Source organism: Asparagus officinalis, chromosome 8 (assembly GCF_001876935.1).
Source record: "Asparagus officinalis chromosome 8, Aspof.V1, whole genome shotgun sequence".
Classification (NCBI taxonomy): Eukaryota; Viridiplantae; Streptophyta; class Magnoliopsida; order Asparagales; family Asparagaceae; genus Asparagus; species Asparagus officinalis.
This window is the reverse complement of record NC_033801.1, coordinates 38,579,673-38,648,252: the sequence shown is the minus strand read 5'-3', so window position 1 is coordinate 38,648,252 and position 68,580 is coordinate 38,579,673. Positions and strand designations below refer to the sequence as shown.

At 41.5% G+C, this 68,580-nt stretch overlaps 2 protein-coding genes and 1 long non-coding RNA gene across 3 annotated transcripts; all 3 read right to left on the bottom strand.

Moving 5' to 3' along the window:
• On the bottom strand, positions 2,516 to 4,459 carry LOC109820605. Its single transcript, XR_002241906.1, has 3 exons — positions 4,416 to 4,459; positions 4,228 to 4,338; positions 2,516 to 2,714 (listed from the first exon to the last, which is right to left on the bottom strand). It is a non-coding gene; the product is annotated as an uncharacterized LOC109820605 (long non-coding RNA).
• Positions 8,803 to 29,713, bottom strand: LOC109821152 (two pore calcium channel protein 1-like). Its single transcript, XM_020387345.1, has 7 exons — positions 29,589 to 29,713; positions 19,087 to 19,192; positions 18,851 to 18,928; positions 17,899 to 17,960; positions 9,822 to 9,894; positions 9,383 to 9,457; positions 8,803 to 9,033 (listed from the first exon to the last, which is right to left on the bottom strand). Exons 1-7 carry the CDS (start codon positions 29,711 to 29,713, stop codon positions 8,974 to 8,976), a joined length of 579 nt encoding a protein of 192 aa, XP_020242934.1. The 3' UTR covers positions 8,803 to 8,973.
• Positions 29,713 to 39,777, bottom strand: LOC109821151 (two pore calcium channel protein 1-like; the record flags this gene model as incomplete). Its single annotated transcript, XM_020387344.1, has 4 exons — positions 39,676 to 39,777; positions 37,470 to 37,600; positions 30,173 to 30,233; positions 29,713 to 29,823 (listed from the first exon to the last, which is right to left on the bottom strand). Coding segments are annotated over exons 1-4 (405 nt in total), but the record flags the coding sequence as incomplete, so codon positions are not given.

Sequence of the window (68,580 nt, the reverse complement as noted above, 5' to 3'; positions counted from 1 at the left end):
GATTTGGTAAGATTTTGTAAGATGGAAGTTGTGTATGGATTAGATTTATATGAGATTTAACTTATAACCGAATTATGTAGTAATAATGGCTTGTCAAATAATTATGAAGTAATGGAATTAACATTAATGAAAAGATAGATGAGCATTTGTTTCGAGTCTATATTCAAATACTCACTATAAAAAAGTATATATCTGCATACAAACGTTTTGATTGTTAAATCAAGCTACATTCCAGCTAATAATGATGCCAACGTTTAAATTTTATTATTACTAAATTAATGTCGATAATAATTTATAAATGTTATTATCATAAACATTTTGATTGTTATTATCATGAAAACACGTCTATTCAAACACTCACTTATACCCTCCGAAGCATTTGTTTTTCTGTTGTCCATAAATGTTAGTGTGAGTTGTGATATGAAGTAACAGAATTAACATTAATGAAAGAGATTAATATGATGATAGGAGGTTACAAAAGTGTAAACAACATAGTCATGGTAAAATAAAATTATTTGATTCAACATAGTGATGGTAAAATAAAATTATTTGGGGGTTTAGAGTATGCATTTAGTTGGGTTTATAAATGTTTTTATTATAAACGTTTTGATTGCTATGATCATGAAAACACGTCTATTCAAATACTCACTTATACCCTCCGGAGCATTTATTTTTCTGTTGCCCATAAATGTCAGTGTGAGTTGTGATATGAGGTAAAGGAATTAACATTAATGAAGAGATTAATATGATGATGGGAACTTATAAAAGTGTAAACAACATAGTCATAATAAAATAAAATTACTTGATTCAACATAGTGATGATAAAATAAAATTATTTTGGGGTTATGAGTATGCATTTAAATGGGGGTTATGTATGTATGGCTATGGTTTATGTATGGATGCATGTATTTTATGTATGTATGTATATGTTTAAAAGGGTATTTTCGGAAGAAATGTTTTAACATACTAAGTCACTTTTATAATAGTATTAGATAAGATCCGTTCACGTAATTGTCTACTTAATAATTTATTATACCTGTTTTGGTAATTATTGATTTAGAAAGAAATGTTTTAACATATCAACATACTTTTATAATAGTATAGTATAGTATAGTATTATTATGTCTGGTTTCGAGGTTTGCAGAGCGTGAAACGTATATTATTATGTCGTGTTTATATCCCTTTTCAAGCTCCAATGCACCAGCGCACAGCAGTTCTTCAACTGTAGATAGGAACATTGTGTTGCTTCCTTCCACATTGGTTTTCCTCCCTCCTCCTCGTGTTATTTCTACATCCATTTACAGGAATGCACTCTGCTGCTGGAATTGTTGGGCGCAATTCTGCTTGGTTTTGCTCGTTCACGCGAATTGGATTTGTTAGATGCCTTTCTGCTTGGTTTAATCATTTACACCTGTTCTTTTTCACTATTTAAAAACTTTTAAATTTCTGGGTCTTGAGTGCCCCCATAGTTTTTACTCCTTTCGTGGATAATTGCTTGAGATTGTATTATACAACTTCATTTTCTATCGAATCCTTGTGTTGTTTTGAGAAATTATCATTCAGTTCTGCATGAAAGGTGGGTTTGAGATTTAAAACTGTTGTCTATCAGCACGGGTTTGATATTAGGTTAATGGTTTTTGTTGTTGATTTTGCAAGAGATATATAGAGAGCTAAAGAACCCGTGTAATTATGCCATCCCTCAAAGTTGCGACAGAACGAGATGCTCTGCTCTGTATCCACCTATATTTGAGATGGCCACTGAAGAAAACCGAAGGGAAGAAAAGCATCGGTAACAAGTCATAAAGTTGAATCAACAGTTGGCTTCTGCAGATGCGGATTTGGGGATGTCGAGACTCGTACAATTTTTAGAAGATAGGGCCTCGACGACGAGTACCAGGTAGCTCATGGCGCTAACCATCAGCATTCTGATGAACTCTTCTTCCTTCGTCAGTTCCCTTGGTTCACAACTTCTATAATTTTTAAGTGGAAACCTCTAATGAAGGATATAACAAATTTAGAGGTAGTAACTTAGAAGAAAGATCTTCCATCAGATATCAGGCGTTCACATTTAAAAAAAAAAAACTAAATGCATTATAATTGCGCCAGCTCTAATTCATTAGGCCCAGGTCCTACTATGTTTTTTCCACTGGTATGGTACCCGTTTGCTAGGATCTATTTTGCTCAAAAGCTTGCTGGTTCTGTACACTTTCACGCCCTCTCTTCGCTGGAATATCGAGCACAGCCTACCCTCTAGTGGTGTTCATCTTCTCCTACTTCGCTTCTGCTTCTTTATCTGGTCCTCATGGAGATGCGAGTTCCTTGAATAACTGGATCGCGGGACATGCAGCATACAGCAACAATACGAAAAAGTCCACTGCTGAAGTCTATCAATAGAAACAATTCATTTGACAAAATTCTCCCAAAGCAGAGGAGATTACAAAGTGATCCTTTCAATGAAAAAAAAAAGTCTAGGTACTCGCTTTGTCAAGATACTCAAGTGCAGCAGACGAGAATACGGCACAATAAAGCAAATATATCAGTGGGCTCACGACACATGGGGATAACTTCAGATATGCTCCTTGCAAATTTGGTGCATGAACTTTAGACTTGATGACCCACACACATTGATATAATAGATACTTGTATCTTGTTAAGTTGCAACCTTTCCACTTGATGATGGAAGGATCTCCCGTTCTTTGCTTTTTGTATGGTCCCTGTCCAACAGAAGAGTTCATCGTATGAAAGAGAAAAAGGACGCCTTACGGCATTGAAGAAAAAAGAATTTGCATGTCAGTCCACTTCCTATACAAGTTTCAAAAACTAAAGTATGGAAAGAAATTTTTTTTAATCCAACTAAAAGAGGCGGAAATATCTTACCAAACCAAAACTAGAATATCAAGATATACTGTTTTCTTGGCCTATTACAACCTAATGCTACGCTACCACCTCCTTTTAGTTTATTTCCGAATTACTAGATATTTATCTCAATTACTATCCAACCAAACCTAATCTTTCGAAACAACTACCATCTAGTATGCTTCTATTCGAATGAAAACCTATACTCTTTGGAGTGCAGTTCCGTTTGGCTCTAGTGCAACTCTTTATAGGCTTATAGCCAACCTTTTGGTCTGAGCTACTCTTCTAAATGGTCTTCCCAGTTTTGGAGAACTTGGAGGGTTACTTCTTCGCTGCATTATGATTCTGAATGAAAGATGAGAAACAAAAAGGTAGGAAAAGGCAAGTCTACCTCCCACAACTGACTCTTGAAAGCTTTATACTTAGGCCCCTCCACCGGTTCATAGTTGACTGTTGCCAAGAGCTGTGCACTAATTTGGAAGAAGCTGGCCGCGCTAGTTTAGTCAACTCCTTTATAGGGTTTTCTCGACTGAGGAGTGTTTCGAGGCTTAACCCATTTTCCCAAGAAAGGGCTAGGTGACAAATGTTGGTGGTGATGACCTATACTTTATTTGCAGATCAACCCAGATAAATGAACTTGATCTCCCATGGACGAGAAATGATAGACCGCAATGAAATAATCTGAAGTAGAGTCTTATACAGGAAAAGCTAATCACCTGAAAGGCTCGACTGTGCCCAACCCATGTCATCATAGGTCAATTTCTTTTTCTTTCTTTTTTCAACCTTTTTTTTCCTTTGAGGGAAGGTCAAGGCTAACAAATATTCTGGTTGGGGTTACGGTTCACAAAGGGAGTATATAAAAGATGCGAGGAGAAGAACCGGACACTTAACCAAAGAGGTCATACTTCCAGCATTTTCCTCAACACTGTGATGAACGCCCGTATTCGTTACATAGATGCTCCTCATTGTCAATTATCATCACCACATTTTCAGCGGACTGGGTGACACAAAGATTCCTGATTTTGTACTTAACTACTACATTGCCAAAGGCCATGACTACCGTGCACCATCACATGTGCATAAATGGAACTAAATAACTCTACCATTTTTCATCCTTCACTGTTTCCCTCACAAGAAAAGAACAATTTATCCTCAGTACAGCTATCAACCGGTGCAGTTCAACATGAAAAGAATAGACAATCATGCATGAATATGATTTCCAAAAACTTACAAGACAACAAAATAGATATGTCTAATTGAAAATTTTTTACAGGAGCAAATTTCAAGCTAACTACAATACCAGCAGAAAAAGAATTGTGGGAAATGAACTATGATATAAAATAGAAATATGGTAAAGAAGTTATTCATTACCAGCGTGGAAGGACCAAGATAAACTATTCTTTTGCAGGTTGGCTATCACTCAGTTCTGCACTTAGCATATGATGAAGAAGAATGTCAACTGTGCGGCTCCTTGTTTTTACACTGAATCAAGAACAAATGGAAGAGTCATGCCTTCTGAAGAAAAATCCTTAACTAACTTCCATGATGCTAAACATTACCCAACATGCCGGCGCCGGTCCTTCCTTCTAGATGAATCCTGGAGCAAGAAAGTATGATATCATAAATATTGTGCAGGCATAATGTTAAAGATGTAGTGGATCTGAAATCCCTTTATTGACGAGGTATGAGCAATAGCCAGCACGAACACCTCAGATGTATTTCCATTAAATGTGTCTTGCAAGTAAACATCTTATCATTGAATTCGTAAGTACCCAAATGTAGAAATGCAGGATCTTTGATTCAAAATTCCAAATATGAATATGAATCACTATCTACTTAGACATCATTTAGCACTCTGATCTGCAATTCACAGACTGCTCGAGAAATACTTGAGAGCTTGATTCAGGTACTCACACTGATACTGGTTACTTGATACGCTGCCCTAGACGACGCTGCCCTTGCTGAACTCTTGATGCCCTAGACGACGCTGCCCTTGCTGAACCCTCGCTGATGCTCGCTGTCAAGGGTGTCGTCGAGTCCTCTCCGAGACTTGCTGAACTCGATGGACGACGATTCCATTCCGACGAGTCCCCTGACCTAGGGTTCTGTAGCCCTCGGATTTGAAGGAGGACTGGTGATTGAGGGCTGGTGCGACCTTTTTTTGAAGGAGGTTTGAAGGAGGTACTGTTCTTTTGAAGGACTGGCCATCGATTTCTTTTTTGAAGGAGGCTTGAAGGAGGTGTTGTTCTTTTGAAGGGTTGGTGCGACATTTCTTTCTTTTGGCAGCGTCGATGGCAGTTGGGCTGGAGAGACTTAGCCAGAGAATCTTGAGGATTAATATTTCAGTAAGATTTTTTGGGGTGTGCACCTTCTTTTTAAATTACTTTCTTAGGTGTTGTTGCTGAAAGAGAGGGGAATCACTTGGGAAGAGAGGGGAATCAACTGTGAAGATGGGAACAAGAAACAAGTGTGAAGATGGGAACACCTGTGACTAGTCAGGAATTGAAGGAGATTCTGGAGGGGGTGGCCAGAGTATTTCAGACCAAACTAGAGGAGAATTCTAGTAGGTCGGTTGTGACCACATCGGAGTCGACGCAGGTAATGGAGAGGGTAAAGTTGCTGCCGAATGACATCAAGCTTGAGGGGACAAGAAACTATCTGAGTTGGTCTCGGAGGGCATTGCTGAACCTTCGAATCAAAGGATTTGAAAAGTATGTGAAGGGGGAATGCATTGAGCCGGAGAATAAGACGAGTGCTGAGTGGAACATATGGAGTAATACTAATTCTCTGGTGGTTTCTTGGTTGTTGACTTCTGTGTCTCCAACCATAGCTGGGATGGTGGAGTCTATCTCAAGTGCAGCTGATGTTTGGAGGACATTGGAGGGGATGTACTCTGGAGCTGGGAGTGTGATGATGATGATGGAAGTGGAGGAGAAGATTGATGCTACCACACAAGGGGAGAAGACAGTCCACCAGTATGCAGCAGAGCTACGTCACTTATGGGCGGATTTGGATCACTATGATCCATTATCTCTACAAAACCCGACAGATGTTCTTTTGGGGAGACAATATCTTGAGCGCAGGCATGTGGCTCGTTTTCTTAAGGGTCTGAACCCAAAGTTTGAGGGGAGGAGGGCAGCAATGTGCCATCTGTCTTCTCTTCCCTCTTTGGATGAGGCTATTGCATCGATGGAACAAGAGGAGATCAGACAGAAGGTGATGACAGGTGAGGCCTCACCTGCTGTCCGCTCGGCATTGGTGGTTCCGGATGCTCACATCAGAGATGATAGAGAGTGCTATAATTGTGGAAAGAAAGGACATATCAGCTACAATTGCCCTCAACCCCGTAACACTGGTGGCAACCGAGGAGGCAGAGGACAGAGAGGTGGCCATGCAGGTCGAGGAGGCAGGAGACGTGGAGGCCGAGGAGTTGCTTACCTAGCTGTGGCAGATGAGTCCCAGGCTACTATTGGGATGACTGGAGCTGAAATAACAGAGCTGAAGGAACTATGTCTGTTCAAGCTTCAGGCTGAGAGTTCGAAGGGCAAGGGACAAGTCACTCAGAATCTGGATACAACTACATGCTTTGGTAACTTTATTGGTTATGCTCATGCGAACAAAGGTACACAGGTTCAGGCACTTGCATCCACTAAAACTCATGTTGATTGGATCATAGACTCAGGTGCATCTAGGCATGTCACATGAGAATGATATTGTGGTCGGGATGATTCCATGTCCTCTTGAGTCACCGAGTAGTGATGGTACATCGCCGAGTAGTGGTGGTGACTTAGGAGTTGGTAGTCAAAGTCAGGGGGAGCTGAGAGTATACACGAGGAGACAGAAACAGCAGCATGAGCCGCCTCCCGTGCCTGTGTCAGTACCCACAAATGTTGATGACCCAAGTCCCTCCTCTCCAGTGCCTTGCTCTTCTCCTCCACCTGAGTCGATAGGTAACGATTCCTTCCCTGATACCTCTGATACTCCTGTCTTGCCCCGCAGAACCTCTAGAGTCAATGCTGGAAAACCTCCAGCTAAGTTTGGTAATTGGGATACTGATATTGCGAATTATATTTCATATGCATCCATTCCACCTGCATATAAGTCATTCATTGCATCGTTGCATTCAGTGCCTGTACCTAACAACTGGCAGGTAGCTAAGCAAGATCCTAGGTGGTTGAATGCCATGCACGAGGAACTCCAGGCCTTGAAGAAGAATGACACATGGGAGTTGGTACCTTTGCCAGCTGGGAAGCGTGCTGTTGGATGTAAGTGGGTGTATACGGTTAAGCAAACTCCAGAGGGCAAGATCGACAGATACAAGGTCAGATTGGTTGCTAAAGGCTACAGCCAAACATACGGCATTGACTATGACGAGACATTTGCTCCAGTAGCAAAGATGAGTACTGTTAGAGTGTTGGTGTCATGTGCTGCCAACTTTAATTGGCCACTACATCAGCTAGATGTCAAGAATGCCTTTTTGCATGGAGATCTTCAAGAGGAGGTATATATGGAGATTCCACCAGGCTTCACTACTTCTCAAGTAGCTGGGAAGGTGTGCAAGTTGAAGAAGTCTTTGTATGGGTTAAAACAGTCTCCGAGGGCATGGTTTGATAGATTCAGGTTGGCAGTTTGTGGTATGGGGTACAAGCAGTGCAATGGTGATCATACTGTGTTTTACAGGCACTCCAAAACTCGTATCACTATCCTGGCGGTCTATGTTGATGATATTGTAATCACTGGAGATGACGCTGAGGAAATCCTACTGTTGAAGAAGAAATTGGGAGAGGAATTTGAAGTTAAAGATCTGGGGCAGTTGAAGTACTTTCTCGGAATTGAAATTGCAAGGTCGCGAAAGGGTATAGTGCTTTCTCAGCGGAAGTATGCTCTGGATCTTCTCTCAGAGACAGGAATGTTGGGGTGTAGAGTTGCATCTACTCCTATTGAGCAGAATCATAAGATGAGTGCCGAGGGTGGGGACCCTGTGAGTAAAGAGCAATATCAAAGATTGGTTGGACGACTTATATATCTATGCCATACGAGACCTGATATTACTCATGCAGTGAGTGTGGTGAGTAGATATATGCATGATCCCAGAGAGCAGCATATGGAGGCAGTTCGCAGAATTCTTAGATATATTAAAGGAAGCCCAGGAAAGGGGTTATGGTTCAGGAGTTTTGGACATCTGAGAATTAAAGGCTATTGTGATGCTGATTGGGCGGGTTGTATGGATGATCGTAGATCCACTACAGGCTACTGTGTATTTGTTGGAGGCAATCTCGTATCTTGGCGTAGCAAGAAGCAAGATGTGGTGGCTAGGTCTACAGCTGAGGCCGAGTACAGAGCTATGGCAGTTAGTCTGTGCGAGTTGATGTGGGTAAAAAACATATTATCTGAGCTGCGCTTGTTTAGAAGAGACTCCTTACAACTTTGGTGTGATAACAAATCGGCAATTAATATTGCAAATAATCCAGTTCAGCATGATCGCACCAAACATGTGGAGATTGATCGGTTCTTTATCAAGGAGCAACTGAATAGAGGAGTTCTGACTTTGAGCTATGTGAAATCAGAAGAGCAGTTAGCTGATTGTTTAACAAAAGGATTAGGTTCTAGAGAGTATGATATCTTTTGTAACAAGATGGGGATGATTGATATCTATCGCCCATCTTGAGGGGGAGTGTTGAGTTATTTAGATACTAAGTGAATTAGTCAATGTTGTAAGGACCTAGTTGTAAGAATGCATTAATATAAAAGAGGGGTCTCTCAATGAGAGAAACTAACCCTAATTTTCCCAAAACACTACAGCTATATCAAGCACAAACATTTGGCTTTTGTAAAACACATTGTTGCTAAATGTTAGCAGGTAAGTAAGAGATATATTTCATACAAATATAAATTTTGTATGTACATTTAGAAGCTATTATTCATTTCTGATGTTTGCAGATAACTAAGATTTGTTTGAATGTACATTTATAAGTTCCCATATATCCATGTACAAAACTATCTCATAGTTTCAACGATTGGCCATAGAGTACACTAGCACTGATTTTATTGTTAAAACTCATTTCTCTTTTGATTCTTCTTGGAAACTTCACCTTTTGTTTTGAGTAAAGAAGAACTTCACCTTACATCATCAATACGGAGATGATGAAAGATCGTTTCAAGCAATAAAATGAGAACCTGCAAATTTGAGTTCCTGAGCATATAAGCTATCCCGACAGTGACAGAATTAAGAGAGAATGCCAAAAAGATGGCTACATATTTGATGACTCAAGTTACCACAAACATATCATTTCGCACAGTTAAATGGGAACTAATAGTGGCAGTTCCGGAACAGTTTCCCCACGGTAAAGTGAAGTAACTATCTACAGACACAAATAACTATACAAGATACAGATTAAAATTTTAGAACTTGGCTGGAGAACAAGTAAACTTAGTCCAATGTGCAAAACACGACAAAAGCAAGTGTAAAACTGTAAATGAAACAGTTAACAATCTTATGAAAGTGCATATTTAAATAAATAACAACCTCGTGTTCCTCACGTCCATTGGGTGTCTCCAGTTCCATTTCAGCAAAGAAAGCCTCCAAAACAAAAGCTACAACCTGAAATTAAAGAAGCTGAATATATTAGTTGCAAAGTTTGATGCTAATTTGTAAAATGGTCATACTTTGGACAGAAGTGGTCATACTTTGGACAGAAGGGCATCTCCAACAGATGAATACTCTTTTTTTCCATCAAAATGGGGCAGCCGTGAACCATCATTGAATAAGAAAACTCCACAAAATGAAGATATGCAGATAAATATCAATCTTAGAAAATATATACATTAAAACTTAAAAATTTAGACTGAGGTGACAGTCAAAAGAGAGGTTGAGTTGGCTGGGATGGGGAATGGTGGATGTGTTTGGTCTTTTTCTTGGGGTTGACGGCATGTGCGAATGCTTGAAAGAAAAGAGGACGGAAAACCTTGAAATCGCCGCTATCATCAAGCTCATCAAAAATCAGTTCGAAATCTTCCCGCGATGTTTTTGGCAATGACCTAGAAAAATTGAAGACAAGTTAACAATGAATCGTTAAGATAATTGCCATATAGAATAATAAGAGATTGTGCTGAGTAGGTACAGTTTACAGAAAATCATTCACTAAGCATTTCAAGAAATGGTCTAAAGATTGGATTTGACTACAAACAGTACATAGTAGTGTGTATTGAATCTCTATCATGGCTATCAATGTTCTTCTTCTGTAGTATTGTTGATGTGGATCTAATAGTTCAAGGGAGATATATGTTAGATCTACATAAAACTTGAGATCTAAAACCATATAGTCATGATTAATTCGAAGAGATTAACAAGAATCATAAAGGAGCGGAAGCTTATACCTGAATCCATTGCTTGAACTTGAGATGGGTTTTGATCTTCTAACCTTAGGGTTCTCTCTAGCCGAATTTCTCTCTAGATGGGGGTGAAGAGAATTAGAGAATGTAACCCTAGATTAGGGACAATAACCCCTTATTTATAGATGTTGTACTTTTGTAATTTGGCCCCTCAACAAATCACAATTACAACCTGGTATCTGCACATATAACCCCATGACTTATTTAAATACCCATTAACCCAACTTGATTGATCACTTTAGTGGGTTATCCTAAAAGATAGCAATACACATTGATTAATCATATGTGACCACAATTAGATTTAATTAGATTTAAATCCAACAATCTCCCACTTGGGCACCATATGATTCCTTAAATTGTGTATAACCTTATGAGCTCAAAATTGCTATCATTAAAAAGATATTTCTGAACAATCTCGTCCATTGACTATATCAATATAGGATCAAAGCGGTCTTTGTCACATTTATGGTGACTCGACCCATCAATGGTCATGTATACCAATACAATCAAACGACATAGATCAATCATGGATGCGCAGCATGAAAATTACATGCAATGTGATCAATACATGTCTATTTTCAACTGGTCCTCATTTAGTGAGGTCAAAACCAAACATAATGTAACAGAGTGTCTTAACTGAATATTTTATTCTGATCAGACAATACAACCAAACACAAAGCACCAGAAAATTATAAACTCCCACTAAATCAGGATATCCTTGAATAACACCACACCCATATGAGTAGTATGCTCATGAAAGACCTTGGATGGCAATCCTTTAGTAAGAGGATCTGCTATCATGGAGTTTGTCCCAATGTGCTTTATAGATATCTGTCCACTCTGTACCCTTTCTTTTACAACCAGGAACTTAATATCAATATGTTTTGATTTAGTTGAGCTCCTGTTGTTATTGGAATACATAACTGTAGATTTATTGTTACAAAATAACCTCAGTGGTCTTTCAATATGTTCCAAAATGCGCAGTCTAGTGACAAAATTTCGCAACCATATTCCATGATTTGATGCCTCATAGCAAGCTACAAACTCTGCTGCCATAGTGGAGGAACATATTCCCTGATTGGATGCCTCATAGCAAGCTACAAATTCTGCTGCCATAGTGGAGGAAGCTACTAGTGTTTGTTTTACACTTTTCCATGATATAGCTCCTCCTGCTAACATATAAATGTAGCCTGATGTAGATTTTCTGCTATCTTGGCATCCAGTAAAAATCAGAGTCCGAATACCCAATGACCTCCAACTGTTCTGATTTTCTATATGTAAGCATATAATCTTTTGTTTTCTGAAGATACCTCATAACCCTTTTGACTGCTATCCAATGATCCATATCAGGATTGCTTAAGTATCTGCTTAACATCCCAATAATGTACGCAATATCCGGACGCGTACATACCTGAGCATACATTAGACTTCCTACAGCCGAAGCATAAGGAATCTTCTGCATTTCCTGAATTTCAAGGTTACTTTTAGGGCACTGATTGAGACTGAACTTGTCTCCTTTAGCAACAGGGGTATCTCCTGGTCTGCAGTCTTGCATGCCAAACCTTTTAAGTACCTTATCGATATAGCTCTTTTGTGATAATCCTAGAATACCCCGAGAGCGATCTCGATGTATCTGGATTCCTAATATAAAAGAGGTGTCCCCAAGATCTTTCATGATCTCGATGTATCTGGATTCCTAATATAAAAGAGGTGTCCCCAAGATCTTTCATCTCAAAATTCTTTGCTAGAAATCTCTTGGTTTTGTGCAACATGCCTATATCATTAGTGGCAAACAATATGTCATCGACATACAGAACCAGAAAGATATACTTACTCCCACTGAACTTGTGATATACACAGTCGTCAACAATGTTCATCTCAAAACCGAACGAGATAATTATTTGTTGAAACTTATGATACCATTGACGAGGAGCTTGCTTGAGTCCATAGATGGATTTCCTTAATTTGCAAACCATATTCTTTGGGTCTCCTGACACAAAGTTTTCTGGTTGCACCATATAAATCATCTCATCAATGTCTCCATTGAGAAATGCAGTCTTAACATCCATCTGATGTAACTCAAGATCATAATAAGCAACAAGTGTCATGATTATTCTGAAAGAGTCTTTCGATGAAACCGGAGAGAGTCTCTGTATAATCAATACATTCCTTTTGAGTATAGCCTTTAGCCACAAGACGCGCCTTATACCTCTCCACATTACCGTTTGCATCCCGCTTGGTTTTAAAAATCCATTTACAACCAATTGGTTTTGCACCTTCTGGTAATGGGACAAGTTCCCAAACCTTATTGTCTTGCATAGACTTGTACTCTTCATTCATGGCATCAATCCACTGTTGAGAGTTAGAACTTTTCATGGCCTGAGAGAAGTTGATTGGATCATCTTCCAACATTCCACTACTTTTCTCATGTTCTTGGAGAAATACAATATAATCATCTGGAATAGCATTTCTCCTTTCTCTCGTGGATCTCCTTAAGGGCACTGGTTCTTGAGGTTGTTGAGTTTGTTCTTCTGGAACAGGGAGTTGTTCAACATTGTCATCTTGAGATTCCAGATTTACTTCTTGAGCAACAACAGGTATAGGAACTTGAATATTGTCAAAAGTAACTGTATGGATTGGATCTGAAGCCAATTCCTCCTCAAAAGCAATGTCTCTAACCTTATTTCTCCCCCAAAACTCAACATCCTCAAATAATGTTGCTGTTCTTGTCTCAAAAATATTTCTTATAGTGGGATCATAAAACTTATAGCCCCTAGAGCATTCAGAGTACCCAATAAAGTAGCTGCTAACTGTTTTGGAGTCTAATTTCTTTTCATTTTGCCGATAAGGCCTTACCTCAGCTGGACATCCCCAACTATGTAAATGCTTTAAACTGGGCTTTCGACCAGTCCAAAACTCATAAGGTGTTTTAGCAACTGTTTTACTTGGTACTCTATTCAGAATGTAAGCTGCTGTCTTTAGTGCTTCTCCCCAGAGAGACTTTGTTAAAGAAGAATAAGAGATCATACTTCTTATTTAATTTACATTTAGTACCACGTGATTCCACATGCAAGGATTCATTATAAGAAGCAATTGTATCAAGCAAATATAGGTTGTCACAAGTACTCAAGTAACCAGTTCTTCCCACAACATTTGAATTAAAAGATAAACTGAATTGACTGTTTCCAAATGAACAAGAATAACCTGATTTGTCCAATACAGAAACAGAAACCAAATTCCGTCTAAAAGACAGTACTACAAAAGTATCTTTTAAATCCAAATATGAACCAGTTCCTAACAGCAACCTAAAGTGCTCAATTGCTTCCACATCTACCGATTGTCCGTCGCCCACAAAGATGTGTCTTTCAACATCACTTGGCTTTCGGTAGCTCAGGCAACCCTGCATAGAAACACTTATGTGAGTAGTAGCACCAGAGTCTAACCACCAAGTATTTCTAGGTACTGAAGCTAAATTAACCCCAGAAACGACCAAAGTAAGGAACGTACCCTTATTATCACGCCAGGCATGATATTTTGTACAATCCTTCTTAACGTGTCCAGGTTTGTTACAGAAGAAACAACCCTGATTATCCTTATGTTGTTTCTTCTGAACTGGACCCCTTAGCAGCTTCTTTACATTCTTCCTTTTCTTGCCCTTATCCTTAGAGGCATAGGCCAAATGAGCACTTTCTGTCTTATCTTGCTTCAACCTGTCTTCTTCTTGCACACAGTATGAAATGAGCTCATTTAGAGTCCATTTCTCCTTTTGACAGTTATAACTGACCTTAAATTGGTTAAACTGTGCAGGAAGAGACAACAAAACCAGATGCACTAATAACTCGTCACAAAGATCGAGTTTAAGTGCCTTAAGCTTTGAAGCAATATGAGACATTTCCATAATGTACTCCCTGATATTTCCTTTGCCCTTATACTTCATTGAAATCAAGCGAGCTAAGAGTGTGCTTGTTTCTACCTTATCGTTTTTCGCAAAACGCTTCTCAATTTCGGCAAGGAAATCTTTAGCCTTAGTAATCCCTTCGGATTCTATGCCCCTGAAGGCTTCCGGAACATCGTGCTTAATGATCATAAGACTCATGCGATTTGAATGCTCCCACTTCTCATGCTCCTTCTTTGCATCCGGAGTACTATCCGCATTGAGAGGTTGGGGTTGTTCAGTTCTTAATGCATGTCAAGATCCATGCAGCCAAGAACAATTAATATGTTCTCTTTCCAAACCTTGAAGTTTGTCCCATTTAACATGGGAATTGAGTTGATGTTAGCAGAAATTATTGCAGCAGATGCATTAGCTGAAATAAAACAAAAAATGCTCACATCAATAACCATAATCAATAAAATTCAAATAATGACAAACCCCATCCAAGATACCGGCACAACATTAATATCAAGTCTTTGGACAGTAATATTAACTTGTAAGTGATAAAAACCAAATTAGATTTAAATTAAAAGGTTTTAATTTAAATCAACTGAATTTCCAAAAACTTAATTGGGGTCTCACAGCTTAATTAGGGCCCATAACTTAATTGAATAAATTAAGTATACCAAAGTGGACCCATGAAAAGCCGAGGCTTAACCATAGTGAACACGAAGTTCGCTTGACTTCGAACGTGAGGTTCGACTGTATTGAGTTCGAACGCGAGGTTCGTCTGAAAATGAACGTGAAGTTCAGCTTGAGAACGAATGCGAGGTTCGTTTGAAAAATGAACGCGATGTTCGACCTGAAAATGAACACAATGTTCAACTTGAGCACGAACGCAATGTTCGTCTGAAAACGAACGCGATGTTCGACCTGAGAATGAACGCAATGTTCGACTTGAGCACGAACGCAATGTTCGTCTGAAAACGAACGCGATGTTCGACCTGAGAATGAACGCAATGTTCGACTTGAGCACGAACGCAATGTTCGTCTGAAAACGAACGCGTTGTTCGACCTGAGAATGAACGCAACGAATGAACGAATGCAATGTTCGTTTGAACGCAATGGACGAGTGAACGCAATGTTCGTTTGAGAACGAACGCAGCGTCAACGAACGCAGCGTTTGACGAACGCATGTTTCATTAGAGAACGAACGTGGGTTCGTTTGAGAACGAACGCAAGGTTCGTTTGAAGCTTTCAAGCCTCGTCAAAAAATTGAGTTAACCACCTCCTTAAATTGAGGTAACCATCTCCTTAATTTGAGGTAACCACCTCCTTAAATTAAGGTAACCACCTCCTTAATTTGAGGTAACCACCTCCTTAAATTGAGGTAACCACCTCCTTAAAATGAGGTAACCACCTCCTTAAAATGAGGTAACCACCTCCTTAATTTGCGCACGTTTTCACGCGCACGAACTCCTTGAGGGTTTAATCTGAAACCGCCGCCGCTGAATCAACTCCGACGAGGAGTTTTGTAGATTGACGACAAATTAAAAAATCCCAAAATAAAATAATTATTTTTCTGTCGATTTTTTGAACTCAAAATATTTAGATCCAAACCTCAATAATTGAATCAAACACAAAAGAAATGAACTTTAGAGTTCATAAATGCTACAAATCCAAAAATCGAAAGAAAAACCAACCAACATGGAAATTTTACTATTCATCCGAAAATAAAAAACTTTACTGTTCATCCGAAAATAAATTTTTTTCTGTTCACTCAAAAAAACAATTACTGTTCATCTGAAAATGGATCCGAAACAAACACAAATTAAGATCAAAGAACTTTAATTTTAATCTTAATCTCTTAGAACAAATCAATGGTGGCTCTGATACCACTTGTTAGATCTACATAAAACTTGAGATCTAAAACCATATAGTCATGATTAATTCGAAGAGATTAACAAGAATCATAAAGGAGCGGAAGCTTATACCTGAATCCATTGCTTGAACTTGAGATGGGTTTTGATCTTCTAACCTTAGGGTTCTCTCTAGCCGAATTTCTCTCTAGATGGGGGTGAAGAGAATTAGAGAATGTAACCCTAGATTAGGGACCATAACCCCTTATATATAGGTGTTGTACATTTGTAATTTGGCCCCTCATCAAATTACAATTACAACCTGGTATCTGCACATATAACCCCATGATTATATTTAAATACCCATTAACCCAAGGGGGTGAAGAGAATTAGAGAATGTAACCCTAGATTAGGGACAATAACCCCTTATTTATAGATGTTGTACTTTTATAATTTGGCCCCTCAACAAATCACAATTACAACCTGGTATCTGCACATATAACCCCATGACTTATTTAAATACCCATTAACCCAACTTGATTGATCACTTTAGTGGGTTATCCTAAAAGATAGCAATACACATTGATTAATCATATGTGCCCACAATTAGATTTAATTAGATTTAAATCCAACAATATACTCTTTATTCTATATATTATTTTGTTTATATGAGTAATAAATGTAGATATTTTCTGGGACAAATAATTTGTTACTATAATTATTAAATTAGACAAAATGTTCAAATTTTTTTAAAAACCCATTCTCAGTTTCTTCATATGTTTGTCTAAACAGGGCTGGTGTGTCCCTCCATAGGGTTAGTTGGTGTGCCGATGATGTTGCACACATCCAACTTATCACCTATGATTCGGGTATATTGATGAATCTAGTTGTAGCAATTTGGATGTGTGTCACGTTAGTTAACTCTATGGGGGACACGATAGCCTCATTTCCTATATGTAACTCTATGGAGGGACACAATAGCCCTCGTTTCCCATATATACATACATACATATGTCATATAATCTTAAGATAAATATTAAAAATATGAATATAACTATTCAATACTGTTATATTTTCTTAAACATATCATGCTTTTGCATACATATATTTACATTACTTAAGAAATTATTTTAACATTATGGAATTTGAAAAATTGCAACTCATAAGAACTTTAAACTTTAAAACCAATCTATTGTTCCTCAGGTTATGCTCCATATATGATTATATCTAAATTTGATCTTTTGTTTGACGCATTTGATCCGGTATGAGGTAAAATCTCAATCTTCTACTTCTCTTTCTTTGTTGTTTTTGCCAGCCCCCTATTACTATTGGAATGCTTACAGATAACAGTTTGCACATATCTGCAAGTACAAACCTGTGCAAATCATTCATCTTGATATAGTAAGGAAGGTACAAGTCTTCCAGCATTAATACGCTTCATGTGCAGGAGTTGTGGCTTTTAGCGACAGAAACATAGCAGTTTGATGCACATGTAATTTGTAAAAGGTTTCTATAATTAAGTGGTATAGACATAGATTGCACATATCCCATAAGGCATGAAATAAGCAACTGACTGCCCCCAAAATGCCCCATGACAGGAGAGTATAGAAGAAGAGGCAAACATGATTTTTATAACTTGCATCCACAACTGAGATTATCTAACGAGTCAACAAAAGACATTATCAATAAAGCAATTAAGATCAAAATGAAATTTATTAGGGAAGAATACAAGATAACTTTCTGCTTTTGAAAAAATTAAATCTGGGAAAATTAAACAGATAAATTTTTATCATGTGCCATAAATAAGAATCATTCTAATGCTCCAAATGACTTTACATTAACATATCCACCGAATCAACAAACTAATGCAGAAGAAAATTTTACGCCCTGAGACAAGCATATGTTTAAAATTGTTACCTATACTTGTTCAGTTCCTCGAACAAGCGAATACATTGTTCTTTGTTCAGAAAACCATGCTTCTGTGAACAAAATGCAAATCAAGAATAATGAGTTACGTGCAAAATGAGAGTGAAACCACACAGCTAGAATGAGAGTTTGTGAGGTATGACTATAACCAATCTCTAGCATATCTTCAAGACAATACAAATGATATCACAGGAAAGATGCTTAAAGCGTCTGCAGTTTCAAGTTTACGCAACTTTAGTCAACATCAGCTCAAGAGAGTAGACCCTAATCTGTACTCCCAAGAAAATGTTTCTAATCTTAAGAGATTAAAAGCTGAAAGAAATGAATGCCACTACCAAGGGAAAGAAACCTGGTAACGGCTATCAGCTTGGTGAGAATGGTCCTCCCAAACACCACTTGTGACCTGCTGCCCAACTTATAAAGTGATGCAGAAGGCGCAGATAGTATCAGGACTGGGAGAAATAATTACCCTTTTGATTAAAAAGTTTTACTCATGTCGGGCCAGCTGGGTAGCTCCTTCCATGAGTCTACACTAATTAGGGCCTACTGTATACAATTGTTATCTAATAAGATGAGTGGAGGCCTGTCTCTTTTAATATCATAGATTATAGGAGTATGCAAGAGAGTGCTATGGTGTTCACAATGACAGGCAAAGGATATAAAACATATTTAATTACTTATATGACTTTTTATTTGGACACCTATTTTTCCTTTGTTCTTGTATTGGCTTCATTTTAGTACCATGCAAGAATTCCTTCAACATCAACAGAAACAAGTAATATATAATTTGTTTACAGAATGCATATAAACTCAACCAACCAATTTTCTAAAACCAAAAACAGGATCTCCTACTTATTTCAAATTATAACAATTTATTTTGATACTGGCATACTCGAAAAAGGGAAACAGCTGACATAAAATAAAAAAGATAGAAAAATCTTACATAATTGTCAATAAGACTAAATGCCTTCCCCAAGACCCTAATCCTCATGGCATCCATCTCACCAACTTGCTTTGCAAGCTAAATAAAATGGTAAGTAAAATCAACATGAATATCCATAAAGTACTGATCTAAGAAGTTATAAAAACATTCCCGTGTCAAGATATGATATATGAATTTTAATCGCATAATTACATAAGTAGGCATCCTTCAAAATAATGAGTTCACAATAAAAATACCTGGGCTTTAAAGCTATCATATACAACGGCAAGAATAAGATTAGTAAGGAAGTACACTCCCAATAGCACGTAAACAACAAAAAACAAGCAAGACCAGCGCGAACTCCTGCTCAAAGAACATTCTGGTTAAAATTCAGAAAGGACAACATAATAGCTAATGGTCTATCAAATATGATTTCTTGAGGTAAAAAATGAACAGAATTAAACCATACATCAAGATTCCAAACATAACAGGCTAACAACCCTTACCAACAAGGATGAAGTTCTGATAAAACCCAAAAGAACCACAAGGATATGCATATCTTCTAATAATTATTATCAATACAACAAGCAAAAATTATTTCATAATTACATTTGTAGACAATTCTTGAAAAAAATTAGAAGATATAATTAAGAAAAACCCTGCCAAATGAATGCGACAAACATGTTCCCATATGGAAACCATGTGCAAATGAAAGCGACAAACACTGCCATCCCGTTAAGGAAAGCTTGTTCCAACATAATCTTGAACACAATACACAAATACCCGTCATGGTGAAATGCAAAGTAGGTCACCAAAATTTATAGTTCATTTCAGACCAGACAATTGAAAGGCGGGAACAAAGTTCAAGTGTTCAGATTTGAAAGTTGATAGAGGTTTATCCAATTTATTAGGAGAAAATATTTGAATCACTTAGTTAAGAATTTTTTTAGGATGTAGAAGGTAAGAAAATGTAGTTGTAGTCTAAAGCTGCTCTAGATTTTAGGTGGACAGTGGAGCATGATGAAAATTAACAAAGCTTCATAAAGTAATTGAGCAAAGTTGACATCAACAAAGACGAATGCATGGAACATGAACTTACGGAGTAAATCACTTTTTTTGCTTTCGAGAAAGCTCCTAGTGGTGTATATATATATATATATATATATATATATATATATATATATATATATATATATATATATATATATATATATATATATATATATATATATATATATATATATATATATATATATATATATATATATATGCAGCTTAAACTAAAAAAGATGAGTCTATTATCGGTCTTGGTTCGATGCAGTGAACCCTTACTAGTTTCCTTGCGCAAAATGTCATACAAAAGTCTACCAAATGAAAAAGTTAATAAAAAAAAATCGACAGTTGCAGCTGTTGCGCGCAGCGGAAATTTCGGCAGCACTTCGGCAGCACAACAAGAGAGTCAGGTCGCAATAAGAATTCTTGTTTCTCAAAGGGAACAAGAATCTGAAGCCTATATCCTATCAAAGTAGGATATTAGCTCTTCCTCTCGTCAGCTCTAGGACTGCGCGTCGAGGGACCCTAAAAGCTATTACAAATCACACAAAAGCAGTACAACCAATTTTAACGTGGTTCGGCAAATTGCCTACGTCCACGGGGCAAGGAGGGGGGAGATCTACTATTAGAGGGAGAGAATACAACTAGGGTTTACACAAGAATCTCACAAATAAAACCCTCACACAAAACTCTCAATCTAAACCCTAAAAGGGACTGCTCAAGATCTCAACACAGCCGCTGTTTTGTTTTCTTCACCTGCAGCCGCAGTCTGCACCTCACACGCCAAAACCTAATAAACAATTGATATATATATGCAGCATTTGCGGTTCGTGGGCCTGCAAAAAAAACCATGCGGAACTCACGCAATGTAATTAGCTTCACGTGGGGTGTGGCCCCCACAAGCCACTACGAAATCACAATTCTCCACCTCGGTGAAGTTTTCTCAAAACTGAGCTGACACCAAAGCATCCAAATGTCCCACTTGTTGTGTCCAGTACGAACTCAATCCATAACAAGTCGAGAACCCGAACGAGAGTCCAAACAATCTCACCCCCATTAACTAATCCAAACCGGCTGCATCTGAAAGACTGCCTACGTATCCTCTTGCCCAAGGAATCAAGCCGAACGTAGTTCACCAAATGGCCGCCAATGGCCTCAACAATCACGAATATGCAACAAGTTTCGACAATGATCAAACTTGTTGCTCGGAAACACCTTAGTGAGCATATCTGCCGGATTATCCTTCGTGTGGACTTTAACAATCTCCACATCGCCATCTTCAAGAACATCCCGAACGAAGTGATAACGAACGTCAATGTGCTTCGTCCGCGCATGAAAAACATATGCTTCGTTCTCGCATGAAAAACCTGATTCTTCGCCAAATAGATAGCACTCATGCTATCACAATGAATAGTGACGGACCTCTGCGATATACCAAGTTCCTCTAAGAGTCCTCGAAGCCAAATAGCCTCATTCACAGCCTCTGTAACTGCCATATACTCTGCCTCCGTCGTAGACAAAGCCACCGTCGACTGTAAGGTGCATCTCCAACACACCGGCGCACGGGTCAAAGTAAACACATACCCCGTCGTAGACCGGCGCTTATCCAAATCCCCGGCATAATCCGAATCAACATAACCAATGCATAGCTGCCCACCTTTAGTGTCCCGCTCATAAACCAAACCAACATTGAGCGTACCTCGAATGTACCTCAAAATCCATTTCACGGCGTCCCAATGACCCACTCCTGGATCGTGCATGTATCTCGATACCATGCTTACTGCCTGTGACAAATCTGGTCTCGTACATATCATTGCATACATCAAGCTCCCAACTGCGCTCGCATATGGAGTCTTAGACATCAACTCACGATCTTCAACTGACTTTGGTGAAAGACCAGCTGAAAGCTTCAAATGGGCTCCCAAAGGTACACTAACTGGCTTCGTATCCATGCTAACATGGAATCGCTGTAGAACCTTCTTCAAATAAGCCACCTGTGTCAAACAAATTCTGCCCTTCTTCTTGTCTCTGCCAATCTCCATCCCTAGAATGCGCTTCGCCTCACCCAAGTCTTTCATCTCAAACTCATTTGAAAGCTGAACTTTCAACTCATCTATAGCCGACCTGGAAGTAGAGGCAACCAACATGTCATCGATATAAAGCAACAAATAAATGTACGCACCTCCTTTCAACTTGCGAAAATATACGCAAGGATCAAACTGGCTCCGAGTATACGAATGACCAAGCATAAAACCATCGAATCGCTTATACCACTGTCGAGGAGACTGCTTCAAACCATATAGCGATTTCTTTAGTTTGCAAACTAACTTTTCTTTCCCTGCAACTCGGAATCCTAATGGCTGAGTCATATATATTTCTTCATCAAGATCACCATGAACAAATGCCGTCTTCACATCCAACTGATCTAACTCCAAACCATACTGTGCCACCAAAGCTAGCAAAATCCGAATCGAAGAGTGCTTCACCACCGGAGAGAAAACCTCATTATAGTCAATACCTTCCTCCTGTGCATAGCCCTTCGCAACTAACCTAGCTTTGAATCTCAATGGAGTGCCCTCGATGCCCTCCTTCTTCGTATATACCCACTTGCAACCAATTGCCTTCCGCCCCTTTGGAAGCTCAACAAGCTCTCATGTATCGTTCTTATGAAGAGATTCCATCTCCTCCTGCATAACCCCCTGCCACGAATCAGCCTCCGAACTCTGCTCGGCCTCTCTGAATGTAGTAGGCACTAACTCATCGATACTACCTTCGTCTTCTTGCCAAGAACACAGTGCTCACAGAACTCAATCTTCCCACTCTTGGCTCCCTTCAATAGCCCCTGCTTGCACAATGCCTGCAGTGACTTTTCACCTGTGTGCCCCAACCTATAGTGCCAAAGTCTGCTCATGTCCGCTTCTGAAATAGCCGAAGCAACCTGGCCAATCTCGGTGCTTCCCTTCAGATAATACAAATTTCGATTGCGGACTCCCCTCATCACCACTAATGATCCCTTAGTAACCTTCGCTACAGCGTTTTCGAAAGTCACCTTGAATCCCTTCGCCTCCAAAGCTCCAACTGAGATAAGATTTTTCTTCAGTTGAGGAACAAATCTCACCTCCTTCAACTCACGGACTACTCCATCGTGCATTCTAATCCGCACGGTACCTATGCCACAAACGCCACAGGATTGATCATTTCCCATGACAACAACGCCCCCGTCGACTTTCTCAAAAGATGCAAACCAGTCTCGCCTAGGGGTCACATGAAAAGTAGCGCCGGAATCAAGCATCCAATCTGATGCATCCACATGGTTCACCTCCAGAGTAATCAGTAGAGAAAAGCACGAATCATCGGAATCATCGCCTTTCGCAATATTCACCTCATTGGCATTCGGGCCCTTTTTCTTATCATTCTCTTTCTCCTTGAGCTTCGGGCAGTCTCTCTTTCAATGTCCCTGCTCCTTGCAGAATGCACATTGGTTCTTTGTTAATTGGTGGCGGCCTCTAGACTTTGACCTTCCTCTATTACCACCTTTCGGATATGGGCTACTACCTCTCTCTATTACCACCTTTCGGATATGGGCTTCTATCTCTCGTCGACAAGGCCTCGCCTGAAGTGCTAGCACGGGAAGTCTCATTGTCCTTCCTCCTCAAATCATAGTTCGTCAATACGTTAGTCACTTCACTATAGCTGATAGAAGATCTCCCGTTCAACAAAGTGAGCACGAATGTATCATACTCCTCATCCGGTAAGGAGCCTAATCGCCTTGTACTCATCCGATATCTTCTCATCAATATTCGCCAAGTCCGACAATAACTTAGTGTAGTTGTTCACATGAGCCGCTAGCGAGGTGCCTCTGGACATCTGAAATCTGAAGAGTCTTCGCAGCAAGTGCAACCTGTTCTCAACACTCTTTGTGAGATACTTGTTGTTGAGAATTTCCCACATCTTCATTGCAGACGTCACCCCAATCACATCATATTTCAGTTCCTGTTCCAAACAGGACCTGATCACCCCACACGCGTTCCTATTCATTTTCTCCCATATCGCCTCTTCATATTTAGGTGGCCTCTCGTGGACCATAATTGTAGTGATCGTGAAATTTTGATATTAATTAAAATAATTTTCTAGTATTTTAAAATATTTAATTATTATTTTTAAAAGAGTATTTGTATTTTTCTTAATTTCCTATAATTTTCTACGATTTAAAAACCAAAATTATATTTATTTAAATAGTTTTAATATTTATAAATTTATTTCGTGCAGTAAAATTTTCTAGAATTAATTTGTTATGTTATCAGTACTATTACGTATTATTTTAAATAATATGTTGTATTATTAATATTATTACGTATTATTTCGCATAATACTTTGTATTATTAATTACATATCTTTGATATAAATTGTTGTGTTATTTCAACTATTACAAATTATCTATCGTATTAGTATAAATAGTACGTTTTACTGTGTATATAATTATCCCATAATTATTAGATTTTAAATATAAGTAAATATATTTTATTAATTAAATATTTTTGTTTAATTGTACAATATGGGTATTTTTCGACTGTTTCGTATCAACTGTTATAATAGCACAACATGTACGTTTTTAATTATAGATAATTATTATGTAATTAGTTTATTTTTTAAGTACCCGTATTTATTTATTTTAATTAATTTCGTTTTAAAGTAATTAACCCTAACCCTAACCTATTAGTTTAATTTTTAAGTACCCAAAAGTATTTATTTTAATTATTTTAACCTAAACCCTAACCCTAATTACAACCATATATATATTATATACCTCCTCTCTCTCTCTCTCTCCTCTCTTTTTCAAAATCGCAGCCGCCTCTCTCTACTGTTCATCTTCCCCAACCCGTCACCATCATCACCTCTCTTCTCTTCATCTCTCATTTTCTCTCTTCATCAAACCCATCACCGCCTCCAGGCTCGTCTCCTAACCACCCGCCTCCGCCGCACCACCACCAGCCTCCCCTCTCCACCAAGATCAGCACCTCCTCCTTCTCCGCCTCCTGCAGCACCGCCTGCACCTCCTGAACCTCGCCCACAACCCCCGCTGCTCGACCTCCTCTCCACCCACGACCACCCGCGCTGCCAGCACCTCCTCCCCGCACCTCCATCATTGTGTCCGCTCCCGTCGAGCCCGTCGACCTGAGCTCGCCCCACCGCTGTCCGCGTCGAGCCCGCTGCCGCCACCTCGTCGTCACCATCCAGATCCGTCGCCAAATCCTCCACTCGTCGCTGTTGTCGCTGCCGTCGAAAGCCCCGCCAACCCGAGCACGCCGTCGCATCGTCGACAGGCCCCATTGGCCTCGCAGGCAAGATCCCTCTTGCCGTTGTCTTGTTAATTTCATTTTTATCTCTTATGAATTTATTATGTATATGCGTAGATTAGTTTGTGCTGATATGATTTTAATTGTGTAGTTGTTGATAATATCACGGTGAATATATGCTGTGAAATGATGCTATGAATGATGAATAAGTATGTCAAAAATAGTTTATGGTTAATTTCGTGTTGTTTGAAAGGAAGAATATATTTATAGAGTATTTTAAGGATTTTTTATAACGAGGAAAATATTTTAAAAGAGATTATTTCGAGAAAATAATTTGGTTTGGATAAGGAGTATTTTTGAATAATTGTTATGACTGAAAGGATTTTATTTTAAGAAAAAGAGTATTTTAGATTATTTTATAAAATATCATAGAAATCATTTATAAAATTAAAAGTATTATTGTTTATAAAGAATAATAAAATATATTTTAAGAAGGTTATTCTAGAATTTTATAATGAGAGATAATTTTTAAAGGAAATTATTCTTGGAATTAATAAAGGAGATAATTTTTAAAGTAAATTATTCTTGAAATTTTATAATGGTAGTTTCATCTTGCATTGTTAATAGTAGCTTTACTTTCGTATGTTTCTTGCATGTGATCACGACCCCCTGTTCACACTTTATGACTTTGACGCTTAGCGTAATTACGTTTATTATTCCATGTTAAGAATCATGAGAAGTACCTGACTATAGTGACCTGTATGACACAGTTAGGATCTAGGATCTCGTGTATAGTTGACTTGGAATTACGAGAATTAAGGTGAGAAGTCTTGGTCCATGTGAGCGGTTATGATTATTGATTGTTTTCCAGGCTCGCGCCAGTGCCTTGTTTCGGCCTGGGGTGGGTCTGAGGTATCGTGATATGTGATTGTTGATTATTTTCCAATCTCGCGCCGGCGCCTTGTTTCGGCCTGGGGTGGGTCTGAGGTATCGTGATATGTGATTATTGATGTATTTTCCAGGCTCGCGCCAGTGCCTTGTTTCGGCCTGGGGTGGGTCTGAGGTGAGGTGATATCGAGATTATTATTTATTTCCAGGCTCGCGCCAGCGCCTTGTTTCAGCCTGGGGTGGGTCTGAGGAGCAGGGATATTGAGATTGTTGATTATTTGAGATGAGTGATGTGATAGCTAGTTACATGACATCGATTCTTGGCTAAGTATGATTCTTGTGAGAGATAGGCCGGTTGTACTTCTTTTCATACATAGATCGGGATTAGTATTTAATTATTTACAATTCGAGATATATGGTATATACATGAGGGTTTCCTTGTTTGGATTATTTCGCTCGACGTACTACGTCTCGAGTTGTAGATTTTTAAGTATTAATTCCATCTATTGTATGACCTTGTTGCTTGGATGTTTTCTGATCGCTACCTGCATGATCCTGTTACTTAGTTGATTTTTAGATTCTTCTGATTATTAGTATTCCAGTTGCATGCCTCTAACATTATTACTATTATCACATGTTCTATTTCTGTTATAGCATTGACCATGCATATATTATTGTTAGTGTTATTGTATTTGTTCCTGCCTTGGGGGATCTTACCGTGTGTTTCACACGCTGACGTACTCCTATTTTCTGGGTATACGTCAGATTTAGGAGATGAGCAGCCTCAGTTTGGGATAGTATAGGAGCCATAAGATTCTTAGCAGGGGTGTCTTGCAGAAGGAGTAGAAGAACCAACTGGAGCGTAGTGGTTTTCTTTCATAGTAGTAGTTGGATATTAAAACTCTTTTACCGTACTTTTCTTTAGTTTGATGATAGATTTAGTTATTTTATCTCCTTTTATTATGGACTATGTATTTCTTATTTCCTAGTTGAACTGTTGTTGTAATAAGGGTATGTTGGACCCATATCTTATGTCTGGGATGATTTACTTTTAATGATATGTCTATTCCTTATTCTGAGTTGTCTTTATATTCTTGCTATTGTGATCGGGGACCTGTGCCTTTGCATTGTTTTATTTCCAGACGCTTAGCGTATTAGATTGAGAAGAAGAAGTCTAGCACTTATCTCTCCTCAGTCTAATACGTCGCGGGCTTGTTCACGTCCCGATTCCCCGGTATTTTGGGAAGCGGTGCGTGACAATAATGGTCTCCTCCAAGTTCTGAGCATTGAGCGCATCCTGTACGTCGTTCATCCACAAACCAAAGTTGATTTTTCTGTCATATTTCACCACACTAATTATGGTGTTCTGAAAACCAACTTGTATTGTACTCGCCATCGATTTGCTGCTTTCACCTTCTTCTCCCATTGCAAACTAACTCCAAATTATAGAGAAAGAACAAATTTGATAGAATTAGGAACCACCCAACTGAACTCTAGATCGGATTCCAAATAGATCTCCTATCCACACGAGGAAAGCGAAATCTCCAACGGCAACTCCTAATGCTATCTCCACCGAAGCCGAGAACTCCAAGAACTAAGCTTCACACAAGAATCTTCCTCCACCAAATTCCAAAACCCTAGATCTGAAATCTGGGCTCTGATACCACTTGTTGCGCGCAGCGGAAATTTCGGCAGCACTTCGGCAGCACAACAAGAGAGTCAGGTCGCAATAAGAATTCTTGTTTCTCAAAGGGAACAAGAATCTGAAGCCTAATATCCCATCAAAGTGGGATATTTGCTCTTCCTCTCGTCAGCTCTAGGACTGCGCGTCGAGGGAACCTAAACAGCTATTACAAATCACACAAAAGCGATACAACCAATTTTACGTGGTTCGGCAAATTGCATTCGTCCACGGGGCAAGAAGGGGGAGATCTACTAATAGAGAAAGATAGAATACAAATAGGGTTTACACAAGAATCTCACAAATAAAACCCTCACACAAAACTCTCAATCTAAACCCTAAAAGGGACTGCTCAAGATCTCAACACAGCCGCTGTTTTGTACGGAGTAAATCACCTTTTTTGCTTTCGAGAAAGCTCCTAGTGGTATATATATATATATATATCACTGTTCATTACTACTGTTAGATATCATTGGTATTTAGATTTAGGACATATTATGAGATATTATGATATATGATTGGATATTTTTATCTCATACCTATTTTGTAATATCCTCCTAATCTCCATTTAAGAGAGATTAAGGTTAGATGAATAATATCTTTTGTCTTATCTCATTTTCCACATGGTATCAGAGCCTACTCAATCCTAGCAACTTCTCCCATCTTTTTTGATCTCAAGGCCATCGAGAGGGTTTTGCATGGTGTTCCTGCTCCCCTCGGCGTCTACGACATCTTCTGTGACTGACAACATTTTTTATTTCTACATCATTCGTTTAACAAATCTTTGACATAAACATCAAAAGGGGGGAAATGGCACTATTCGCATGCTACTGTTCATCGATGAACAGTACTACATGTACTGTTTAGCCTGAACAGCCACGTCCCGATGGTTGGATACTAGCTGACCCGTCTAGGGTTTCTTTCTACTGGCTAACCGGCTTAGGGTTTCTCTCTACTGGCTGACCCGCTTAGGATTTCTACTGGGTGACCCACCTAAGATTTCTCTCTATTGGTTGATCCGCTAAGGGTTTCTACTAGCTGACCTGCCTAGGATTCCTACAGGTTGTTACTACATTTTTCTTATTGCTGACGTCTTCAAGTATTTTGCACAAAGATGACATTGTCAAACCTCGTGCAACTAGTTGTTTTATGTCGATTTGTACCAAGCTGGACGTATATAGCAACATATGCTCTAGCTTGAGAGGGAGCGTTAGATATTATCAGTATTTAAATTTAGGAGATATTATAAGATATTACTGAGATATTATGAGATGTGATTGGATATGATTTTACCTCATACCTATTTTGTAATATCCTCCTATTCTCTATTTAAGAGAGGTTAAGGTTAGCTGGATAACATCTTTTGCCTTCTCTCATTCTCTACAACTTTATTCTCTATTTAAGAGAGGTTAAGGTTAGCTGGATAACATCTTTTGCCTTCTCTCATTCTCTACAACTACAAACACTAAATTATTAAGAAAGTGGTTAGCTGGATAACATCTTTTGCCTTCTCTCATTCTCTACAACTACAAACACTAAATTATTAAGAAAGTGTACCAAATTCCCCGAACAAAAAAGATCTCAATATGCATTTAATTTGTCTCCATTTAATATGTGTTTTGCACCATAAAGGTAGCCCTACAAAATAAATACTCATATGGCTAAGAAATGACAGGAATTATAAATGATATTATAAATTTTAATAACATTAATATTGATCAGCATCTAGATGAACGATTGATAAAATTGTGATTTTGCGTTGCAAAAGTGGACCATAAACTTTGTATACAAAACAATAGACAATAATAAATAAATAAGACAAGCCCGCAACACATCTTACTTGTATGCAGGAATCCATACATCTGGATTATTTGACGTGGTGAAAAGCACAAACATCTGATACAGTGTGGCGCCATAAGAGTGAAACATAATCTTCCCTTGTTGGGTATCTTCAAACGTAAACATCTGATACAGTGTGGCGCCATAAGAGTGAAACATAATCTTCCCTTGTTGGGTATCTTCAAACGTACATATGCCAACCAGCTGGCAAACAACCGAAACAAAAGCGAAAGTGCCTGAACTCCAAAGAGCAAGCAGATGAAAAGCAAGTAAGAAGAAGCTCTAAAGTCACACATACAAACACGCATGGACAGGCACATGTACCCATGCACACACAGGTAGCTGCAAAGATTTTAATGAAACAAATAACTCCAAGAAACATATCCACCCATGTCCCAACAGCTTTGAATTTACACGCACGCACGCACACAGAAAAACCACTGGAATAGAATATCATAGAAACTGAATTTATTATCTGAATGTTCCTAGACACTACTAAACGTGTGTAATACAGGAAACTGTAATCAGCTTAGGAAAATCATATGCTTAAATGGGGAATAGGCAATAATAATTAGTCACACTTACCAAAACATTCAGGTACATGCCAATCATGCCAGCCAGTGTGACTATACATGTTCGCAATTCCCTGAGAAGGTCATTTACGTTAGATGATGATATTATTAAGTGTGAAAATATCGCTAGTAAATCTCATTTGCAGTTCCAAACTCGTAGAAGCCCGAGTTTAATATAATAATGATAATATAAAATTGTTGCTGAACTCAATTGGCAGGTGTCAGAAACATGCCAGCAATTCATAGTTGCTAGCAACCCAGAGAAATCCCTCCATACCAGTATGAAAATGTTGACTGTAACTCAAGCAAATTTTGTGACATCAAAAAGATGAAAAAAGGAAAACATTAGATTGAACTGATAAAATGTTTATATAAAATATTTGTGCAAACAAAATCTGTTGTGTCTGTAAACAATATGATTATTGCATGTATTTGACTAAAATGTTTTTCTCCTTGTTTCTCAAAACATACTTGGGTTAAGATTGATACAACAAACAAGAAGATGTCGGACTAAAAAGCCATAATTTGCATTGGTAAATGTGCAATACAATTCCATGTCAAAAGTAATTGGTTTGGTAGCTCCGCAACTTCACATGACATGTGATTACTTTAAAATGTCAGTTTATGAATAAGTGCTAATACAATACCCTATTCCATGTTAATTCCCTAATCCCTTTCTTTATATAAATGTCTCTAACCTCTCTTCCCCATTCTCCACGACCACCTAACTTGCATGGGGGTGATTATTTGCCCATCGAACCATCTCCTCCCCTCTTCAAGAAAAATCAGTGTGTATTTCCCCAATCGAACCATCTCCTCTCCTCTTCATGAGAAATTTGTGTGTGCGTGTACGTGTGAGAGAGAGAGAGAAATGAGTATGCTTGGTACCAAGTAGAAATTTGGTGCTTGGTACCAAGTAGAAATTTGGTGACATGGATGCTTCCCATCCACACATTTAAAGTTGTCCGTTTAAAAATGGTCTCACTGTTGTGCGCAGCGGAAATTTCGGCAGAGTTTCTGGTGCACAATAAGAGAGAAAGATCGATAAGAATTCTTGTTTCTCAAAGGGAACAAGAATCTGAAGCCTAATATCCCATTAAAAGTGGGATATTAGCTCTTCCTCTCGTCAGCTCTAGGACTGCGCATCGAGTGATCCTAAAACTATTACAATGGCCACAAACTCAAACAAATCAATTTTACGTGGTTCGGCAAACTGCCTACGTCCACGGGGCAAGGAGGGGGAGATCTACTATTAGAGGGAGAGATAATACAACTAGGGTTTACAATCACTCAATCTAAACCCTCACACAATTATCTCTCTCAAAAACACAAAAGAACTCTTTGCACGCCGTCCAAAAAGAACGCTGCCAACACTTTTGCACATCCTCAAATTTGCACTGCTGCAGCCGCACAAATCTCCCTAAAAGCCTCTGACCTTGCTCGCACACGCCTCCAATTGCACGCAGCCGTTTTCCCCCTTAGCCTTCGCACACTGACCTAGGATTTTTTTGCTATTACTTATAGCAGGTGAATGAATCGGGTGGGCCTAAGCCGCTGTGTTCAATCTCTTCATGTGAATTTGTTCACGATTTTCAGTTCGGGTGGGCCCAAGGCCACGTGAACTTGGCTCACGTGTCTGCCATTCACAATTCTCCACCTCGGTGAAGTTTTCCCAAAACTGAGCCGACACCAACCAAACCAAATGTCTCACTTGTTGTGTCCAGTACACTGTGAAACAATTCACGACAACAGACTCAATCCATAACAAGTCGAGAACCCAAATGAGAGTGCAAACACTCTCCAAATATCGGTATCAACTCACCAAATCGATGTCACCCCCCATCAAATAATCCAACCCGGCTGCATCATAAGACTGCCTACGTATCCTCTTGCCCAAGGAATCAAGCCGAACGTAGTTCACCTAAATGGCCGCTAACGACCTCAATCCAATAGAAGAGTTCGCAACCCTTCTCCAATATCATCAACTCTGCAGCTGATAGCACCTCCAATGGCCTCAAACACCTCCACCTGAGGTGAACCAATGACCATATCCAAGCTACATCTATCAGCTATACTCGAATCAAAACCCAACTCATCATCTGCATCCGAATCCAAATGACTTCCACGCTGTGTCACCTCAGCTGGAATCCAAACCAATGCAGAATGATCTGGAGTAATCTTCATCCAATATGGAGTAGCATCACTCTCCACCCCCTGCGATACATCTAAGGTCTGTCCAAAACTCTCCACCTGCTGAGAGTCAATTAGCTCCCTCATCGAAGCCTCAACCAAAGTGACACTACCAGACCTATCTTCCAATGGAGTTTTACCTCCAATCACAGCAGTTGACAACTCTTTAATAGGATGACCCAAATATGTCGAAGCCTCTATCCAGAAACTCTTCTGCAAACCATTGCTCGACCACAAACACCGATCCTCCTCCAGCAAGGCACGGTTCTCCAAATTTGTCACCCTATCTAGTTGCCCCAAGATTTCCTTTCCAACGAAGTGTCTCGAAATGCCGTGAGCTCGGCTCCAATACAGAAATAGGTCCATCCAGAATGGAGTACCTTCACCTTTCTGTCAATATCACACTTCTTCAATTTGTTGGAGACTACTAGGACTTTATCCATAGGGGATTTGGTTGCAACCCAAACACGCCTAGAACAGTCACCAACAAAGGAAACCAAACGCCTATTACCTCCCAATGATGCCCCCTTGGAAGGCCCCCAAACATCCACGTGAACTCCTCCAGAACGACCCATAGTACGGTGAATAGAGGTGCCACACTTCACCTCGGTCTTCTTGCTCACATCAACATGTTCACTGGACTTCAAACTGCAGGTCTTCGCACCCTCTTTCAATCTATGCGAGGAATCAATACTGGAATGGCCAAGCCCAAAATACCACAGTCTAGTCGAATCAACAGAAGTCGTCAGTTGTCCACCTGTCACTATACCTCCAGTCAAGTAGTACAGGTTATTTCTCCTGACGCCCTTCATCAAAATACGAGAATCTTTCGCAATCTCGAGAACCATGTCCTCAACACGAACCTTCAGACCCTCTCCAACCAAAGCTCCAATCGAGATCAAGTTCTTCCTCAAAGAAGTAACATATCTCACATCGTTTAACTCTCTAACAGTCCCATCAAACATCTTTATGCGAATTCTTCCTATCCCAAGGATCTGACATGCACGGTTATCAGCCATGTACACCACACCACTATCCACCAGCTTCTCAAAACTGGAGAACCATTCCCTTCTAGGGCACACATGATAGGTCGCACCACTATCCAACATCCATTCAGATTCATCCGAATAGCTATCTGTAGGAATGATAGAAAGTGAATAAATAGAAGAGTTAAAATTATTACCATCCGATACGATGTTTGTTTCTGATGATGGCTGCTTCCCTTTTCCCTTCTGCTTATTCTTCATCTATTCGTCGAGCTTTGGGCAGTCTTTCTTCCAATGACCAGTCTCCTTGCACCAAGCACACTGATCTTTTCCTACTCTAGACTGTGACTTCCAATTCTTTCGGTTTGGACCATTCCCTCTTGCGACCAACGCCTCCGCTACCGGCTTAACTGAAGCCTCATTATCCTTCTTTCGAAGCTGATAATTCACAAGTGCAGCGGTGACCTCACTATACGAAAGTGATGCCTTCCCATTAATCAGAGTAAGAACGAAGGTCTCATATTCCTCGTCGGGCAAGGAACTCAACAACAGCAACGCCTTGTCCTCATCTTCAATCTTGACATCCACATTCGCCAAATCCGCAAGAAGCTTTGTGTAGTGGTTCATGTGATCTCTAATGGAGGTTCCCTTCTTCAACTGGAAACGATAAAGTCTCCTCTTCAAATGCAAGCGATTTTCCACACTCTTGGTCAAATACTTGCTTTCGAGAATCTCCCAAATCTTCTTCGCAGAAGTCTCATTCATCACATCATATTTTAGATCTTGAGTCAAACAAGACCTAATCACACCACACGCCGTTCGATTCATCTTCTTCCAAACCTTTTCTTCAATCTCATCTGGCTTGCCATCTAACTCCAAAGTATCCTCCAAATTCTGCGCGTTCAGCGCATCCAAAACCTCGCATCTCCATAATCCAAAATTATTTGTGCCATTAAACTTCTCCACATCTATCTTCATAGAGTGTATATTCAAACTCTGAATGGTCTTCGCGCCAGAAGCACCACCCTCGACACCAGAAGCACCTTTTTTCCCTGACATCTTACGCACCAACGAACGAAGGATAGATCCAAAACTAAAAAGATAGAGTCTTTACCAAAAGATCCCACCTTTATCACCAACGAAGCCCTAAACGAGCCTCCAAATTGATCTACTCCTCCAACCAAACCCTAGATCTGGAATCTGGGCTTTGATACCACTTGTTGTGCGCAGCGGAAATTTCGGCAGAGTTTCTGGTGCACAATAAGAGAGAAAGATCGATAAGAATTCTTGTTTCTCAAAGGGAACAAGAATCTGAAAGCCTAATATCCCATCAAAGTGGGATATTTGCTCTTCCTCTCGTCAGCTCTAGGACTGCGCGTCGAGGGATCCTAAAACTATTACAATGGCCACAAACTCAAACAAATCAATTTTACGTGGTTCGGCAAACTGCCTACGTCCACGGGGCAAGGAGGGGGAGATCTACTATTAGAGGGAGAGATAATATAACTAGGGTTTACAATCACTCAATCTAAACCCTCACACAATTATGTCTCTCAAAAACACAAAAGAACTCTTTGCACGCCGTCCAAAAAGAACGCTGCCAACACTTTTGCACCTCCTCAAATTTGCACTGCTGCAGCCGCACAAATCTCCCTAAAAGCCTCTGACCTCGCTCGCACACGCCTACAATTGCACGCAGCCATTTCCCCCCTTAGCCTTCGCACACTGACCTAGGATTTTTTTGCTATTATTTATAGCAGGTGAATGAATCGGGTGGGCCTAAGCCGCTGTGTTCAATCTCTTCATGTGAATTCGTTCACGATTTTCAGTTCGGGTGGGCCCAAGGCCACGTGAACTTGGCTCACGTGTCTGCCATTCACACTCACTTGATTACCCAACCATAAAAATATTTATAATTGATTTTGTTTTTTAAATTAGTTTCAGCTATTAATGTCCTCAAATCCATGATCTTTTCATTTCAGTATAACTTCGCTCAACTTCCTTCTTCTTTTTTAAGTTTTTGGTGAACAAAATTAAAAGATAAGCAAACCTCATTACTAGAAAAATTAAACTGTGATTTGCTAACCCTCCATTCTTTTTTGTAAAAATTTAAACAAAAAGTGCCAAGAAGAGAGATGTTTTCCTCAGTCCCTCATCTATCCTTTTAAAAAATATATTCTATTTAAAATTTCTCTGTCATCCTAACTATGCCACCTACACCTCATCTATCCTTTTAAAAAATATATTCTATTTAAAATTTCTCTGTCATCCTAACTATGCCACCTACAACCCTCGTTTTTGTTGTTTTTCTTATTTCCGAACTATAAAAAAATTAAATTTATAGAAAATTTTCTATTCGTTCTTTTATTTTTGGAATAATAATAATAAATCTTTAAAACTAATAACGAGTTAGGGACACAATGGACCCCACAAAAATAAAAAATAATTAAAGAAATAAAAATTGCATCAATTATCTCCTATTACTAATCTTAAAGCATGAAAAAGAAGAACATAGGGTTAGAAAATACGGGAGGAGATTTTTGTTCCCCTTACTTCAAAGAATGGAGTCCCTGTCAGAACATAGGGTTAGAAAATACGGGAGGAGATTTTTGTTCCCCTTACTTCAAAGAATGGAGTCCCTGTCGTAGAATCTTTTTCTAGTGAGTGTGCATTCGCAAGCTATTCCCTTCTCCACTTCATCAATCACCGCAAACAATCGCTTTAAAACAGGCGGACCAGTATGTCGACTGGCCTAAAATACTTCAAGAAGTTATGCAAGGGCAACCTGTATTATCGAATAGAGCACCTACCCTACATAGATTGGGCATATAGGCGTTCCAACCCATTTTAGTGGAAGGCCGCGTGCACTTTATAAAATGGAAGATTACTCCAATCTTTTCACCTCAGAATTCGAAGTCATAAGCTTAGACTCAGAGTTCATCGAAGAGGTAATGGAATCCCTTACATTTCTTTGTTGCGCCATATGATAATTCTACTTTGGAAGCACTGATTTCAATCTTCCTACTTTCTTTGCTGCACACGACTTTTTCACGGAGTCTGCTTCCACAGTTGCTTGAGCGACAACCACCTTGCGTCCCTCCCAAGAGCATAATAGTTATGTGTGCATGCATGCAACCTACCTACCTACATACATATATATAGAGAGATAGAGAAAGATCGCGCGATTGAGGAGCGACCGCCGAAGCACTGAACCGCCAATGGTGAGAGGCGAGGGAGGAGCTTCGAAGTACCGATGGCGTAGGAGGAGGAGAAGTTTATTATGTCATTTGTTCTTCCTACAATCTAAAATGCAGGTGTCTTGTCCCTCTTTGCATCAGTGCCTTAGTTAGAGGGTTACTTCCACTTCTCGAAATCTTCCTCTTGAATAGAAGTTCTCTTGCTCAAAGTACCACATGTGCTTGCCTCTGGATCAAACTATGCAATGGTAGGTATTAACTATTTACCATCAAGCTTAACGTGTTTTGATTTGTCATACAGTCTTGCAATTGACTAGAATCCAAAGACTGTCTAAGTGATAAAATTATGAAAATATGCTAATTCCATTGCAATCTTGAGACATATGCATGATATTGATACTTAGATTTTGTCAAATAAACATTCAAGACTATGTGCGTGAGATCCAACACAATTTGTTTAGTTGATTACACATCACACTAATGGATTTGTCAATACCTGCATGCACATCAATGGAATATAGCTATGTCACCGTATCTAATTTTTAGGAGACCCCCTTATATATGGGCATTGTAAGAGATATAGTTACTTGATAACTGTGTCCCATTTCCATGTAACCTGGTAATGTGTGATTCCCATCTGCAAGTGTAGTTGCTTGGAGTTATTATCTCCACATCAGTGTAAAAGTTTTGTGGAGTCTCTTTCACCACGAGGAAGGCTAATTTCGGTATATAAAGATTAATTAAGGTGTACTTATTTAAAACTCTTCATCGATTTATAGAATTACATCACCTAATGTACTCAAACCTATAGCTTCCTCTTATTCTAGGGTTGAATGGGTCACTCAAAAGTAATGTGCATAATGTCAATAATCCATGGACTAAAGGATAGAATGAAAATGTGTGTTTCCAAACAGTTAAAAAAAAGCAAAGGTTTTACCTTATTGTCAAAGCCAAAAAGGCCACGCGGATATATGGAGCAAATCTGAAAGGTATATAAGCCACCACCAGGGGAGAAACATAAAGAGCATACACCAACATATCACACATCAATATTAAGACAAGCAAGACCTGCCAATGCAGTAGAAGAGTTACATTTTTTCAATCGCATTAAAACACCAAAAAAGTACTTTCACTTCAAAAATTTCAACCATTGCAGTTCCTGTTTGTAATAATCTTGGTCATCATGGCTAGCAATGACTAACCATTCAGCTGGATCCCAGTAAAAAGAGGTTACAGATTCAACTCGATAAGGGTGTATAAGTTGCCAACATAGATTTAGATTTTATGTGAGTGGGTGATAATGTTCAAGGGGCAAGGTGTTCATATAACACAACAAGGTACTTTCAATCTTAGTTCTAAGAAAGGATCTTACACTCTGTAATATTGGATTTTTAATTATTAATAATCTTTTATTCAATTATATCCGAATAAGAACCAAGAGAAACATATACTGATATGTTTAGATTCCATTAGCAAATTTGGATGGAGAGAATATTCTAAAGAAAATCATGAAATCACTAATTTGCTTTTCAGACTTATATTTCTAAAGTTGCAAAAAGGAACTTGCAAATAGCTTTCACGTTAAACTTGAATTATAAATTCAGTCCCCCAGAATGGAAAGATGATGGTAAATTTGTGATTTTGAACTTGTATCCACTTCGTGCTAGACTAGTCAGCTACAAGTTCCACCATCTGATCGGACGCAAAAAATAAAATAAAATTGAACAATAGTTAGTGTAAACTAAATGGTCTTGTACAGTGTACCTTCAATTCTTGATGGACTTAGGTCGTGATAGTGATAGTCACTTTAACTGATATTTTCAGTTTATCATGTATTTACATGTCACGTAATAGATAACTAACTAAGTCTACAATTCAGGATGGATTACATTCCAAATGAAAACCGTAGTATTTCTCAGTTCAAATTGCTTCAATTAGAATTATGGTAACTTTGGTGCCGAATTCTCACCAAGAAACAGGGAATGCTTGCAAGTCGTGACCTTACCCAACCCAAACAAAGAAGAAGAGGATGAAGAAGAAAAATGAAGGCAAAGAGAAAAAAAAGATATGTGGTAGGTTTTGTCTTCGTCATTACTTATCAGTCAAATAAAAAGGCACCAGTGTGGGTGAGAAAATATAATGCTTGATTTATTAATAATATAACATTCTTTGAATTTTTGACAGCCATGTATATGTGGAGTTTAATACATTTAATCTTTCAAGTAGGAGTTGTGTCTTGCAGAATGTATTCATGTGCTTCTTCAATAAATTAATATACAGCTCCTTCGCATGATTTAATGTAGTCAACACCTCATAGAAACAAAATATCAGCTCAACATGCGACCAAAGTCAACACGCCTTTTTTTGAAGTTGGAAACTATCAACATGGCTATGTTATTAATGATATAACATTCTTTCTATGTAGAAGCCGATATAACATTGTGAGAATAAAGCTTACTATACATTAGCATGGAAAATTGCAAAGAATGTTGAAGTATATATTTTCATTTAGTTAATTACGGATGAGCCTCTTGTAGTGTTGTCCAATTGCGGAAAGAAACCTTGTAGTTCTATTGTTGCGGATAGCCCCCTTGTATATTATGCCTAAGAGCAGATAAAACCACTCAGTGAACTTGTTTATCTCTTTAAGGAGCACTTCTAGCGACACTCGCCCAAGTCGAGTGTCGCTCTCACTCTATTAGGAGGGGACATGTGTCTAATAAAACCAACCTGACCCAAAATCTAACCCTATAGATTTTGAACCCAACAACCCCTTTCATTTTTTGAGAAAGTGTCTTAAGGACACTTGCCTAAGGCAAGTGTCTTTAGACTTTACTCCTCTTTTAAGAGTCAAGAACGTTAGCAATTGGGGGTCTATCTGCACCAATAGAACTAGAGGAGGTATAAACGCCCATATAAAACTTTTTTGGACTCTTTTTGGAGTAAAAAAGAATCACCCAAAGTCTATCTGCAATTGGGGGATACTACAGAAGGTCGCAATTAACTCTTTTTTATTTGTACCTCAAAACCCTTGAGAGATGAACAAGAATAGAATTTGTACAAGCATTGCCTAATCAATACCAAATCCATACATAACAATAATTTCAGAACGAAATAATGAAACTACTAAGCAATAAGCTAACCTTTAGCTTGTTCAGGTGATTCTTCCAATAAAGATGGAAACCTTCATATGCAAGTGGAAAAACTGTATATAACAGGAGTATAAGTAGAGTAACTCCCTGCATACAGAATTATTACAGATATGAGTTTCCTTCTAAAAACATTAAATACATTGACATATAACAGAATAATATAACTATTTCAGAAGTGACTAGAAATACTGACTAAAAGTAACTGTTCAAGATAATTTCTTCTAGTTAACCTATAATTATCAGTTTTAACATAGTTAAGCCTTCAAAATAATGGAGCCTCATGCATTATAATAAAGAAGATCACTGTCTGAGCCATTTCAGACTTGAGAGATCAGTAAAATTTGGTTATTTACGACTAAATAATAAACAAATTTCGAAAATGAAACAGATTAAATTTACAGATACTATTGGTGAAATTTCTCTCCACCAGCATGCATAAAAAGAAAACGAAAGACTCAAAAAGTTACTGTAATCAACGGCAAAGTAGCAAATGGTCCTGAAAGAACAAGTTCAAATGGTGTTCTTTATACCACTTTCCACTTCTGATGTTTGTTAACGGTTGAAGGGGCCGTACTTATCTTTAGCCTCCTGTTCCAGCAACTCAACTTCTTTCCTGCTATAAGAAAGCTCCTTGGCTACTATGCCCTTCCTATCCTTATCTCACAAAACTTCAACAGTTTTGTTTCTCCAAGAAAGCTCCTTGGCTACTATGCCCTTCCTATCCTTATCTCACAAAACTTCAACAGTTTTGTTTCTCCTGTAGGGAAGATGAGCACTTAGGGTAGTACGCTGTAGTGAACTACAGATCTTTAGCGAAAATATTCACCCTCATATAATAAGGGTGAGACTGTGGAACTCCCAAACTATCCAGTCCTAGGTCAACTGGCATTCTGAATAGAGGGGTATGATATTTTCAGTGAAATTAACAATCGGCTGAATCATACTGACGGAATCACAAACAGTAAAGCTAAGGGTACTGACAATTAGAATGTACTTTTAATTAAATCAAGGAGGTCGCTCTCACTAGAGTTAAATAAAAGATAAGGATTCTTGTAGCCAACCCCACAGGTGTGTGGCATAAATTTTGTGGTCTATACATAAGTATTTAGGATAGGCTATTAAAGGCAGATCAGTTCTTTGGCGCACGAAGGGATTTACTCTGACTTCTCTGCTCAATGCAGCTCGAGAGAAAATGCTATCAGATCTCTATCCAATAATTTGGACCAGTGTAACTGTGGAGGTATGGTAGGTTGAAACTAGTTATGATGCCAAAGATGAGAATCCTACAGTTGTACTCTATTTAAGTTCAAGATGCTAAATGTTTCAATATATGGGAACAATTATCTGCATAATCTATAGATCTCTGCAGCTAGTGAGTAGCATACCGCATATGCCTGTCAAGAAAGAATATAAGACCTGGAGGATACAGAGCACGAAAACTAAGGTGGAAATGAGAACTAAGAAATCTTGATGACATATTGATATCTGTGCTTCTGAAGAAAACGCCAGGAGTCATAAGAGTATCAGTCCCGGTAGCTGGTCCTATGATTGCACTCCTCCGTTAGTCAAAAAAAAAAATAAGACAAATGAAAAGGAGCACGACGTCCTAGATTATATACATACCTGCAAGTCCATCGCCCCGGGGTAAACTAGAGATGCCCGGAATCATAACTGAATCAGTCCCAATGACTGTACTGTAATGATAATTCTTCATTAGTCAGACAAAAGATCAGGCAAAATGAAGGGAACTAGATATATACCTGCAGATGAATCACTCTCAAAGGAGGGTCCTACGGCTCCTCTCGTGGCCTGCTCAACCAGCATGTCGACTAATAGTCCGATATCGGATCCTGAGAAACTTGGTGCCGAGACATACCCCTGTTCCTCAAGACCTGTATCAGGAAAGGCCTCATCTTCAACTGGCCTCTCTAATACGACATCTGCAGAATAATTTAAGTGTTGGATATATACAAGAAAATGGGGATCTGCAGAATAATTTAAGTGTTGGATATATACAAGAAAATGGGGAAAGAAGGAAAAGCTCAGAGGTACCTGCAGTAGGAATAAGTGTTGGATATATACAAGAAAATGGGGAAAGAAGGAAAAGCTCAGAGGTACCTGCAGTAGGAACAGATGATTCCTTTTCCCCAATATCCATGTTTGGGTTCTTCAAGTGATCTGAAAGAAAGCAAAGCATGAGAATAATGAATCCTGAATTCCATAACTCTTCTAAGTGCTACTCGAGTAGGGTATCATCGGATTTAGATATACCTAAGCATGGAATTGTGGGATCAACACTATTAATCTGCTCAGTATCAATGTTCGTGTCAACATCCATGGGCTCGTCGTGAATGGCATCACACATCTGTTGCATAAAGCTATCCAGACGATCAGAATCAGGGAATACAGAATCCTGTGGAAGTTCGCCCTCTTCATAGTTTCCTGAAACATAAAACATGATTACGCTTAATGAATCCCAGGAGGCAAGTCATCTTAAAGCAATAAAGACAATAAGGTATTACCTTCCTCTCCATCGGCAATGTCTCCTAACTCCACTCCATAGGGGCGCCGACCAACATGTGGTTTATGAGCGGTCTTCTTCCGTTTCGGAATACCAACCCTCGTAGAACCAATAGGCCGTTCATGCATGAACTTGCTACGCATCTCGACCTGTGCAGGAGCCTTGCCGCTAGGCCGGGATCTCGCTTAGCGAGAAGCGAGCGACTCATGCTCATCGACTGTCCTACCTGGGGTGATAAGAGTTATCTTGTTAGGATAAGTGAATAAGACTTTTTGTTCTGTTTTTTTGAGATCGAGAAAGGATATGACGTTGATGCCAACGAAAGAAGGCCAGGTCAGTTAATTCTGAAAAGAAAGAGTCTGACAAACCTGCGTTAGGTTCTTCCTTGTTAGTATCTGTATCCACATACTCCTCCTCAGAAGTCTCGTCCTCATCGCCAGTAGGAAGGAGCTCTTCATCATCCTCCATCCTATCTCTGCTCGAAAGGGAAGGTTTGGCAGGCTTCTTACCCTGTCTCTTAGCAACCTCAGCCTTACGAGCAGCCATCATAGTGACTTGAACCAAGTGTTCAGCCTGCAACTCTGAAAGGCTTCTCACACCTATAAACTCACTGGCAGAAAGAAACCACTTGCAGCTGAGGAAAGTGGTCAACGGCTTGCGCCTAGATGGGGCTCAAGTGCAGCCCACCATAGTCCATAGCCATGCCCGAACGCCGTCAATAAGCCCTCCCTCAATCTTCAAACCACGGCTCGGATTCCCAACATATAGTTGGTCGTAGCCAAACTGACGAGCGAAACGACAGGGAAGGTAAGGCTCTATGTTACAATGGTTCTTCACCCGAAGAATGAGATATCCAACGCGGATGTTCACCAACCAACGGAAACAACCAACGTCAAGAGAAGTCCGACTAGTTCTGGGTTGCTCCTCATCAATCAGCACATCACCATAGCGACCCGAAAAGCGAGGAAAACACTTCAAGAACTCCCAGCTCTTACGAACTTGAAGCTCTCGTTGTACATCACTGAATGTTTTCCCGAGCCATCTGCTCCTCTTCAACAGCTGCATGAAAGGAACAAGGACATCAACAGTGCTGGGCGCCGACATCAAGTCAGGACGATGAAGAACAAGCCACGCCATCAGGTATGCATACGGAAGTTCGACCTTCGCACAAATAAGATCGGCCGACGGTTCAGAGCCCACCTGCGTAAAACCATCGACCAAATACATAAGCCCACAATGGATGCCAGCAACCATTGCTGGGAGCAAGGAAAGATCCCTCCCATAAGCCAGCTGAACTGCGGGGAAGAGCACCTCGAGGGGTAAGGCGTCTGAAAACTGATATGGAATGACACACTTCTTCAACCAGAGGGCAAGATAGCCTGCTAGCAGGGTTTTGGGCTCAATGGACTTCTGTGCATGACAAAGGAATGTCCAAAACTTGGTTCCTGCAGGAAAGGCTCCCTCAGCACTGGCAATGGTGTAAGAGCAAGCCTCAGCCCTCTCCATCAACTCATTAACGGCGGAAGGTGTCAAAACGTCTAACTCACATATGGTCTCGCCAGAATTACCCTCCAAATGCTGGAACAAATAAACAGCGAACTGCTTCAAACTGATCTGCTTCTTCCTCTTCGCTTGAGTGGTAACCTTAATCAGAGAGGTGTGATAATGGCAGGTAAGATCCCAAAGAGTATCGTACATATCAGGGGTGTCCTTCTTCAGCCACTCCAATTGCTAATTCGAGGGAAAATACTCCTGGTACGGACAATCCCCCATTGGAAGGCCAGAAACTTGGTACATCTCATGCAAGGCCAACCCTAACTCTCCGCCGCTAGTCAGGAATGTGTTACTATCAGGGATGTATGTTTCTAACAATGCTAAGAAGTGGCGACAGCTGACCGGGAGTCCGTACATAGTGGCTCGTATAGGTGCGTACAACCCACTGCTCTTCAGATCATTCTCCCAACGCCCTAACACATAACTGGTCATACGCGTCCACCATCCTTTGGGTTGTGAGAAAGCCCAACCAAAACACCTAAAATCTGGTGGAGGTAACCTCCTCCAAGCTTAGCCAGACGATTCTTCACAGTAGGAGCGGCTGCTGATACCTCGCCTGGGGGTGCAGTATCAAGACCCAGAATCCCTGGTCGAAGACCGCGAACATAATGATTCCCAACAGAACCAGGAGTCTTATGTTGGGAGGTATATCCACAATGAACTCGATCAACATCGTCGGTAAGATGCCAGGACATCTGTCGCTTTACGGCCTGTCCCTCTAAATGAGTGAAAGAATGCTGACGAGGAATAGAAGGAATATACAGGAGAGCTCCTTCATCATTATTCAGCCAATGCTCATCAGTAAGAATCAACCTACCTGGATCCTCAATGTGATCTCCGAACAGAAAACTGGGCTTCTTTAAAGCCTGAGTAGAAATAGAATCTGCAGTAAAAGGAGCATCCGTGATCAGCTGGCGTAAGCAATGACGTCCCCCATCTCGTATCAAATGGCAGGATTCATCGGAACGATCTCTATCAAACTAAGGAAGCGGACCAATAGCTTGCCTGACGGAAACTGAAGAGAAAACCTCCCCACTACAACCGGTAGTAGCATGAGGAGAGAGACTGCCCGTGGGAAACTCGACTGTAACAAAACAAGGATAGAGTTAGAAAATTATCCATGAAAGAGCGAGATAAGATCATCCACGGGGTAATTGGAGAGACGACTTTGAGTGTCTTACACTAGAAGAACGGTATGCCTCATCACGTAAATAACGTGGTAACATATACCGACCTACAAAGTGTAAGATGACACAAAATCGCCCCAATATACTAGAAGACTTGAATTGGCCAAGCAAAACAAGTCTGAAACCTCAACCCTCGCGAAGGAGGGTGTCGGCCCTTCCCGAATGACCCGCGAAGGGGCCAGACGAGGGTGTGACAGAACCGCGAATTTCCCAAAACCTCGAGCCCCACGAAGGAGGGTCTCGGTCCTTCCCGAATGACCCGCGAAGGGGCCAAACGAGGGTATACTGGAACCACGAATATCCTGAAACCTCGATCCCCGCGAAGGAGGATGTCGGTTCTTCCTGAAGGACCCGCGAAGGGATCAATCAGGGATATAGAAGGTATAAATGCTCACCCCCAAAAAAGGATGCCGCTGGAGAGGATGCCGTGGGAACCTCTCCCTCGCTATGCTGCGAAAGGGAGCGACTCCTATGAAGTCGAGGCCGACGCGGAGACATCGAGAATCTGCAATGAAAATCAGCAGATCAGGTACAATCTAAAATATGAATACACGAAATTTAAAAGGAAAATTAAGAACTTTAACTAAAATCCTATGAATAAATAGGATTTTATAGTTGAAGTCTAATTAAACCTACAAACCTATGAATAAATATGATTTTATAGTTGAGGTCTAATTAAACCTATAAATTTCGTGCATGCAAAACAATGATCATCATATTGCGGTGTAAGCCCTCATGATAAATTTTGGTGAAATACCCAAAATACCCCTCGTGTTCAAGGCTAAATTCTAGTCAAGGACACGCTCGAATTGGATCGTGGTCATCATATTTGTCCATATAACACCCCCGATATCCCACAATGTTGGTTAATTTTACAAATAAACCCTTTCGTAAAATCTAGTCAATTTTGCAAATAAACCCCTCCACAAATTTCGGTTTAGTTTTCGCATACCTTTCTCAAAACTTTAGTCATGGGTTTGTGGTCTAAACTTCTGGAATTTTAGCCCTAAAATTTTAGCCCTTTTGTAAATATACCCTTCTACAAGTTTTGGGTTGCTTTTTTGCCAATAAACCCCTCAAACAATGTCGATTCTTTTGCATAGAAACACCTCTTAAATTTTGGCCAAATAGACATGAAATTTTAGTCCCAAAATTCAGTTCACTCTTACACAAAAATCCTCAAATTTCAGTCCACTTTTGCACAAAAGCCCCTTAATTTCGGCCATATTACATTTTTTGCATAAGACCCTCCAAAACTTTGTGCATACACAACCCATCATCAAAGATCCCTTCTTTTTCACAAAACCCAACCTATGAGAATAAAAAGCTATGATCTTTGCATACAAATTTGTGGCATACCCTCTTTACAAGCATAAAGTTTCAATCTTTATCAAAAAATGAGAGAGTTTTTAAGGAGAAGCTTACCCAAATCAAGAGGCTTGAAAACCCAACTCCAAGAACCAAGGCTTGAGCTTGAAGATGAAGAAAGAAACCCTAGATTGAGAGGAAGATTTTCGGCCAAGAGGGGGGCATAAAATTCCGAATTTTAGGGGTTTTAAAGAGAGGGATTTTAATGGGTTTGGAGTTCTTAGAGGGAAACAATGGTGGATGGATAAGAGGTGGAAGAAGAGAGAGAGTTTGAGAGGGAATAGGGCTCTTTTGAATTTTGGAAAGAGGGGTGTAGGCGTCTAAAATTGCCTATGAGAGCCCGCACGAAACTCAAAGCAATGAATAGGCAAGTCAAGAAAATTCGCCAATCAGTCAGCGCACGTCAAATCATCTCGTGTGCATCAATTAGCTCGTGTGCGCCGGTCAACGCGCGCACGTCAATCAGACCGTGCGCATCGGTCAGCGCGCGTACGTCGAATCATCTCGTGCGCGTCAGTCAAACGCGTGCACGTCAAACCAACTCGTGCACGCCGGTCAACACGTGCACGTCAATCAACTCGTGCGCGCCGGTCAACGCGTGCACGTCAATCAGCCCGCGCGCATCGATCAGCACGCGTATATTAACCAACGCGCGTTCGACGATCGGTACGAAGCATACAAGCCAACAAATCGGTCAAACACGCGAAAAGAGAAAATCTCAGAAGAAAGGGAACATAAAAGAATGCAGTCGGCAAAACTGCGCGAGTCGCAGGACGCGAATAACCGACCGCCGCAAGCGCGGCGACGGCATCAATCTGACCTGCACAAGTGCAGGTCGGATCAAATCCGACCCCGCACAAGTGCAGGTCGGATCGAATCCGACCTACACAAAGTGCAGGTCGGATCGATCGCACCGCACAACGTGCAGGTCGGATCAATCGACCTGCACAAGCTGCAGGTCGGATCTTGATCCGACCCGCGCAAGCGCAGGTCGGACTGATCGCGACCCGCGCAAGCGCAGGTCGGACTGATCCGACCCGCTCAAGCCGCCAGGTCGGACTGATCCGACCCGCGCGCAAGCCGCAGGTCGGACTGATCCGACCGCGCTCAAGCATAGGTCGGACTGATCCGACCCGCCGCAAGCGCAGTACGCGAACCCGAAATGCGTTTTGACGGTTTTGATGCTGTATTTTGCAGGATTTTATCTGTCCAGGGGTTCTATCTGACTTGATATCATCCCCAAACGTGGTTAGCGCTGTTTGTTAACTGAAGATAGAGCCAAATCACTTGTTCTCATCCAAATAACCGCTTCGAAGCCCTATAAATACAAGCTAGGTCCTCCTTTTTAGCGGGGGCGATTGATTATCAAGACGAGGAGGTGCTGCCGGATTGTGGAGTCAAAGGAGCACGAATTTCAGTGAGCGTGACAGATCTTGGCGAGTTCTTCGCATAGAAAAGGAGAGTTCGAGAGATCCGACGCCCCGTTCCCGTCGTCCCTTGAGATTAGCTTGGTCTAATCTCGAGAAGAGCCCTGATTTCGCCTTGGTCGATTTCAGCGCTTCAAATCAAATACTTCCTCGGCGCAAGGCGAAGCCTGCCGAATTTTCCATCAACCGGCGATCCAGATCTAAGGCGGTCCACGATAAACCCCGGCACAGGCAAAGATCACGCAAAGCCAGCGGGTGATAAACGTCCTCTGCGTGTTTTGACGAGAGTTGTAAACTTTTGTTTTCATTGTGTAAAAGTCTTTATAAAAAGACAATCTTTTTTTTTCATTGTAACGATCGAAGTTGTTATGAATACCGCAATGAATACAACAATTTTCGACACAAACAAACTGGCGACCACAGTGGGAGCCAACAGCTTCGCTGCCGCGAGCTGTCGTGTCGCAACTCGGCATCTGCATCCCGGTGAAGAAGTGGTCGAATACGAGTTTGACCAACTGAAGTTCGAGGAATATCTGTCGTCTTCCTCCTCCAGATCCTCCGCTCTCGCAAGCGAAGGAAGATCAACGCCCTCCGTTGCTGCGGTAGCTGAACCTTACAACGCCCTTCCGGCCTCAATGAGTCCGGATCTGCAGATCTGAACTCCTCCTCAATCAAGGAGTTGAGTACATAAGGCGCCGCCTATTTATTCAAAGAGAATCGTCAAAGGCAGCGCCAACCCTGTGCGCTAACTCGCTAGAGCCTGGAGTCAATAGACGAAATCCGTTATGAGGCGGATCTAAAAATTAGCAACGCCAAGCCACCCCAACAGTGGACAGATGTCCTCCCCTCCAAACCAATAGCAAATGAATGGATCCAAATCAAAAGATCGTTCAACTCGGGAGGAGCGAATTCAAAATCGCCGCGCGCTTGCGCGCAGGCGAATTCTTGTGCAAAAAGCACAAAAGATGGCAGAAGAAGGACATAGCTAAGAAACACCAAGACTGCATCAAATTTGGAGGCCAAAGTCCAAGACGGCGACCGAAAAGAATCGAAAAATGTGGGTCACTCAAATTCGGACCCGCCCGGTCTGCGGGTCACTCAAATGCCGACCCGCCGAATCGCGGGTCACTCAAATCCGACCGCCAGGTCCGCTGGTCACTTCAAAATCCGGACCTGCCAAATCACGCGGTCAACTCAAATCCGACCTGCCAAATCGCGGGTCACTCAAAATCCGACGCCGCCAATGCGGCAGTCACCAAATCCGACCGCCCCCAATCTGCAGCATGGTCACCAAATCCGGACCCGCCCATCGCAGTCACCAATAGCGCCAATCTAGGTGTCCTAATGCCGACCCTCCAAATCGCGCGGTCACTTGCGGTTCCGACCCTCCAATCTGCGCAAGTCACCCAAATCTGAGCGCGCCAATCTGAGCAGGTCGCCAAATCCGCGACCTTCCAAATCACGCGCGTCACTTGGGTCTGACCCTCCACTTTGGCGTGTCACCCAAATCGACGCCTCCACTTTGGCGGGTCACTTGAATCCGAGCCCTTCCAACCGTCGGTCACGTTAAATCTGACCCGCCGCCAGAGTCAATGGCAGAAGAATGCTTCTGCCAGCCTGTTTCGTCGATCCCTGTGAGTTCCGTACTCCGGCGGGGGCACCGTGGCAACGGTGGATTTGTCCGATTCAAAGTGAGGATTAGCTCGATCGCCCTGGGTCCTTTGCACGAGCGATCGCGAGGCTAACAGTTCTGATCGAAGAACGCTTGGGTCGCTGGTGCCACTGAACCTCACGATCCCCGCGACTTCGTCGATGCTGGGTAGGTCGCACACGCTCGCAACAATTTTTAAGCCTTCTCATAAAGAGGAAAACTCCAATTTCCGCCGCCTGGGGGTGATGTATCCAAAACCAAGAAGCCTGTGAGATCATGGCGCTCGCAAAGTGTAGTTCTAACACGTGACTCTTAAGAAATGCTAATAAAGCAGGGCAAATCCGGACTGCAAAGGAAACGTATTCATGCTGACGTGACAACGTTATACCAGGGGAGTCATGTCAACACACGATAGGTTTGCTCCCGTCATCTGATGCGATGAGTTGCTTACTATGCGGGCTGGGGGTATGAACGCATTCTCGGAAAGATTATGCCCGAGAAACGCACAATCTGCACTACCCGCCTGCGCCGACTAATCAGCGACAATATTATCAGCATGTAGTTGCCGCCAAGACCGCCCTCCGCAGAGGGTCTGCGTATCCGAGAGGATCTCCAACGGCAATGACTAAGTCCAACCATAAACTGTCTCCGTAAAAGAGATCGGTTGTCACGGCTGACGAAACTCCCGGAAGTCACAATAATATGGCGCCTGATAAGGGAAGTCGATTCGACCTTCTAGCTCTGACCCGCTTATATCTCATCGGCTAACCCGGTTACGATCAGGGCCCACTAGACGCAAAGACTACCAAAGAATGTAGAGAGGGTTATCATCGGATGATGAAGCATCAGATGCTAACTCAGCAATCGCTTCTGACAATACGGTATCTAGCCCGGGACAATCTCACGAAGTGTTCATGATCAACACCGAGCAGGTAGCCAAAATGGTTGAGGATGCCTTGGCCAAACAGAAAGAGGCATTCAAGATCGAAATGGAAATGGCTATGCTACGGATGAGGGAAAAGCACGACCGACAGATTCAGGCTCTTTCCAATCAAATGGGCGAATCCAGCCGTCGCAACACTGCTAACCAAGCAAGTAGCGATTCAGATGTAGATGAACATCTCAATCCTGATAACCCTCTCGTTGACCAAAACGCTGGGGGTGGCCCCACTAAAGACGACAACGCTGAGGGTGGCCCCGTTATTCCTCTTAAGAATCGTCCAAAGCCTGATACGAGCGAGGATGAGAAAATGAAAGATCTCGAGACAGTAAAATCAACGCTCTAATGGTCTGCATCGAGAGGTAAAGATGGACTGGCATTCCACATGTCCATATCCAGAGAGTGGGACTCAAATAGCATCGACGCGGCAAAGTTCAAATTTGATTAACTTCACACGCCGTTTGACGGGAAGGGTTCACCCACTCAAACAATCTGGATCTACTTTAAGTCCCGACTGTGGGTATGATTCTGCCGGTAATGAAACGCCCCTTTTGGATGGTTCGGTCATTCGTTGGCACCCTTCGCGGGGCTGCCTTCGATTAGTACCGCCGTCCTCAAGCCCGGAAGTAATTAACAACTGGATGATATAGGAGAAACTCATTCGCTTGCGCTAACTTCTGTTGATGACGACGACAAGGTATCGCATGCAGGACACTTTTCCGGGAGAAACAAGAAAGATGACGAGACAATCGACGACTTCGTCCAAAGCCGTTTTTCAGTAATAAAGCAATAAACTGGGCAGAATCGATCGACGAGGACTTCATCTCACAGATATGTCCATAACAACCTATCATATTGAAGATATTAGAAGTTATGGAAAGTCGCACCGCTCCAACACTTGGAAAGGTTGAAAGATGCGCGGAGAGCGGACCGAGACGCTTGCCTCCGTAAGGAAGAAGGCGAGATGAGCCAACCGGACGGGCGAATCTTCCGAAGCATCAACCTTCGCTCTCCGTGGTAAAGGAAGGCACATGCAGCGCGTTGTAGACGTTAACCCAGACATCGCAACAACAAGCTCCCAGAGAGCCAGCAAAAGACTCTTCGGACCACACGAGACTCCAAAGAGTAACTCTTTCAAGGACGAAGACGTTCCAAGCCATCTCGCAATCTCTTCGCTTTGCAAAACACAAGATTAAGCTTCCCACCGCATCAGCAAATCAGGAGGAAGCTGATTAATAGCTACAAGATCCGAAGTACTGTTGCGTACCATAGGAGGATTCCTTCATCCTACCACAGGCTTGCTTCGCTCTAAGAATAGCATCCAAACGCTTGGTTGAGAGCCGGGCCGTTATATCACCATATTGAGTGCGAATTGCAAGCACTACGACAAGTATAAGAGTAATAAACTGCTTCTTAATCCTCCAATCGCGTATATCGAGGTTAAAGCTGATCCCTGGATACTCCAATAAGGTATATCAGTCTAAAACTGTTTCTTAGCCGTTGATGGAAGTTCCTGAGAATGTTACGGCTAATATTCTTTAAGGATAAGCCGGACATAGTAACGGAGTACAAAATGTGTCAGAGCCAGCTTTCAAGAAAGAAGCTAGGGGATGATGATTCATGTAAATGGAAGTTCCCAGAAGAACGCTTATATGTAATTTTTTAGGGATAACCGCGATAATTACGAACAAGGTGATAAACACTAAACGCGCCAACACTTGATTTGCCTAACTCCCACTCTCACTGTCTACCTGGGTCAAACCTTCCTATAGTTAGGACCACAACCAAAGTCCCCTCTCGATTCGCTTCCATGAACAGAGAGGTCCACTTTCAAATTAAACGATCAAGCCTGTAAAAATGTAAGATCATCTCAAAAGCTCCCACTTTCACTGCTTCCTGGTGCAAAACCGTATAAAAGTTTAGTGGCCATCAACCAGATTCTGCGCTCTCGATTCCTTTCATGAAGCGAACAGGTCGGCACTTTCATAATTGAGCAATCAAGACGCTATAAAAAATTAGGAATTGTCTCCAACTTTACTTAGTCAAACCTGCAGATAGTATAGGACATAATCGATTGCAGTTATCCTTTCGCGATAAACGAAAGACCTCCCATCTTTTCCTTTTTCGCACCAAACCTATAAAGTTAGGGTCAAAATTGGGCTTTCATCCTCAATAAAATGAGGACTCTTTTCGGATCGGAATGACACAATCCTATAAAAAGTTTAGGGTCGTTTTGAACCATTTCTGATTCTCCGGAGTGGAGATAGCCACTTTAGTTTGCATCTTTTCGCGATTCTGGGGGTGGAGATTCCACCTGCGAGTTTCGCTTTCGCAAACTGGAGATAGAATATAAAATTCTTCCTCTTTCAGCTTTGGGTAGATAGGATATAAAATTCTCCTCTCCCGGCATCGCGGTTCGTCTTTTGACCGCTAGGAGAAGACACCAATTTTCAAACTCCTAAATACCGTGCTTCACAAGCACTTGGGTATTTTATGCCGAAGCATAAGTAGGGATTAAGTCCAACAGCCTAAAACTCGCGTTGCCGGTTTAGTCTTTCACCGATTGAAAAAGGACAACCAAGAATCTCAGCTGTCTGGCGTATTTTATCCGAAGCCTAAGTAGGGATAAGTACAAATGCGCTTAACCCGCGTTGCTGGGGTGGTTCGTTCCCGGTAAAAAATGACGAGCTACGTATTCACAATCGTAGCAACAAAAATCCAAGCTTTTATGCATGGGGAATTTTATCCCGAATCCTGAGCAGGGATAAGTCAACGCCTAACAGTGCTTGCCAGGTTTAGTCTTTTGCCGTTGAAAAAGGCACAAAAATCACACAAAAATAAAAAAAAAAAAAATATTCGACATATTGTGGCAGGTTGCCGTTTTTCATCAACGCCAAAATCCGTGCTTCACACGCGCGGGGAATTTTATCTCGAACCGTAAGTAGGGATAAGTCAACGCCCTAAACTTGCTGTTGCCGGGTTATAGTCCTTCACCGATTGAAGAAGACACCAGGAATTCCAATCTGTGGGAGACTTTTTATCTCCGAATCCAAGTAGGGCATGAGTGCAGCGATGCTAACAACGTTGCGGGTGCCATTATTCCACGTAAGAAAGTGGCGAAGTCTATGTATTCAAAGTCATAGCACCAAAGTCTAAGTGAATAATTCTCTATTAGCGCAACGTTACATGTGAGAACGGGTTTTAATAATTCACAAATGGCTAAGCCCGATTCAAAGCGGTAATCGCCGTAAAAGGACAGCATGCAAATCCGTTTGAAGGCTGGGGGTTGCCAAAAATCTTAAGTTCTACGTCTAACACACTCGATCGGTCGCCGGTTTAGTTCTTTCAACACAATTGAAAAAGGACACGCAGGTCTAAGCCCTGGGGAAATTTACCCCGAAGCCTAAGGAGGGGTCTGTAAGTCAACGCCTAATACGCGTTGCCGTTTAGTCTACTCCCATGAGAAAGACGAAGTCTATGTATTCAAAATTATAGCACCCAGTCTAGGAGAATTAACTCTCTTAGAGCAACGTTACATGTGAAACGGGTTTTAATAATTCACATGCTAGCCCGACTCAAACGGTAGTCGGTAAAGGCTCATCAAACCCGTTGAAGGCTGGGGGTTTGCTAAAAATCCCACAAGTATTATGGTTGATTATTCCATATGTAGTGGTTGATTATTCCATACGGAGTAAGACATCATAATAAATGAGACATAATGAATGAAAAAAGACATATTTTCTATTAATAAAATTGAGTTTGCAGGTACAAGAGCTACAATCAATCTCATCCCTAAGATAGCCAAGGCCCCCACCTCTGCCTTGTGCTCCTCTTCGGATCGCTCTATCTTAGCTTTACCCGACATAATAGAGGATTTGAGTTGACGCGTAGATGTTTGTTTCTCAGCGAGGACGGCCTCCATTTGATCCACCTGACTTTGTTGCGTTTGAATCTCAAGTCCAGCAGAAGCCCGAGTGTCGTGCCATGCTTGTAGATGAGATTCCATCCGGATGGCTATGTACGTTGAAGTACCGGCAATCTTCAACTCTTGTAACCGTCGGAATTCGCGTTCTAGCCGGTCCAAATCGTCGACATGGCTAATCTGTAATAAAGACCAACAGCTCAATCATATACAAGAATAGCTTGGATTCAAAGCATACAAAAGCTCGACCGTATTCAAGTTCGAGTTCAAGTCAATTCTTAGCCACATACAGACCAAAGAATTGGACGAGTCAGTGCTAGATGGACTTGGTATTCGTCATCAAAGGAAGCAACACAAGAGGCTTGTTACTACAAGCTTTGGTTGGTGAAGGTGCGGGTGAAGAGCAACCAGTTTTCTCCAGAAAACAATGTGGTTAAAGATTACATTGACACTGAGCTGGAGAGATATCTGCAAAAGCTTAAGGGTTGCTATGGGTTTTCATGTGGTTGTGATGTATTAGTCAGCCCTAAAAAAAAACATAGATACCAGATTCTCGATGCATTAGTGGACCTTTTCTGTAGGTCTTCGCTATCAGCAGAGGCGTTATGGACCGGGGGAAGAAAAGAATTCGGCCATGTTCAAATTATCATTAATCATCAACCATAAAAAAAAATCAGTCAGGTACAAGTTTGAGACTCAAATCCATAATCATCAATCAAAGGAAGAATTCGGCTATGCATAGATTCTTGCCAGTATCAACCTGGAGGATTCGGCCAACATCTCAAACCCCAAATCCAAAGATTAAAGAGTTGGGGACTGCAGTGATCAAGCCACGAACTCAATCAAGTTCAACAGGATTCAGCCATGAACGCACACAACCAAAGCCAAAATTCGGCTATTACCCAAAGTACAACCAAATGTCAGTTCTCTTCCCCCCACACACAACCAAAGCCAAAATTCGGCTATTACCCAAAGTACAACCAAATGTCAGTTCTCTTCCCCCCAAATTTCAGAAATTAGGGCTTCAATCATCAAAACCCATGGGTTCAAAATCAAGAAATCAAAACTGAAATCAAAGCCATGATGAGAAGCTTACCCGAATTTCAAGAAGATTGGAGCTTGAAGAAGAAGAAAGCCTCAAAATCCCAAACCCTAGCTCTTGGATTCGGTTGAAACTGAAGAGCTGGAAGATCTCTTAAAGGGGAAGAACTCCTCAAGGAAAAAGAACTCTTGAGGGAGAAGAATTCTTGAATGAGTAGAGTTTAGAAGAGCTTTCAGAGGACTGGAACTTGAAGAAGTAACCGAAGTTTTTCTTTTGAGGAAGAAGACCTGGAACCGAACGAGTGAGGAAGAAAGAAGGAATGGGGTTTTTACCCCCTTCGCCTAAGTTTCCGACCCGCGTTCCGCGGGTCGGACCTGTGTCCGACCCGCGTGCTCGCGGGTCGGATCAATTCGACCCGCGATCACGCGGGTCGGATTCATCTGACCCGCGTGAACGCGGGTCAGACCCAGCTCAGTGTCTGTTTTGCCGTATTTTCGTCCGTTTTCGTCCATTTTCAAAAATTTTGGAGTTTAACCTCATCTCCCGGACAATTTTACGGTGTTTTTGCTCATATTTGGAACGTTCAGAGTAGTTTAACCTCATCTCCCGGACAATTTTACGGTGTTTTTGCTCATATTTGGAACGTTCAGAGTTCAATTTCATTTCCCGGATAATTGAGCGGCATTTTCAGTCAGATTTGGAATTTTCGGAGTTCAATCCCGTCTCCCAGATAATTTCGAGATATTTTCGTCTATTTTCAGAATACTCGAGACCCAATTTTATATTTTGGGTGATTTCGTAATTTTTTGCCTATTTTCGGAATATTTGAAATCCAAACTCCAATTGGCGACCATGAGTCTAAACTGTTTCCCATCTTGACAGGAAGTTCCTGGAGAGTATTACATATAATAATTCTTAAGGATAACCTGGCAACCTCCGGCGGGTACACGAGATTAAACTGATTCCCGAAACTCCCAGGAGGACATGAGTATAAACTGGTTCTCCTCAGGTTAACGTGAAACTCTAAGGTCAACGCCGGACAACGCGTAACCCTAGGTCAACGCTTGTCAACGCGTTGCAATTGATCCAAAAGTCAACTCAATGACGTATCAACAAAAATCTACTCACCAATTCCGGCTCAAGGCTTCAATAACGGTCAGACGATAAACGCAGTACCGGGAAAATCTTAGTTATTCGATAAAACACAGAATATGCTAAGATATGGAGAAGTCAAGAATCGAAACCGTCTGTAGGTCTTTTAACACCGACTGAAGGTGGGGATCCATCATATCCAAAGCATTTCAGACTCCTCTATAAAAGAATGAGGCTGAAACACTTTGGAGGGGGTATCTGTAGGCGTCTAAAATTGCCTATGAGAGCCCGCACGAAACTCAAAGCAATGAATAGGCAAGTCAAGAAAATTCGCCAATCAGTCAGCGCACGTCAAATCATCTCGTGTGCATCAATTAGCTCGTGTGCGCCGGTCAACGCGCGCACGTCAATCAGACCGTGCGCGTCAGTCAGCACGCGTACGTCGAATCATCTCGTGCGCGTCAGTCAAACGCGTGCACGTCAAACCAACTCGTGCACGCCGGTCAACACGTGCACGTCAATCAACTCGTGCGCGCCGGTCAACGCGCACGTCAACCAACTCGTGCGCGCCGGTCAACGCGTGCACGACAACCAACTCGTGCGAGCCGGTCAACGCGCGTACGTCAAATCATCTCATGCGCGTCGGTCAACGAGTGCACGTCAAATCACCTCGTGCGCGCCGGTCAACGCGCGCAAGCGCGGGTCGGATTGGTCCGACCCGCGCAACCGCGGGTCGGATTGGTCCGACCCGCGCAACCGCGGGTCGGATTGGTCCGACCCGCGCAACCGCGGGTCGGATTGGTCCGACCCGCGCAACCGCGGGTCGGATTGGTCCGACCCGCGCAACCGCGGGTCGGACTGATCCGACCCGCGCAAGTGCGGGTCGGATTGGTCCGACCCGCGCAAGCGCGGGTCGGACTGATCCGACCCGCGCAAGCGCGGGTCAGACTTGTCCTGCGCGCGCTGTTTCGATCGGGTTCGGTTTTTGATGGTTTTTCTCGAGATTTGTTGGTTCCAGATGTTCTTAACTGGCTTGAGATCATCCCCAAACGTGGTTAGGCTGTTGTCAACTGAAGATAGAGCCAAATCACTTGTTCTCATCCAAATAACCGCATTCGGGGTCTATAAATATGAGTCAAAGGCCTCCATTTTTCAGGGGCGATTGATTATCAAGACGAGGAGGTGCTGCCGGATTGTGGAGTCAAAGGAGCACGAATTTCAGCGAGGGTTGACAGATCTTGGCGAGTTCTTCGGCATAAAGAAGGAGAGTTCGAGAGATCCGACGCCCGTTCCCGTCCGTCCCTTGAGATTAGGCTTGGTCTTAATCTCGAGAAGAGCCCTGATTTCGCTTGGTCGATTTCAGCGCTTCAAATCAAATACTTCCTCGGCGAAGGCGAAGCTCTGCCAAATTTTTCATCAACCGGATCCAGATCTAAGGCGGTCCACGGATAAACCCCGGCACAGGCAAAGATCCCACGCAAAGCAGCGGGTGATAAACGTCCTCTGCGTTTGTTTTGACGAGAGTTGTAAACTTTTGTTTTCATTGTGTAAAAGTCTTATAAAAAGACAATCTTTTTTTGTTTTCATTGTAACGATTGAAGTTGTAATGAATACCGCAATGAATACATCAATTTTCGACGGAAACAAACTGGCGACCACAGTGGGAGCCAACAGCTTCGCTGCCGGAGCTGTCGTGTCGCAACCTCGGATCTGCATCCCGGTTGAAGAAGTGGTCGAATACGAGTTCGACCAACTGAAGTTCGAGGAATATCTGTCGTCCTCCTCCTCCAGATCCTCCGCCTCTCGCAAGCGAAGGAAGATCAACGCCCCCGTTGTTGCGGTAGCTGAACCTTACAACGCCCTTCCGGCCTCCAATGAGTCCGGATCTGCAGATCTGAACTCCTCCTCAATCAAGGAGTTGAGTACAGAAGGCGCGCCTATTTTATCAAAGAGAACTCGTCAAAGGCAGCGCCAACGCTGTGCGCGCCAACTCGCTAGAGCCTTGGAGTCAATAGACGGAATCCGTTATGAGGCGGATCTGAAAATTAGGCAACGCCAAGCACCCCAACAGCGGACAGATGTCCTCCCCTCCAAACCAATAGCAAATGAATGGATCCAAATCAAAAAGATCCGTTCAACTCGGGAGGAGCGAATTCAAAATCTTATAAAAAGATCTTATAAAGATCTTATAAAAAGATTATCTTTTTGTTTTCATTGTGTAAAGATCTTATAAAAAGATTATCTTTTTGTTTTCATTGTAACGACCGAAGTTGTAATGAATTCCGTAATGAATACATTAACTTTCGACGCAAACAAGGGGGAAAACAAAAGAGGAAACAAACAACACAAAAAATAAAAAAAAAGGAGAAAATCTCGGCTCTTGAACCGAGACACCCTAGGGTGTCTCGCCCATGGCCGAGACACCCAAGGGTGTCTCGGCCAAGGTTGAGACACCCTCAGGTGTCTCAGCCTAGTTCGAACCCCCGGATCCCCGTTTCAAGCCCGTATTCGCCCGTTTTCATCAATTGGTGGATGCTTCGACAAAATCAACACTAGTCAACGTACGACGTTTCAAAACACTAAGGTCAACACCGGTCAACACGTAACCCTAGGTCAACGCCAGTCAACGCGTTGCGAGCAAAAAGTTAGCGTACGACGTTCGAAACCCTAGGGTCAACGCCGGTCAACGCGTAACCCTAGGTCAACGCCAGTCAACGCGTTACGATCAAAAAGTCAAAGTACGACGTTCGAAACCCTAGGGTCAATGCCGATCAACGCGTAACCCTAGGTCAACGCTAGTCAACGCGTTGCGATCAAAAAGTCAACGTATAATGTTCGAAACCCTAAGGTCAATGTCGATCAACGCGTAACCCTAGGTCAACGCCAGTCAACGCGTTGCGATCAAAAAGTTAACGTACGACGTTCAAAACCTAAGGGTCAACGCCGGTCAACGCGTAACCCTAGGTCAACGCCAGTCAACGCGTTGCGATCAAAAAAGTCAATGTACGACGTTCGAAACCCTAGGGTCAACGCCGGTCAACGCGTAACCCTAGGTCAACGCCAGTCAACGCGTTGTGATCAAAAAGTTAACGTACGACGTTTGAAACTCTAGGGTCAACGCCGGTCAACGCATAACCCTAGGTCAACGGCAATCAACACGTTGCGATCAAAAAAGTCAACGTACGACGTTCGAAACCCTAGGGTCAACACCGGTTAATGCGTAACCCTAGGTCAACGCTAGTCAACGCGTTGTGATCAAAAAGTCAACATATGACGTTCGAAACCCTAGGGTCAATGCCGGTCAACGCGTAACCCTAGGTCAACGCCAGTCAACGCGTTGCGATCAAAAGTTAACGTACAACGTTCGAAACCTTAGGGTCAACACCGGTCAACGCGTAACCCTAGGTCAACGCCAGTCAACGCGTTGCGATCAAAAAGTCAACATACGACGTTCGAAACGCTAGGGTCAACGTCGGTCAACGCGTAACCCTAGGTCAACGCCAGTCAACGCGTTATGATCAAAAAGCCAAACGTACGACGTTCGAAACCCTAGGGTCAACGCCGATCAACGTGTAACCCTAGGTCAACGCCAGTCAACGCGTTGTGATCAAAAAGTCAACTCAATGACACGAGCCAAACTCAACTCATCAGTTGTAGATTTGAGACTTCGACGACGGCCAGACGATAAACGCAGCGCCGGAAGGATTTCAGCTATTCGTCAAAGCATCGAGCAGACTGAAAATCGAAGGAGTCAAGAATCGAAGCTAACTACAGGTCCTTTACACCGACTGAAGGCTGGACCAATCACATCCAAAGTATTCCAGCCTCTTCTACAAAAGAAACGAGTCTGGAACGCTTTGGAGGGGGTATCTGTAAGCATCGAAAATTGCCTAAAGGTCTCCACGAACAGCTCAGTATTAGGAAATGACGATGAACGTCACCATCTGGTTCACAGAAGCTTGGTTAATGTCGGTGAACGCTTGAAGTAAACCGACGAACCACGTGAAACAACGGAACTTCGGAATGATGAAGATGTGAACTGATCGGGAACTTCGTATCGTTCACAAACAGGGAAATACCCTTCGTGTCTCATTTATTCCACGGATGATTTAGTCATTGGAACTTGTAGAACTCCTCGTCAGCTTTCCAACACGCTTAGAATCACTCAAATCCGAGTTCAAACGAAGAATTTATGACGGAAACAATCAAACAGTCATAACACGGCGTCTCAGCTTGAATGAGACACCCCGAGGTGTCTCGGCCCGCCCGAGACACCCTAGGGTGTCTCGGCCTAGTTTGAGACACCCTGGGGTGTCTCCAACGCAGAAGTAGCTTTTTAGGTGGTTTTAACCACCCGAAACCCGCTGGAGCCTATAAATACAGCCCTGGGTCCTCATTTTTTTTTCAGATCTGGAGTTTTGGAGAATTGGCGAAGCCCTGCCGGATTGAAGAGTGATCGAGTTCTTCAATGCAAGAGATCGAGAGTCGTCAGATCTGCATCACCCGCATCCGATCCTTAGTATTATCCCGTTGTGGTAATTCTAAGAAGAGCAATTATCTCGCTGTCGTCGAGATAAGCGCTTCTGCTTCTAGATTCCTTCACGGATCGACGAAGTTCTGGACCTGATCTGATTTCCAGGTAGTCCACGAATATCAACGTCCCCGTCACCGGCTAAAGACCCATGCAAGCAAGAAACGACGAACGGATCTTGTGTTATTTTCGAGAAGTTATAATCTTTCATTTTCTTGTTCTTTTTTTTATTGAATATTTTGAATTCTTTGTAAGCAATCCAGATTATAATGAATTCAACAATGAAGGCAACTTTTACCGAAAACAACGTAGTTCTCCATGATTTCCTGGCAAGGGGTGGCATGGTAGGATGCACCTAAATTAAGAATCCATGATTCAATCAGATCGTTACACTTAGAATCATAGCATTACCTCCTTCCTGGGTCATGTTGGCAGACTCCTGTGCGCCGGTATTTTTCTTCGATGCCCAACACTCCCTCTTGAAATGACCCTTCTTGTCACAATTGTAGCACTTAAAATCTTTCTTTCCCGATCTAGATTTGCTTGCTCTAGAATTTGATTTGTCGTAATTTGAACTTCTTTCTGAAAGCCAATCTAGAAAAGGTTACTTTTACGGTGAAGTAAACCACACAACAATACTGAAGCAGAAACATGAAGGTGAAATTGTGTCACGCCCCGGTTCCAAAATGTAATATTTTGGAACATGACTTGGCCAGTAATGCAACCATACGGTCACATTCACGCCTCTAGATCATCCTGTATACAGATATAAAGACAAGACTATACCAAAGAGCATGTACCAAGATAATAAAAGGAGTGTATAGATAAAGAAATATCGAAAATTTTCATAATTCTATATCAAGTCCACAATTTATCTAAAGAGAAAGGAAAAAATACACCATAGTCTGGAGAGCCACTTGTGGCTAAAGAAAAGCCTAAACAAAATAACTACCTATATCAACTAAACTGGATAACTGATAGAATGAATGGTGATCACTGCTGATGAGCCTGCCCCTCGAAGTATTCTCGATCTTGCGAAGAAAGAACGATTCCCGAATCTGGGGCACGCAAACCCCAAGGGAGTCAGAAAGCTCCTAACAAGCATGAAAAATGAAGGAAATATGCGCGTGTAAGTGTAATGTGGCATACAAGCATGAAAAATGAAGGAAATATGCGCGTGTAAGTGTAATGTGGCATGTATAAAGAAAAAAAAATGAAAACTCAATTAAAGATGGAAAAAAATGCTGATAATAGGTATCAACCAAGGTCAATCGTAACACACACAAGCACATTATTATTATTTTAGATGTTATTTTAATTAGAAAATAATATTTTATGTATATAAGTCGGTTTCCCGTAAACCGTCCCGGGAACACGGCTTCAAGTCAGGATGGGCCCTTATTTCATACATATATATATACCTGGATATCAAGAATGCGCACAAGCCCGCTTATATACATGTTATATTCTCTGTCTAATTTCCCTTTTACAAACCCCATGTTTTTCTATTTAATCTAAGTGACTGTGCATGAAATGTTGTGCACTAACCACAGTGTTACCGTGGAACGACTTCCATAAAACTATGAAAGATAACCGTGACCCAGAACATGTGCAAATCAAGAGGGGTGCATCGTCTAGTCGATGCTATAATAGTAATAGCCAAGGAAAAATCTCATATCGGGATATCGATATCGAGAGCATAGCCATGTTGTGAAAACACACTTATAAATCATATTTTTTGACAGAAATCATCTTCATGCATAGTCTAGCCTATTTGATGATTTTACTAATCAACACGGAATTCAACCACACAATCCATTTCAAAGTATAACAAGGTCCATCCACTCATTCAAATGGGGGACCACATTCACATGGGTTGGGGAGTGGAGGGGATTGTGCCACCTCACTACCTAGCACAAATTTTGGGCTTGCTACCACGCATACCCAATTTTCTCAAAAAATAATGGAACTAATATTTGAATAACAAACAGAAAATTTGATAAATAATCACCTAACCCTAACTAAAACTACTAACCTAACCCTGCACCCAAAACCGACATCATCCCTTCTTCTGTTGGCAACCTCACATTCTTTAAAAATTCTAAAAAAAAATCAAGGCCCACAAAAGAACTCAGGTCCAACAACAAAAATAAAAGTTTTTGGCGGCTAGGGGATTTGAACTCTAGACCTAGGAGTAACAGTCCAAAGCAGCTGACCACAACACCAACTTGCATCTATGGCCATAATAATACAGATATGTACAGGTTTGTGTTCAAACCGAATCAATACACTTATTTATGAAAAAAATTTGAAGAATCCAGGATTTGAACTAGGGACCCGTGTGTCATTGTCCAAGCAACTAACCACTACAACCTATTAAACTTTCATTGTCATAACTGATGCAGATAATAAATAAACTTCGGTTTTCAGTTAAGATCCTAAATAAATACTTCCAAATTAAATAAAATAAATTTATATATTTTATATAAGTCAAAATTGTTATCTTCTGATTTGTACGAAAAATTATGTGAAATTTATAATACTCATATCAATAAAATGATAAGATCATGGGGAGGAACATAAAATAAATAAATAAGAAAAAAATTGTTATCTTCTAATAATTTTAAACTTGAATTCTATTAGTTATTTCTATGAACTAGAATGGGGGAAAATAGTACTGCCGGAAGCATAAGCTAAATATATACATAAACACAAATTAATTGGGGGAAGAGATACTTGCATGAAGGAAATCCAAATAATAATGATAATAAACATAATAATTGAGGAAAGGATACTCGCATGAAAAAACAAAAAACAAAAATAATAAAAATAATAAGATTTGAGGAAAAGAATGCTTGCCCAAATTCGTGTGAAACTCTGAAGCAAGAAAAAATCCCCCCTTTTGCAAACACGTTCCAGCCCTACGTTCTCACACACACACACACACACACACACTCTCTCTCTCTCTCTCTCTCTTTATTTTTTTTATTTTTTATTATTTTTTTGGACTTCCATTCTCTGTTTTCCGTGAGATGGAAAAAATGAAGAGGGGTGGGTTTTTTTTAAAGGGGTTGTTGGGTGTGTTAGTGAGGATAAGTGGAGATCATAGGGTTAGTTAGGTTTATTAGTGAAGATTAGAGGAGATTAAGGGGATTAGTTAGGTATTATATCACCTAAACCAAAATCTCATGATTTTTCACCCGTGAATGGATGAACAAGGGTGTGAGAGGGAGTTGTGTATGGGCTTTACTAAGTTAACACTAATGGGCCCTTTGTGTCATTTGTTTTTTTTTATTTATTTATTTTTCCTTTCATCATGTGGGCCTCTAACATAATTGATTGGCAAAATAAAATAAAATAAATGAATTATTACATCCCACCCACCTAAGAAAAAGAAATTTCGTCCTCGAAATTTATCCGACCATAATAAAAACTAAAAGTCACCTGTAGCAAAGAGATGCGGATAGCGTTGACGAATATCATCCTCTCGCTCCCAAGTTGCCTCCCTAGGTCCATGATGTTCCCAAGATACTAAGACAAGTGGGATAGTTCTGTGCTTGTGGACCTTCTCCTCTCGATCCAAGATCTTTATCGGTCGCTCCTCATATGATAAATTCGTCTCAATCTGAAGCTTGATGTCTAGGACATGGGTCTTATCCCGCACATATCGTCGAAGTTGTGATATGTGGAACACATCATGCACTCCATCCAACGACGGAGGCAAAGCTAGTCTGTATGCCACCTCTTCTACTCTCTCCAATATCTCAAAAGGACCAATGAAACGTGGACTAAGCTTCCCACGGCTGCCAAATCTGATAACTCCTCTAGTTGCGGATATCCTCAAGAAAACATGCTCTCCAACCTGAAACTATAGAGGTCTCCTTTTAGCATCAGCCCAGCTCTTCTGTCTATCCTGAGCAGATTTAAGGCGCTCCCGTATTGTCTTTATCCTATAATGACAATACTCCCGTATTGTCTTTATCTTATAATTTATCAGGACCTAGCAGACGCCGCTCTCCCAAGTCATCCCAACAGGTAGGAGATCTACATTTTCTCCCATATAATGCCTCATAAGGTGCCATCTGGATGCTGGCCTGATAACTGTTGTTATAAGAAAACTCCACCAAATGTAAGTGGTCTTCCCAAGAACCCTTGAAATCCAGCATGCATGCCCGCAACATGTCCTCCAGAATCTGTATAGTCCTCTCGGATTGTCCATCTGTCTAAGGGGGGTAAGCCGTGCTGTAACTCAGTCTAGTCCCAAGACACTGCTGCAATCTCCTCCAAAAGTGTGATAAGAATCGTGTGTCTCTATCAGAAACAATACTAACCGGTACCCCATGCAAGCGCACTATCTCCCTCATGTAGAGCTCCGCTAAACTCTCCATTGTCTGCCCAACTCGAAATGGTATGAAGCCAGCCGACTTAGTGAGTCGGTCTACTACTACCCATACGGCGTTGTTTCCCTTCTGGCTCCTCGGCAGAACTGTGACAAAGTCCATCGTAACATGTTCCCACTTCCACTCGGGAATAGGAAGGGGCTGCAATAACCTAGCTGTTCTCTGATGCTCAGCCTTCACCTACTAACATGTTAGGCATTTTGACACAAATCGGGCTATCTCCATCTTCATTCCTAGCCACCAGTAATGCTCTTTTAAGTCCCAATACATCTTCGTGCCTCCTGGATGAATAGAAAGCACTGAACTGTGTGCCTCCTCCAACAGCTCTCGTCTAACATCACCCTTAGGCACACACAACCTACCACGGAATCGTAAGGATCCATCCTCATGTATCTGTAGATCAGTTCTCTTCCCGAACTCCACTTGTTTCTTAAATTTTTGGTACCGAGCATCCTCGAATTAGGTAGCCTTGATCCGGTCCACCAGAGTTGACTGTAAATGTAAACTCATCAACTGTCTCCCTGCTCCAGGCCGGTCCACCAGAGTTGACTGTAAATGTAAACTCATCAACTGTCTCCCTGCTCCAGGCAATATAACCTCCATGTTCATCCTCCAGAACTCAGCTAGCAACTCCCGCTGTCTGGTGAGTCTCATCGCCACAGGTTTCCTGCTCAAATGATCTGGCACTACATTAACTCGTCCTGGGTGATATTGTAAATCAAGATCATAATCCGCCATAAGCTCTAACCACCTGCGTTGTCTCATGTTGAGCTCCTTCTGAGTGAAGAAATACTTTAATCTTTTATGATCTGTGTACACCTCTACTCTCTGCCCCAAAAGGTAGTGTCGCCATATCTTCAATGCAAAAATCACCGTCGCCAATTCTAGATCATGAACTGGGTAGTTCCTCTCATGTGTCTTCAACTGCCTAGATGCATAAGCTACTACCATCCCATGTTGCATCAGAACACAACCTAAACCCAAACCAGAAGCATCCGCGTGCACTACAAATCTTCCTGACTCATTTGGAATTGTCAAGACTGGTGCCGTCGTTAACTTCTTCTTTAACTCCTCAAATGCTGCTTGGCACTTTGGAGCCAACACAAACTTGACCTCCTTCCGAGTCAGCCTAGTAAGTGGTCCCGTAATCTTAGTGAAATCCTTTATGAATTTCCTATAATATCCAGCCATCCCCAAGAAACTTCGTACTTCTGTCACTAATGTAGGCGGATCTAATCTCAACACCGCATCAACCTTCTTCGGGTCCACAGAGATGCCTTCTCCTGAAATCACATGCCCCAGGAAGGACACTTGCTCTAGCCAAAACTCACACTTGTTCACTTTTCCATAAAGCTTCTCCATCCGTAGGATTTCCAACACCGTCCTTAGATGCTCTGCATGATCTTCCTTGGTCTTGGAGTACACAATAATGTCTTCGATGAACACCACAACAAACTGGTCAAGATACTGGGAAACACCTTGTTCATCAAGCTCATAAATGTAGATGGAGCATTTGTCACTCCAAATGGCATCACCAAAAACTCATAGTGCCCGTACCGTGTGCGGAATGCGGTCTTGGGTATGTCTTCCTTCCTCACCTTCAACTGATGATAACCTGACCTAAGGTCCAGCTTAGAAAACACACGAGCTTTTCCGAGCTGATCAAAAAGGTCATCAATCCTGGGAATTGGGTATTTATTTTTGATAGTAACCCGATTCAATTCCCTATATTCAATATACATTCTTCGGCTGCCATCCGGCTTTGGCACTAACACCACTGGTGCTCCTCAAGGTGAAGTACTAAGCCTGATAAATTTCTTATCATGATACTCCTGGACTTGCTTCTGCAACTGTTCGTGGGGAAAATAGCATTCTTCTTCATTGATGATTCCATTGCCATCTTAAATAATAACTTTTTGAGTTACAAAGATCCGGTCTTTTTATAAGATCCGGTTATAATGAAAATCAAACAAAAAAGGAAAGAAAAATTACAATTTCTCCTTTTGTGCCGAACAAATCGCGAGCTCCTGTTTTACGGTCACTCGCTTGCGTGGGTTGTTTGCCTGGGTCGGGGTTTATCCGTGGACCACCGCTAGATCTAGATCCGGTCGGATCTACGCAGCATAACGGGTATTATTTCACCAAGGAAATAATAGCCGGAGGGATTGTTTCACCAAGGAAACAATCGCTCGAATCTCGGGATCAAAGACCAAGCTTTGATCCGGAGTATAGCAACGTAGATCTAAGATCCGGTCCTCTCGAACACCTGCCTTATTTGGAGTTGACGATCGCCGAGCACCAGATCTGAATGAGCAAGTCCTCGAAGTCCCAAAGCTTGGATCTTTTTAAGTTCTGAGTCTCCAATCCAGCAGGGCTTCGCCTCCTCCAAAATCCAACCTTTGAACAAATGAACCACCTCTCCTATTTATAGGCCCTCTTCACTGTGCCCGTGCACAGAACTGGGCCGGCCACCTATAGGTGGCCGGCTCTGGGCCGAGCCACCTATAGGTGGCTCGGGCCGAGCCCCCTATGGGTGGCTCGGCTTCGGCCGAGCCACCTATGGGTGGCTCGGCTTCGGCCGAGCCCCCTTAGGCGTGGTTTTCCGTCGTCTTCCGTTTTTGGTTCTGTCCGTGATCCGGTTCTGTGGTTGATTTATCCGGACTTAACTCGTTGACCTGATTTGGCAGTAAATCCGGATCCTGATTAGGCAGTAAATCCGATTCTGAATTTGAGTCCGAAACTGATCTTGATTCGATCGTGATTCGTCTGAGTCCGCCTTTGGTTGGATGACTCGTTGACTCTTCAAACACTTGGCTTGATTCCACACGCGAGTGAATCTATTCTGTTGTTCGCGTGCGATTTGTTGACCTCGTCGCCTCGTTGGTTCGTCGGTTTGTGCCGAGCTACGCCAAGGGACCTATAAGCAATTTTATATGCCTACAGATACCCCCTCCAAAGTATTTCAGCCTCGTTCTTTTATAGAAGAGTCTGGAATACTTTGGATATGATTGTCCCAACCTTCAGTCGGTGTAACGGGACTTTGGAATGGCTTCTGTTCTTGATTCCTTCAATCCTCCAGGCCATTCGGTACTTTGTCGAATGTCTGTGAGAGTTCCGGTGCTGTATTTATTGTCTGACCGTTGTCGGAATTTTAAACTTGAAGTCGATTCCTGATTTTCTAACTTTTTAGCTCGAGTTGGTTGTTTCAACATAGAACTGACCATCGGTCGTCGGTGTTGAATCATCATTTACAACGTGTTG

What these genes read in the sequence shown, in the direction of transcription:
- LOC109821152 (XM_020387345.1), bottom strand. Translation starts at nt 29,713, where the DNA reads ATGTTTACGTTTGAAGATACCCAACAAGGGAAGATTATGTTTCACTCT. An exon ending in ATGATAGCTTTAAAGCCCAG is followed by an intron (nt 18,929 to 19,086) that starts GTATTTTTATTG and finishes CATTTTATTTAG; the next exon opens with CTTGCAAAGCAAGTTGGTGA. An exon ending in GAGGAACTGAACAAGTATAG is followed by an intron (nt 9,895 to 17,898) that starts GTAACAATTTTA and finishes CAATTTTTCTAG; the next exon opens with GTCATTGCCAAAAACATCGC.